The 72,089-nt window shown below is 34.9% G+C and overlaps 1 pseudogene; it reads left to right on the plus strand.

The window, feature by feature from the left end:
* Positions 1-29,159: 29,159 nt before the first annotated feature.
* On the plus strand, positions 29,160-31,178 carry LOC110207871 (nuclear prelamin A recognition factor-like; annotated as a pseudogene).
* The last annotated feature ends 40,911 nt before the right edge of the window (positions 31,179-72,089 follow it).

Here is a 72,089-nt window from a genome sequence, read left to right on the forward strand (position 1 = left end):
CAGTATGACTGGAGATGGCCCTCTTATATGGTCTAGGAATAGGATGGAAATATTGTGATGCCATAAGAGTTGATGAAGGCGTTGTTTCAGAGAAACTGGGGGAGATTTGTATGGCCTGATGCAGAGGTCAGTGAACAGAACCAGAGAATCAACTTTGATAAGATTTATGAACTCTGAACAATGGAATGATCATCCACAGTTCTAGAAGTCTCATAGTGAAGCAAGACACTCACCTCTGAAAGGCAAGTGAGGGACTTAGGGCAAAAATTGAGACATATAGATTTTGGACACAGCTGATTTAATAAATTTGTTTGCTGTACAATGTATGATATTAAAATGTTTTGTTTTACTTTTTTCTCAGAATAGATTGTCAATTTTTTTAAAATTGTATTTAAACTTAACAAGCCAAGCACTTGCCCTATCATTATAATTTAAAAGTTACCCCCGCTTAAAAGTTAGCATTCAAAAGAAAATTTCATTTAATTCATATTACAAGAATTCGAGTATAATGCATGATGAAGTGAGTCCACTGTTACTGAAAACTGCTTAATGTTAACATTAATTTATGAAAAGATGGATTTGAGCAGCACAGAGGCTTCTGATAAGAATGAAGTTAATAGTGTCCTTTTGCTTTGGCTTTCTTGATGTTTCAGTTGAACCCTTCTCACCTTAATCCCCAAAATGAAGTATTACGGGTAAATAAGGGGAGTAACAAAGAAATCATAACCTTCATTTTTCAGCTATAAGAATCATTGGAATCTTTGGTTTTTGAATATGCTTTTTATAAACAAGAATTCTAGGGTTTTGTTTTCTCATCCAATCTGTCACTCTTTTTCATTTTATAGTTCTGTTTAATAGATTCACATTTAAAGTTACATGAGCTAAGTTTATATTTTCCTCCATCTGCATCTAATATTTTTTTAATTACATATTTCCCCTCTACTTCTATAAACACAGTAAAGTATTCCTTCAGTTACTTTAATCTTTTCTTTTAAGGCGGCCCTGTTCTGACTAGATCTCTTCCCCTCACTCCTGTTCTTTTCCCTTCATTTATTACCCCTTTCCCTCTAGGGCTTTTGCTTATTAGTTCCTTTTTCTCTGCTTTTATTTGCTGAGCATATAATAAGAACTGCATTTATACTTGCTAATGTATTGAGAAATATATTTAGATATGTTATGCTATTTTTCATCCCCTTTGTAATTAAGCACTTAAGTACTCTGTATGCAGTAGGGGCTCCATAAATTATTGTTGAATAAATTAATTTTTAGACTTTATTATTCCCCCCCTCAACCCTCATCTTGGCATGTACTCATGTTTTGAATAACACTTCAAGTTGTACATTCAGTTTTAACTGCAAAAGAGAAAACAAATTAAAAACATGTTCATTTTCACAACCAAATTGATTACTTTAAACACTTTCTGGCATCCAGGTTTTTTTTTTAGATGTATAAGGTTTGGAATATCATAATTTTATCAATGAAAATTAGTAATGAAAATAAATTATTTGAATAAAAACAGACAAATACTAATCCATTCTCTCCTTTGTGTCAGGGAGCTGAAGATGCAAAGATAGTCACTTAACTCTGTTTGTCTCAGTTTCCTTATTTGTAAAATGAGCTGGAGAAGGAAATGGCAAATCACTCCAGTATCTCTGCCAAGAAAAAGCCATGAAGAATCATGAAGAATTCCACAGGATTGAAAGGACTGAATAACAATAGGAATGTAAGAGCAAGGCCAAACTCCTTTCATCTTTTGGCCACATTTGCATATGAATGGACCAGGAATCTGTTTAGAAGTTATCAAAGAAGAAGACTCCTTCTTTCCCTTCCCATCAGCCCCATTTTTCATCATTCCCCTGGAGGACATTTCTGTAAATATGGAAAAAACAATAGAATGAGAAAATGCTGAATGACAAAGACCTTGCTTTGTTAAGTTTTCAAAAATTATTATGTCTGGCTACAAACATTCTATCAAAACCATAGCAAAGATCAAGTTTATACCTTCTTAGGAACAAAAACAAAAGCAAAAAAAAAAAAGTCAAATAATTTCTTCCAAGAAAGCTTTATTTTCCTCAGTTGCAAGGATAATGCAGACAATATTACCCAATCATGAAAATCTCATTTGGGGCTGAACATTCATACTTCTACATAAAAACGCAACATCATAATTGACTCTTTAGGGCTGACTTCCTTCCAGGTTGAGATTAATCATCCAAGGAACAGAATTAGCTATTGGATAAAGGGTACTGATTCATCTAAGTACATCTCAAGTACTTCAAATGTAATATTTTAGTAGCATAAGCTAGTTAGGAACAGGGAGTGATTTTCAGAACAGCTGATCCTAAATAACATGATACATGATAACATGTTCATCTCTCATAGAATATCTTATTATGCAATTTAAATGAATTGTGTTGAGATTTGACACAGTACAGTTGGTACTTGCTGTAAGGAAACTCAATAAATAATTAGAATTTAGCGAATATTTTTCTGGTGGAAAAAAGGGAAACATTCCTTTAATACTGGACTCTTCTAGGTAGGCAGAGGTACTTGTTTACAGAATATTAACTAGCAGACAGAAAATCCACTGACAAGAGAATCCTTATAATCAGATTTTAATGCTGAGCAAACTGCGATTAAGTGAGCAACAGTGACTTAGCCATAGTCACACAAGATGTTAGTAGCAGAGACAATACTTGATTCCTGGGGTCCTAACTGCTGCCAATGGAAAAGTAATTTTTTTAAAATCCCCTGAAATTATCGCTTAAATTAAAGTAGAACACATACAAAATGTTTATACCCACAACTTTTCAGAAAAGTGGTAGTTTTAAAGCACTTGAAATCAAGTCAGGCTGATTATTTTATTTTGAAGCTAAGTGGTAGCAGAGTGATTGGATGTGACATCACCTTCAGAAAACTAAGTATTTGAGGCAAATGAGGAGAATGAAGGTAAGGAAGGAGGGAAAGACTGACTAAATTCCTACATATTCAGTTTTCATGGATGTGTTGCGAAAAAAGGAAAGTTTGAGAGACACAGTTTCTGGATAATTAATAATAAATGTATTAATTAGGCCAGCAAATAATCAATAAATTGATATTCTTTGTTTTTTTCTTATTGACCAAAGACACCTAATGGAGACATTAAGTGCCTTAATTTTTTTTTTTCAGAAGGAATGCCCCTAACAAGAGAAATCAACTCTGCTTTATGAGCAATTAATGAGGAGGTAGATTTTTAAATGAAAGCCTTCAGCTCCTTCTGCTGAGAACATGGCTTGATTATGAGACTCAGCCACCTCCAGCAATCTGGACGAAGGTATCCACTTCTACCCAGGCCACTCTATTTGATTTTCTCCTTCATGAACTGGATCACCCTAAACTCTAATGGAATGGAGCAAAGGCATAAGTTTAATGCTTTGGAGCTGGAATTCACCTAGATTATATTCTGTTTAGATTCTCAACAGAAGGTCTTCTAGTGGAGTAGGGTCCCACCCAAGATGTTCCTGGAAGATTTAGGCAATTTAATCTATCAACCTTGTCCTTCAGAGATTAGCTGACTGATCTAGAGGGGCTGGTCCCTAAATGAGGAAATAGAGAAAAAGCCTTAATCTTAATTTAATAATTGGTTTTCAATATAATAGAAAAAAATAATTTCCCTCAATGTCTTTACTTTAGAACACATTGGAGAACCTCATAATTGGGGAGAATATGTCACACTTTCCCCCATAACCAAGGATTTACTCAAGCCAAGTTTTCATGTAGATTCAGTTTTTGCATGCAGATATCATTACAACTTTTATCTAGTTAAGATTTCTACATATAAATCTTATTTGATCCCTTTGTTTGACTCTTCAAAAAATGTTTTGTAGTTCAAATACATTCTTTTAATCTAATAATTTTAACTGGAAATAAAAATAACAAGTATTAATATTTTTTATCAAACAGACAATATAATTTAAATGTGTATTAAACATTGGTTTTTAGTACTACCTTCCACTTTAACAGGATGAGAAAATGACACAGCAGAGTTCATAGCATATACTGCTTTCCAAAGTCAATGTGTGCTGACGCTATCACTTAAGAACTGAAGAAGCTGGCTTAATTTACTCTCAGGATAGCAGCTCCCCAAAAAGGAACTAACATGATCTATGACTTAGAAGATAAATCTTAGGGAAATGCCTGAGATACATAGATGTGAGTGACTTGTCCAGGGTCACCCAGCCATTAATGTATCACAGATTGCATTTGAAACTAATTTTTCAAGTTAACTCCAAGCTCAGCACAATAGCATCTATATCATAATTCCTCTGGTGTTCAAGAATGATACTTCAATCCTATACCCTGTGAGCACAAGTGATTCTGAATTTCATAATATTGTATTGATATTGACATATACCATTAATGCCATTTTCTAACATCATGAAACCTATATGAAACCTAGTAAAATAAAAAAGACACATTGGTTGCAGTGGCATTAAATAGAAAAAGATATTCTGAAAAAAAACTCATGGGATTTTCATGCAGAGAAGGGCAAAATATGTTGACTTTATCTTCACTGTAGAGTAACATTTTAAAGAGAATGACCAAATCCTTTTAAAAATACTCATAGATACATGAATTTGTTGCTTATTAGTTCATGATAAACAGGTTATTCCAACCTACTCTTAGAGCTAGGTGGTTAATTAATGTGCCTGAGTTATCATTGTCTCTCAACAAGTAGTAACTCTTGGACACAATGCCTTGCTCCAGTCATTGTTATTTTAGTTCATCCATATCACATATCCTGCTTCAAAGGTCATGGGCAGTTACTAAAGATAGGAATGACAATAGTACACTCAGATGGATCTAAAATGCCTTTGATTTGAATGATCCCCTCAGTTATACAGACTACAACCCATTTATGCCTACCCTTCCTGGATGACACCTGTACATGCTTTACCATATCTTGAATATATGGCATATGCCTAATATTCTGGGGACCTTCCTAAATTTCTTGGACCTAGCAAAGTACCAGTAAATCACTTAAGTTGTATGCCTATAGTGCCTGGCGCATAGTAGATACTTAATAAATGTTTATGGATTATTGATCTTGCTGTACTTACCAGTCTATCTTCTATTCAAAATGTAACATGGTAGATCTAAAATTGCTCTACTTATCTATGTCCCCTCTGAACTTCCTCATGCTCTCTTCTGTGTGTTTCAATTATTTGTTAGCATTTTTTCTTCACTTTTTTTACACTATCACTATTTCTCCTTTCCCTACATTTCTATACTTCAAAAACAAACAAAATCCCTCCCACATAACAAATAAATATAGTAATCTGAAACACGACCACACATATTTGAAAATGTGTGCTTCAGTCTTTACTTCCAGCCCATCACTTTTCCGACAAATGATGGGAAACATTATTCACCATTAGTCTTCTTGAATGGTAATTGGTCATTGTTCTCAAGTCTTTCTTTCACTCCTGAAAGTTATTTGTAATAATTCAAAAGAGCTTTGCATGATCAGCTACATAGGAAATATGAAGAGAATAAAAAATATTTATTGTTCAGATTATGACAAGTAGTTGCATAGACAATTTATAGAGCTCATTCATGAAAGGATACATGCTAGATATATAATACAAATGGAGAATAAATGGGGTCTTTAGTTAAACAGTAGGATAAGAGTGAATTGGTTTATCTTCAGGAATTTACCAAAGCTCTTTTAACTCTAAACTTCCTAGAAAGAGAGGCTTATCTTTTTTAATACTAAAATTCTACCAGTGTCACAATAGAGCTGGAGTTTTACAAGATTATAGTCTTTGAAGAATTAAAAATAAGAATCACAAAGAGAGCAGGGTGAGTGTTAGGATGCTGCAACACACATATCTTCGAAGTTCCATATTTGTTACATATAACATACATATGTACATATATGCAACATGTTTTATATGTTATACATAACAAATATGAAACTTCGAAGAGCTAAAGGGTCTCATTGTTAAATGGCAGGGATAAATATAATCTTATACTTGGGTACAAAAAAAATCAACTTCAGAAATTCAGGATGGAAGAGTGAGTGTTAGGCAGCTGTTAGGGGGAGAGAAAACTCTCCAATTGGATTCAGCAGACTGATGTGGCAGTCTCAAAAATTAATGCCATATTCGGTTGCATTCACAGAGCCATAGTTTCCAGGGACAAGGTGACAGACCTTCTGGAATTTCTCTAGTCAGCCTATACCTGTTAGCTTGTGCATATCAGAGTTTAAGAAGGATCTAGAAAAGTTAGAGATCTCCAAAAGAGTGCAACCAAAACAGTGATATTACTTGTGTCTCTATCCTCTTATGCAGATCTTTATGAGGATATTTAGCATTGAGTAAAGAAGACTCAGAGGTGCTATGATAGCTATGTCCAAATATCTCAAAACTTGTTAAGGGGAAGACAGGTTACGATTGTTCTATTTCATCTTACAGGACAGAGCTATGAACAAAGCAGGGGAGTTTACTAAGAGAGAAATTTAGACAGAAAAAACAAAGAAACTTCTTAACAATTAAAGGTGTCCAAAAGTATATGGATTGCTTAGGAAGACATTGGGTTCTTCATTTTGCAGATTTTTTGCAGATTTTGGGAGAGAGGTTTCATAACCACTCATAAGGCATGTTATGATATGGGTTTTTAGTTGGTGTCTAAGGTACCTTTCTTCTCTCTGAACTCAGACCTTTCAGTATACTGATAACCAATTTCGTTATGAAGCTTCTCTATAGTCCCACTATTTTCCCCTGTCTATGCTTTCCATGTCTTTTACAATCCTCACTAATTCCCACATCTGCATGGAAGTCACTAAATATCAAAGTATGTGTCAATTTAGTTTGAAAGGTCTTCCTTAAGCTTATCTAGAATTTCTCTACCTCTTCATATTCTGAAACAGATTTTGGTGCACATTTCATAAGTATAGTAATAGTTTTTTTTCTCTCTCTTTCCCCCAAGTACCAGCTGTCTTAATTAGCACAAATAATGAATCCCATAAAATAACCAAATATATTTGAATTTACAGTATTCAAAGTTGTAGTTATGTAAAATGCTTTCACTGGTGGCAGCCCAATAGAAATATTCAACATTAATTCATTAAAAAAAAATTAGGATCACAAAGACAGATTTCGAGAGTTGCAGGATAAGTTCCAGCAAGTGTAGGCTGCAACACAGATAAATCGATAGATAGACTGATAGATACAAAGAATGATTGATAGACAGAAAAAGATACAATGAAAACATATTACATCAACATATATGTGTATATATATGTATACATATATATGTGTGTATAACCATATATCTATATCTCTATATGAAAAATACAAATACTTCATAGGATTTTTTATTCTTCCTGATCAGAACCTAGTCACACTCAGCAAGAGTACTACAATATGAGATCACCAAATAGCCCATCAAATAATGTTTTATGTTACATTCAAGAGCATGTTAAAGCCAGTTTTGCCAGTTCCTTCTTTTGCTTCTCCAAGGAGGACAGATGATCCAGCCTTTTATTTAGTTTCAACTTTTATTATCATTCTTCTGTTACATTTTAGTAGAAATGACAAGACTTCTGTGATTCAGATCCTTCAGTGAGATGATCTCTTTGGTCAATGAACAAAAATCTCACACTAATATTACCAACTAAAGTTTATAGATAATTGAATAACTTTGTGGATAATTATCATCCTCTGCCCATTTTCCCATCGCTACATAAACAGAAGGGACCACACAGGTCTGAGAAATATTTAGAGTTATTTTCACTTTGTTATAGCCAAGAATCAATCACTGAGCAGCTATTTTATTATTGTTGAACCTCTCTTTAATTAATCAGGATAGTCATTGGAAAATAAACTTCATCTGTTGGTAGAATCTTACTCAAAGCTTTGTAGATTGGTAAACCTATCAGAGTTCATATTTTGCTGCCATAGTGTTTACAAACCTATGGTCAATTCAATGCCATGATGAACCACTGGATTGAAATTTATGGAATAAATAATAATTATTGATAACTAACATTTGGGAGACTGAATGGGTTAATAGAGAGCTGACTTTAGAGTCAGGAAGACCTGGGTTCAAGTTTCACCTGCAAAAAATTATGTAAAACATTGTGTGACTTTGGCGACTCACTCAGCCTTTCAGTTCCTCCAGACAATTCTCTCAGAACAAAAGTTAAAATTTATTGTTGGAATGAGTTCCTTACTTGGAACTAAAATCCTAAATCTATTCATCCTTTTTTTTTTTCCCTTCTCCTCCCACAAAAAAAAAAAAAAACACTCCAAGACTTATATTAGACTTTCAGGTTCAAAAATTACTTTACTAATATTCCCAGTAGATACTCTCCAAAACTCTATAAAGTGGGTACTATAATTCCCATTTTACAGATTGGGAAACTAAAGGCACAAAGATTATGTGACTTGTGACATGTGGTATATGTAGCAAGTAATTTAGTCAGGATTTGAACCAAGAACTTTGTCCAGAAATCCTTACCCTACTTTTTTTATGATTACATTGATTATTTATTCAAAGGGATATTTACTGAAACAGATTATGGTGTTTTATGTGATAACATTGTTTGATCCACTGAAATGTGCAAGGTGATATTCTATCTCCTGTGTGGAAAGGGAAAAAAATAGAAAAGGTCTCATCTGTTAGGAAGCTTACATATTTAAATACACCAGAATGTATAACACACAGCAAAAAAAGCATCTAAACACATCTAAGTAATGCAAAGCTAATTATATGAAGACTTGAGTGAAGCACTCTCAGTGATTCTAGGCTTTCAATTTAAAAATTTTTGAAATCGTTGCAGGTTTTCAGCATAGTTTTGAGGGACAGAAGTATACTATGTGTCAAAAGAAAGGATGAGTGCAAGTGAATTTCTGGATTGGGAATTTTTGTGCAAAGGAGCAGCTGGTAGCTGGGGAAGTTTTCCTGTGGTTCATATACACATAAGATTTTGAACTACATATTTTAGCGAAGTAATTATACAACCTCACAAGTTACATGGAAAGAGGATGATGTAAATTGGAAAAAAAATCTTTCCAGATGTCTTTCTAATCTGCCCTAACCTTGACTCTTAGGAAATAAATGCACGTATTCACAGAAATCACACAGAAATTATATTTCATACAGTTGTTAAATTTTCACACCTTTTTCATATAACTCACACTGAGTTCCAACTGAGCATATTATTTCAAAAATACACAGGAAGCTGATATATGAAAAGTGAGCTTGTATAGAAAGATAACCACAACATTGGTAAGATTCCTGTGAGATATTTAACAGTGAAATAACAAAATTTAAATGAGCATTCCTTCATTTCAGCATTCTCCAGGGTTTGATTTTTCTTTTCTTTTTTTTTTTTGCTTTTTTAATCTAATTCAATTTATGTATGAATTTAAAATTGAATGCATGCTATGTGCAATGCATTCTACTTTTTAAGTTGCTAGTAATAATCAGTTAAAAAAGGCACTGTGCTAGGCACTGTTTGAAACAAGTCAACAAACTGTTGCCCTCAAAGAGCTCATGTTGCAAGGCTAAGAGTGGGAGTAGGGACAACCTGCAAATAACAATTTACAAAATAAACAAAAACAAGAAAAGTCTCTCTCCTCAAGGATCTTATGCTCCGCTTGTGGAGATTGGAGTGGTTGTTTTTTGTTTTTTGTTTTTTGTTTTTGTGGGAGGAGAAGGGAAAAAAAAAGGATGAATAGATTTAGGATTTTAGCTCCAAGTAAGGAACTCATTCCAACAATATCAATGCACTTAGTACCTTCTCAGAGATTTGCCTGGGGTAGTATGAGTTTAAGTAACTTGTCCAGTTTCCTGACTCCAAGGACAGCTTTGTATCCACTATCATCTTACATTTGAGTGAGAGGGAAAAGGAAATGCTGAAGAAATATCTATAGATCAGTAGAGAAAAAAAATACAAAATACTATATCTACTTTTCTTAAGTGGCCTTCTTTCCTTCCTTTCTTCCTTCCTTCCTTCCTTCTTCTTCCTTCCTTCCTTCCTTCCTTCCTTCCTTCCTTCCTTCCTTCCTTCCTTCCTTCCTTTCCTCCTTCCTTTCCTCCTTTCTCTCTTTCTAAGTTTTATTGATGATTTAAAAAAAATTACCACTGTCATTTCCTACTTATGCACCTCTCCCCAATATATCCTTCCCTTTATCATATGTATGTATTAGTTTATAGAGTGCTTGACCTGGAGTCAGGAAGACCTGAGTTCAAATCCAACTTTAGGCACTATCTATAAGACCCTATGATAGTCACTTAACCCTGTTTTTCTCAAATTCCTCATCTGTAAAATGAGCTAGAGAAGGAAATGACACACCACTCTAGTGTCTTTGCCAAGAAAACCTCAAATGGAGATGCAAAGAGTCAGGCATGATTGAAATGACTGAACAACATATTTATTTATATACATGAATATATAGAACATAGTACAAAATATAAGAAGATTCTTGCCCTCTAAGAGTTTGCAAGGTAAGCCATATTGACAGATAAGTAGAATGTTATGGTTTATTTTTAAAGTTCTGTCCTATGATTTTTATCTATTTGGGGAAATTCCCTTTACCTATGAAAAATGGTTAAAAACACATATCAGTATGGAAATTCCCTTTACCTATGAAAAATGTTTAAAAACACGTATCAGAAGCAAGACTTCCACTCATGTTTTTCTAAGTTCAGGTAAGCTGGCTCTCCAGCTCTATTATGAAATATTGCCACTCATAGTATGTATTAAAATATTTGTACTAGGAGCAGAAAGTCCTATGATATCCAATGGTTCCATACAGGGTACCTATAGTCATACATTATACATTAATTACAACTCATCTTTTATACATAAACAAATATTCTCTTAAAATGTCTCTTGAGAGGAATCTATAATTGATTGCAATTCCATTATATTTTAAGTAATTTCTTAAAGTATCATTGCCCTGAAAAGTAATTTGTCTGACAATATTTAGTATTACGTATTTTCTACAAACACTACTGAGTGGTGATTTTTTTAATCAAAGGAATTCATTTAATAAAAACATGTTTTATCTATATTGATAGTAATTGAGTTCTGAGAAATAATTATCTTTCAGTAAAAATTTTTAGTGTGATTCAAATTTAAGATGTATAGCTAATGTTTAATGCAAACCAAAAGTAATAGCAAGTAACAGTATGGTGGATTTTTTTTTTATACTTGACCTGTAATGTCGTGAGTATAGGAAGCTCTGGGCAAGGAAATTCCCTCTACCAATGCACTTAGAACCTTTTCAGAGATTTGCCTGGGGTAGTATGAGTTTAAATAACTTGTCCAGGGTTATATAGCCACTATGTGTCACAGTTTCCTGACTCCAAGGACAGCTTTGTATCCAATATCATCTTACATTTGAATGAGAGGGAAAAGGAAATGCTGAAGAAATATCTATAGATCAGTAGTTATTTTTAAGCACCACAACAATAAGTAACCTAACTGATACAGACACATAAGGAGTGAAAGTGAGGGGATAGAAAAAAAATACTTCAAGTAATTCTAAAAAAAAAGGATTTATGTCATGGTGTTAGATAAATCCACAATAAAAACTAAAATCAAGACTAACAAACAAGGATGCAGCATTGTTTCAGGAATGTACCACAAACAATTAAAAAATAATATTAAATGTGTCTGTGCACATTTAACTAAGAAGCCGTTCTTAAAATAAAAATTAGATGAATTTCAAAAAGACACTGATAACAATGCAACATAGTAGAAAACTTTCAAAATATTCTCCAAGAAAACACAAAAGGCAAATAAGAAAAATTGTACAGCTGAAAAAATTATTGGACAGACTAGATTTAAAAGACGTGGTTAGATTTGAATGGAAATATAAAAAAACTACATATTTCTTGTGGCACCATCAAAAGAATGTATCCTATGCTGTTTTGAAGAGATCATAAATCAACGTTTTTGAAGGCATATGAAATGCATCATTTGCAGAACATAATAAAGCTAATAATGAATAAAGAAAATATGATCCCGTGATAGATACATAATTAATGTGACAGAAAGTAATGAAATGCTAAATAATGAATATGGGGCAGCCAGGTAGTATAGTGGATAGAGCACTGAGCTTGGAGTCATAAAGACTCATCTTCCTGAGTTCAAATTTGGTCTCAGACACTTACTAGCTGTGTGATCATGGGCAAGTCCCTTAATATATTTGCCTCAATTCTACTTTTGTTAAATGATCTGGAAAAGGAAATGGCAAACCACTCTAGTATCTTTATCAGGGTCATGCAGAGTTAGGTTTGGTGGAAAACAACTAAACAACAACAAATAACAAATAAGATAGAAACAATAAATAATGAATGTGAAAAATAATTACAACAATGGATCTATCTATCTATTTAGCTATCTAACAAGTTTTGGAATGTGGAATGCTGTAAAATACTCTCGAAAGGAAAATTTCTACCAATGAAACTTATTTTAATAAAATAGAAAAAAGTGATGATTAATAAAAATAACCGTATAATTTTTACATGTAAACAGTAAATAAAATTAACAACCATAAGATATGTATAAAAGATGAAAAATTGAAAATTTGAGGAGATACAGGGTAACTTGAAATTAAAATTATATAGAATTGATAAAACTAAAGACTTTTAAAAAAAAGGATAGCAACTAGCCCTGTTAATTTTATAGGTATATGTAATCTCAAGTGAAGAAACGTCTTCTGCTAACAAAAATGCAGTATTGTTTCTACATTCTATAGTCTTAGATCCAGAAGGCAGAGTCACTCCAGAAAAAAAAAAAAGCAGAATTAATAAGTGGCTTTTTTGGGTTGAGTTCCAATCATTTCTTATGCAGTTTTTATGAAAATTCACTCTCTTGTTGGAAGGGGATATAAAGAATATCTAGTGTTTGCTGCAATCATCCCAGTATGTCATGTCCCTCAGAACTGATGACACATTTCCCCAGAATTAACCATATTGCAGGCTCAGCATTCTATGGGAAGTGCTTCAGCCAGAACAAATCACTGAAAATGACAAGGTCTTCTTCTCCAGGACCATAGAGATGTGTGTGTGTGTGTGTGTGTGTGTGTGTGTGTGTGTGTGCGTGTGAGAGAGAGAGAGAAAGAGAGACAGACAGAGACAGAGACAGAGACAGAGAGAGATAAGTCTTAAACCCTGATCATCCTAATTGTGAAGGTAGCCCTCTAACAACTTTACCATGCTGCTGTATTAGAGGGCATTATTAAAGGGAATTGATTGGGATTGAGTACAGAGCCATGGAGTGATTAAGTTGGAATATGAGTGGTAGGGCTCTGCATTTTATCCTCCATAATATACTATAGCATGTATATGGACAGTTTTGAGCTGAATGATATCTTTCACTAATAATTTTTTCCCCTCAAAGTTAACTTCAGACTGATCTCTTTGGAAGTTCAAATTCATATATATGACTTCCATAGAAATGACGGTTATAGGATTGGTGTCAAGGATGGCATGTTTTGTTCAGGCTTCCAAAAAAAGGAAAATTCAGGAAATAGCAACAATAACAATGATAAAACAATAATAATAACTAACATTTATATAGTACCTAAAATGTCAGTGTGCTAAGTGCTCTACAAATATTACCTCATTTGATTAAGCGTTTCAACCTCAGATTTAAAGCATAGTTCACCCCAATGTGCCTTTGTAGCCTTGTTGTTATGTTGTTTCAGTCTTGTCCAGCTTTTCATGATGCCACTTGGAGTTTTCTTGGCAAAGATACTGGAGTAGTTTGCCATTTCCTTCTCTACATCATTTTACATACAAGGAAACTGAGGCAGAGTTAAGTGACTTGCCCAGGGTAACACTGCTAGTAAATGTCTGAGGTTAGATTTGAACTCATGAAGATAAGTCTTTCTCACTACAGGCATAGTGCTCTATCTACCTCACCACATAGCTGACCCTTGCAGATTTACCTGGTGTCATTACTCCCTGATGCAAAACTTCTATTCCGAACAAACTGAATTATTCTTTGTACTTGAAGTATTCCTTCTGTTTTTCTACATCTCTGCTTTTGCTCTTAACATTCCATTTCCCTGGAAAACCTTCTTCCCTACCTATTCAAATTCTATTCATTTTCAGGATCTTTTTTTTTTTGGCTTTTTGGTGAGGCAATTGGGGTTAAGTGCCTTGCCCAGGGTCACACAGGTAGTAAGTGTCAAGTGTCTGAGTCCATATTTGAACTCATGTCCTCCTGACTCCAAGGTCAGAGCTCTATCCACTGCACCAAGCTGCTGCCCTTTCAGCATTGTTATCACATGTTTCTGCTATTTTCTTTTCATATTCCCTATAACCACCTCAGCATGATGATCTGAATTCCTCTATTTCCTATTGTTGGGGTATAATAAATTATTAAAAAATACTTTGGAAAATTAACAACTTAATTATGAAGCAAAATTCTGCAGTTTTTAAAATGTTAAATATGAACAAGAGACATCTTTGTGCAGAAGTAAAGGTGGAGATGCTACATGCTGAGAAAAGGGGGAAAAAAGTAAAAGTAAAAAAAAAAGCAGGAAGAGATTGAGTTGCAGCTATTTCCATCAAATGCAAACCACTACTTCTATGACCTTTAACCAATAAGGAAGTCACCTTTATGACAAAGAAAAAGTGACTTTGTAATAACTTACAACTAATGGGTCATAAAAGTTTATTTTTTTTTAAAAAAAAAGGCCTCTTGAATTACCCATTCTCTGTGTTTTCAAGGGGCTGTTTGCAAAAGCATGTCCAATAATAATGGCATTTGAAATGGTAGAGTCTTTTAAGTTAGAGTCCAAATCAATTAGACCAAAAGTTAGCTCAGTGACCACCAATATAAAACATTGTTCATATCGCTGTTGACAAGAATCATATCCTACTTTCTAAATTAATTATCTTTTCAAGTGGCTCTTCCTTATCTCTCCAACTAGATGGTAATAATAATAATGTGAAGAGAGAATTAGCTAATTAGGGTCAAGTCCTTGGAGCATGCATAATGTTTTCTGCCTGTTCCATATTCTTATGTTTCCCATCAGTTTACTGCATGGAGACAACATGCCTTTTAATTGGCTGTTGAACCATGAATGAATGAACATGTAAAACACTCAAACACGTGAACTATATCTCTCCCTTTCTTAATACCCAACAAATCAACTGCTGCTTTTGGGCTCCTTTTGGGGAAAGGGTGTCTGCCCACCTGTTGCTGTACGACAAGGAATTTGTGGTGTTTTTGTTTCTTCTGTTTCCTTTCTTGTTTATCCTTTCTTGATTTAGGTGAATATCAGGGAAGGAATGGACCTGATTATGAATAAACTGACGTGCATCAAAAGTTTGGAAGAGCCATTATAGATCCCTTCAGCAAATGAAACTAGTAGCTGCAATACCTGAGCCTGATGAGGGTCCAGTCCTGAGGTGTGACCTGCTTGACCCACCCCATCAGTGAATGGCCCCAGGAGCTAAGGCAACGTGGCTGGAAAACAAGTAAAAAAGGTTTCCATCATCAAACATTTCTAGTAGCAGCCCTACCACCCCCCCCCACATAGACTGACAGCAGGTACAAACCTCCTATTATCATAACTGACATGCAAATATTGCTTCAAGTTTTGAAAAGTACCTCACATACATCATACATGATCTCATACTCAAAACAGCCATGTGATATAAAGTCTGTGGACATGAGCTCTGTAATGACTATATTATATCTTGGAACTTACCTTCTTCACAGGGGAGCAGGACAATGGAGATACACAACAACTAACTAATTAAAAGCATTTCTGAGACTCAAAGCTTCTCGACATACCAGTGATCCTTTACAAAGTGAACTTGGAGATGGCTACTGTGAGGTCATGATTGGGGAAACGCCATAAAACACAGTAATAAGTGAAAAGCAATAAAACTTAAACTCTGGGAAAAGTGGAAGCCAGCACCAGTTAAAAATCATTAACTTAGATACTGAGTCATAATTCAAATATTGAGCCATAACTTAGATACTGTGACTGATGAAAGCCATAACAAGAAAATCATGGCCAGTATATGACTAGTACACAACCAACACACAAATCTATGTTTGGACATTTTACCTGATAATATTGGCTTAACACCCAAGCTCATTACTAAGCAGAAACCAAAATTATCTACCAATCAGTAGAGATGCACTGTTTAGCTTCTCTTCCCTTTTTAGGTTTTCTGTAATTACCATGAAGATTTTGGGTATTCTTTTACGGGGATCCACTGTATTGTCTGGCAGCCATTACAGAATGCCCCTGTTTTGTAAGTAATTTTAATGATTGATTAAACTCCTATAATCAATCTGGAGCTCCTTGGCCTCTTCATTTTTGGTATCAAAACTCACTCCATGGTTATGGGGGAGTTATAGGGTTCCCCAGCCAGGAGAATTCTGGACCTCATAACTACAGAGGCCAGACCAGCCTTGAATAGCAGCTACAGACTCTGGACATTCCAAACACCTTATTTCCTGGCTTATCATACCTACAGATGTATTCTCTCTTAAGCCCTCCCTCTCTATTTAAAAACCTCTCGAAACCATATTATCTCCCTTTTGTCTCCTCTTTGAGCAGATAAGAACTCTTTCTACATCTCTGCTCCCTTTAGGATCTTCTCTCTACCACAAGTTCTTTTTTTTCCCCTCAGACAATAAACACATTTAATTGTTGTATTGGACTCTGTTACATTTCAGGTCCCTTTATGGGCCTGGGAGTCATTTGTTAACAAGTCTATAAGAACTATTGTCTCAACTTTAAAAGAAAACACTGTTACACAGATAGTAAATATCTAAGGCTGAATTCAAAAAGAGATTTTCCTGACTCCAGAGCAAAAACGTCATCGTCATCCAGTCTTCCATACAGGATGTTCTAAGAATCTTCTAGTAAAGGATTAAATCATAAATTTTGTATAGCAATAATAATAGTTTGACCTAAGCAGGTGCTTAATAAACATTCACTGACTAATTATTAGTAATTACTTTTAATTATATTTACTTAAATAATATTAAATAGTATTTATTTTTCATTAATTTTCCATATCTTGTTATTTGGATATTAGAGCAATTAAAATTTGGTTTTGGCATCAATCATCTAACCAGAGATGTCAAACTTATAGCCTATCCATACTTTCAAATGTTCTCTAAACCAGATTAAAATATGATTGGGAAACATATGACAAAATAAGTTACTTAAAAAGAAATACATAAACTTGTGTGGTTTGCTAAGTCAATACGTGTTCCACTGGGATCCTTATATACAGTTTGGTGGCCCTGTTTTCTTTTTCAGTTAGATGTAACTGATTTAGATCATTATCTACATTCTACATATCACCATAGCATATATTTAGAAACAAACTGAAAACAAAACTAATGTATAATGCATGCATTTTAGTATTTTCTCCTTTATTTTCCATTAATTTCTTGGCAGAGACCTAAAAATGTTCTTCAGTGACACAAACAAGTTAGTATCTACAAAAGCTTATAGATTTGCCAATAGGACATATCCTTTTGAAACTGTCAGCATTATTTACAACAAACAAAACAAGTTATAAGGCTAAGGATAAAATAATAAAAATAAATGTGACCTTTTCTGATGCAGAAAACAGGAACTAGAAGATTGGACAATAATTGAAATAATACTTTGGAAAGCCAAGCATATGAGCTAATTGAATTGTAAAGAAAGCTGATATAGAAATCTATAGACTAAATTTATTGACAAGAACAAATAACCCATTAATTCCATACATTTTATTTAATTGATTTTAAAGCCAGTCCTCAAATCTATGTTCACTCAGCTTTTCAAGCTATCCCTCTAAGGCTCTGCAGTGATTGAGCCTAGTTTAGCAAAAGCTATTTGTCGTAGTCTAAACTCATGTCAGTGTATAACTCCAGTAATTCATTCAATAATGTTTGTAACAACCCTTTTAAACAGTGGCAAATATCATTATAAGAGTAGTATTATAAGAATATGTCAACTGTTTTAAGTCTGAAAATATTTTAACGGTTAGGGAAGAAAAGGAGTATTTGACATCCCTGACCTATTCTTGGTTTTGTTTGAATAAAATACAAATATCCTATTTATCAAAGCAATTTGCATAGTAGTATACTAAACCCCCTCCCCCCAATTATTGGTGTTAAGTATAACAAAGTCAAAGTAATATACATATATATATATATATATATATATATATATATATATACACACACACACACACATATATATATATGTATGCATGTATGTATGTATGTATTTGGGGGGGGCAGGCAGTGGGGTGATGTGACTTGCCCAGGGTCACCCAGCTAGTAACTGTCAAGTGTCTGAGGCCAGATTTGAACTCAGGTCTTCCTGAATCCAGGACCAGTGCTCTATCTACTGTGCCATCTAGCTGCTCTCTCTTTTTTTTTTTTACTTTACATTTTTTTGATTGGGTTGTGAAAGTGGGGGTACTCAGGCTTGTGCCAAAACTCTACTTTCTATTTTGGAAGGAAAGTGATACTTGGGACAGAATAGGAAGTCAATCTCCAGCATAGTCTAATTTCAGATGTATCTAGGCAAATTTCTACTTGTTAATCTTGCTTCACATTTTCCTACATCACTCATTGTTATTTTCCATTCAAATCTCTGATTGGATGAACAAAAGCAATGGTCTGATAGCATCAGGGATTTCAACATCAGAAGAGACTTTGGGTACAGCTTCCTTGTTTTAAAGATGATGAAATTGAGACACAGAGAAGTTAAGTGACTTGCTTAGGGTCACACCTCTCATGAGTATCTGAGGTGAGATCTGATCATAGGCTTAGCTTAACTTGATTCCTGTAGAGTACAATTCCAAGTCCAAGTCAAAAATTCCGCTTTGGCTCAAGTTCCAGGAGCCCTCACTGTACCATGTTACCTGTAATTGTGGCTCCAAGGTTGTGATGAATTTCCAGGATGGGTGGGCATAGTTGCCACTTAAAACTGGAAAAACAACAACAACAACAACAATAAGAAATGAAATAGAACAGAAACAAGCATCCTTAGATCCATTTTTTGGAGGTGGGGTAAAAGAGATGGACAACAGGGAAAATAAGCCCTTGCCTTCTCACTGGTTCAGTTCATGGAGCCTATGCTGTCAGTGAACTATCCTATTCACCCTCAGAAGAGAACAAGCCAGAAAGAAAAATACTTTCTAAGTCTGGGCAATTTTATAGACTCAGCCTTTTCTGGTTGCATAGCCAATCAAAAGTGACTACTTCCAACCATGTGATAGGAGGAGAGGCACCTGTCCCAGAAGCAGATTATATCCATATTAGGAGATCTGGCCATGTCCAGGCAAGCCCCATTACTTAAGTAAAACTATGGTCTACCTTTCTCTGCCCTCCCTTTTCTCCAGCTAAATTAGATTGTGTTCAAATAGTAATAATTAAAAAGCCAACATAAACATTGAAAAGAAAATTAGTTAGCTACCTGTTATTATGTACTGAGGTCCTACCAATTCAGTTTTGCACAGAGATAAATTAAGCTTTCTGGTATAATGTCATCCCTGTTGCTCAGCTGTACTACTCCATGGTTACCTATATTCTACTTTGAATATGATCTGTATACAGTTATATATACAAAATGTCCCACCTCCATGTTCCCAGACAGCATCCATTCTTTATCACAAAGACTGTTCTGCTTCTGCCTTTGTATCTCTAGGGCCTAGCACTGTGCCTAGCCAGTAGTCAGTACTTACTGATTGATTGAATGAATAAACAAAGTTGCCCAAGTGAACTGAGCTCTCAGTTCAAAGTGATTATTCCAGGGTTATAGAAAAATCACAAGGTGGCTAAAGCACCTTACCCTAATTAGGACACAAAGCTAACTGGTACCTGCTTGCCACTATCCTCTATTAGCTCTGAAGATTTGTTCACTGTTAGTAAGCAGCACACTGCTCCCCCATCTTATGTCTGGTAAGCGGTCCTCAGGAAACTAGGCTTACTAAAACGCACATGGAGATAGTAGGCGTTAACAGCTTTTCCTTAATTAATTGAAGTAAAGACAGCCACGAAAAGGATAGCTATTGGAAAATCTTCGTCTCAAAATTCTTAAGTATTTAAGAAGTTATTAAGAAAGCTTGTTCCTAGGAAGAGTTTTTCAAGTAAAGTCTAGATGACAACTTGTAAGGGATATATCAGAGTGGGTTTTTTTTTTGAACATGTATGACTTGGATTGAATTCTATGATTCTCTAAGATATACAAGCTAATATTTAGTCCCTGTTGCAAACACCCCAGCATACATTTTAAATATTAGGAAATGTTATAACGTTTAAATTGGTCTGATTGTACTAATTTTTCTATCATTTATTACTTCTTTTAACCACATTGAAGAATTTTGATGAATAATAAATCTAAAGGTTAATTTTGATCAGTTGTAGATGAATTAGGTATAAAGAGAACCATTATAACATAGTGATGGACAGTTGTCTTCTGAGTAAAAACTTGGGTTCAAATCCCACCTCTGACACACATTGCTTGTATCATCCTGTGCCAGTGACTTCATCTCTCAATGTCCCAGGCAATTCTATAAGACTATAAATTCAAAGAAGGTTTTGATTTGTTTTGGTAAGGGATGTTTTCTTCCTGGAAATGCCCTCACCAATGAAATCATGAGTCTGGTTGATTAAAACATTGACATATTTTCCCCTTCTACTTTGTAAAAATGTATCATTTTTGAATACGCAGGTCAGTGCTACATCTGGCTGAATGACATTAGAAATTCTATTAATGTTCTTTTCCTTTTTGTGTGCAAGTATATGAAAACAGCAATATTTTTAGACCTCCAATTACTGATGACACCCAATGGTTGTAAAGGCCACTTGATGATTAAATTAGGTGTTTTCATGACTACAAAAGCATTTTTCACCTCTTCAAGGATCTGTGATTTCATTGGTATCAGTAGTCTCTGAATCAAAGCAGACTATTATATTTATAGATCATAAGATATGACCTTGATTTATGGACAAAGAAAAAAATCTGATGATGACAGCCTGTATTTACTTTGATCCACAAAGGGCAATACAATCTATCACTGGGTCCACATTTAAAGCCTTTCCAGACCCATAGTAACTCCCATAGCTAGTGCTTCACTGGGGTGCTGAGGGCTACCACAGTGACAGAGAGACATTGAAGTAGAATAACAGCGAAGGGGCTATGCCAATACTTAATTTAAGATTACAACAAAAAATACCAGCCTGTTTTTAAAAAGAAACCTAATAGCATTATCTAATATATAAAGTCTTTGAAATTCAGTCAGTCAATAAATAAGACAAGATGGTATAGTGAATAAACAGAGCCCACCTTCAAGTTAAGAAGACCTGGATTCATATCCTTCCTCTCAAACTATGTGTCCCTTAAAAAGTCACTTACTTCTAGATGCTCTCAGGGAAACACTTTAACACTATATATAAGTTGCAGAACAGTTAGTGATCTGCAATGGTAGAAGGAGATTTCTCACTCAGAGATCTTGAAGCTCAAAAAATCATAGATGAGAACCAAAATAATAATAATAATAATGATAAATTTTAAAAATCAGAGCATTGTGCTAAGTTAAAGATATAAAGAAAAAAATGGAGTACACTCTTTGCACTCTGCCCTAAAGGAACTTATGTTTTCCTGAAGCATCTGGCCTGTGCACACATGCACACACACACATTTACATGCATACATGCACACACATATATGCATACATGTATGCATTTGTATAAACACATCTACAAGTATTTCATGTACAAATAAATACATATATATGAGTAAGCATATTTAGAGGCATCTAGATGGCTCAGAGGATGGAGTGCTGTACCTGGAGTCTGTAAGACTTATATTCAAATCTTGCCTCAGACACTTAGTAGCTGTGTTACCCTGGGCAAGTCACTTGACTTCTGTTTGCCTTAATCCACTGAAGAAGGACCACTCCAGCAACTTTGCCAAGAAAACCCCATGGATGGTATTGACATACTATACAACTGAACTACTGAAGAACATAATAATATACTGCATATATATATATATATATATATATACACACACACACACACACACACACACACACATATACATATATATATATATATATATATATACATATATATGTATATATATAAACATATATATGGGTATGTGTGTATATATATAAACTATACCAACCCACTTATTTACATATATGTGTGTATATGTATATGTATGTGTATGTGTGTGTGTATAAATAAATAAATATATACATATATATGTGTATATATATGCATATATATATATATATATAAATGTGTGTGTTTATATACTTACATACACTTTAGATATATGTTCAGGCATATATGTAATTTCATGAACATGTTACATATACATGCATATGTATATGAATAGTTGGTGGTAGTATGCTTCTTGTAGTGTATATTTGGTTGATGAAGAGAGTTAGGTACTTTCTTTTTGATCACCCCCACTCCTATGTGTCCTTTGTTACCAGTTCCTCCCTTGAGGAGATAGCTTTTTCTTTATTCAATTTTTCTTTATTCACCCCCACTCCTTGGCAGGTTGGACTTAACTTTAAGTTACTGAATTTATTATAAGTTATGAAATTATTAAATGAGGACACGCATACCTAGTTATTTGGGTACGCTTTGGGAAAGACCATGATTGGTAGCAGGAAACATGGCAGCATTTACATTTTAATTGAACACAAAGGGTATGGGAGCAGAACACCAATAAAGTCATAGAAAAGCCAGTGAGGTACAGATGTAAGTGAAGGTGTGGGACAAGGAATGAGATAGTGAAGGAAAGCAGGCAGCATGAAGAAGGTGGGGAGAAGGAGAGGAAGAAATGATTATTCATGTAACCATGGGTTAGACTTGGGAGCACCAGGTAGCATGAACCCAATGTTGAAATGGAAAAATGCTGGGGGGGCAGAATTTTAGATCTCATTTTTACACTTTCTTTTTTTTGGGGGGGTGCAGACCAACTCCTGTCTGTACTACTTCAGAGTTAGTTCATTAACATATCCAAATCATTTGGAATTGTGGAGGTCTGGAATTTGTCTGGAATTTACATATCACAGGGCTAGCACCCTAATAAGCAGTACCTAGATAGCTTCCCCTGATGCAGTGAATATTATCAAAAGGTGAATTTTTGTTAATATATGATACAACTTGTAAATTATGCTCCTTCGATCTTTGGGATGGTTTATACTCCACTTCCAGGTTCCTCTTTGCAATCATACTTCCTACTGTTGCCACTTTACATTGGCTCCTTATCACATTATTTAATATACTGACTAGGAGTGAGTAAGATGGTCAGGGGTACTAGAACAAGATACATTTTAACACAGTTAATAGAGATACCACCTTGAATACCAGAGGCAGCTTATAACAAGATCTGTATCTAACAGATTGCAGATTAATTTGTTCTCTGTATTTGATAAGTTATAAATATATGCACCAATAACATGTCTTATGTTCACCTCATGTCCCAGCTAATAAAAGGGCCTCAAAAGCCAAAAGAAGATCTGCCTCTATGTTTTTATGAATTTGACTAATCATAGCTTCACTCAGTTTCTTTAATCTCTCCAGGAACAGCAATCATTGATTTCTTACAGAAACCAGTTTCTTTTCAAAGGAATGGTGATACTAAAGCCTGAACTCTTAAAGCAAAGGAGGATTGAGGAAGAAGACTAGGGGCAAGGAAAGTATAAGAGGCTGAGTGAGTGGAGCAAAGTATAGACAAGTATATACAACCACCAAGTTTTGATTCCAGGAACCAGGATACATACAGGCACCATGAATCTATTTCACATGGCTTTTGTACAGCTCAGTTGCATCATTTGCCTTAGTGTCTCACATGTTCTCCTCCTGCACTTTCAGCACAGTGAAAGCCATAGAAGCATTGTGAGCACTGGGTGGCCTTCTCCCTATTTCCTCGTGGCATGGTTCATCCTCTGAAATTTTCTAGCTTTTTGCACTGGTACCTTTAGATCCTGGAGAGAATCACGTAAAGGTCTGGATCATGTCTAGCATTTCCCTATGGGGAGAGGTGATAGAAAGGTACTTAATGTATAACATAAATTTGGCATGACAACTTTATTCCTCTCCTTCAGAAACACATACACAGACAATACATATGCGAACAAATTCATAACATAAAAATTTTATAAGAACGCTTTAACAAAAAAAATGGAAACAAGCAGAAGTACTAACTCTAAAATATTATGTTATGTTCTTCTGGAAGGTTGACACTTAAAATATCAAAACATAAAACTTTTTTGGAAATGATTTAACTGTCATTTCACCTTCACCTTGTCTCATCACTATCCAAACAAATGCCTCAGGCAAACCAGGGCAGGGGCTGGACTTAACTTTCTGCTGGTAGTCATTTTCTCCAAGAACTAGATTAGTTACTGGGGAATTCCCTCCAAAGGACAGCTAGCACCATCAGAGGACCCAGGTGTTCTTAACTTCTTGAACCTACAAAGTTGACTCCAAGGGTGAAAATCTTTGTATCTTAGGATTGTCATGTAGTCACTTATACTCAGGAAAGAAACACAAAGTAAAAACAGTATTTAGGTTTGATCTAACCTTTAGCTGTCATTGGTTTATAGCCTCCTGCAGTTAGAATGGGAAAACTTCAAGCCCTCTTCTGCCTCTCCAGGCAGAGGACTGAAGAGCTCTGAGTGGAAGATCAAAAGAAGGAGGAGCAGAGAGCAGACTCTTTTTTTTTTTCATTCCAGTGAGTCAGAACTTCCTACTGCTCAGTGACCAATAAGGGGATTGATTTGTCATTTTGGTACACAGCTCCTTCATTGCTTAATCACATAGCCACCCAGAAGTAGCCAAGGTGTCAAGGTGTCTCAATATATATTCTGTGGGTTGTACTTTAGCCAGAGCAGATACAAGGGATGGCCTGATATTTACTCTCACTCTCTCTCTCTCTCTCTCTCTCTCTCTCTCTCTCTCTCTTCCTTTCATCCTTTCTCTTTCTTGTACAAACACATCCACACTCTCATCTATCTTTCTATCCATCTGTGTGCATATGTACATTTATAAATGTGCCATTTTTGTCTGCCTATTCACCCAAAGGGGCTCCAGAATTCCCAAAATCTGAGGTACTTGTATCACAGATGTTGTTAAGCTTCTTATCAACTGAGTCTTATCTATATGTTAGTGGCTCATGGCCTCAGGTGGGGCAACTTGTAGAATGCTTGCTGGTACAAAATTTTTAGGTCATAACTGTTATGAGTCAGTTAATCACAGCTTGAAGTGTTAGCATACTGGCAATCAAGTAATTAGCATAGGTCAGAGATAAAGCTAGGCTAGTTGAATTGAGGGGATTTTGAACCATTGAAACTGTGTTCTATATGTACAGGAGATAGAAGATAAGTCATCTAAGTGGCACAGTAGATAGAGCACTGGGTCTGGAGATCAGAAAGATCTAAATTCATATCTGGCCTCACAAATTTACTAACTTTGTGACCCAAGCAAGTCACTTGACCCCTGTCTGCCTTAGTTTCCTCATCTATAAAGTGAGTTGTAATAGTACCTGTCTCCAGGGGATATTGAGAGGATCAAATAAGAGATTATTTTAAAAGTGTTTTGCAAACAAAATTCTATACAAAAGCTAGTTGTTGATGATTCTTGAAATAGTTAAAAAGGCTTAAAATAGTTGAATTCTCTTCAACAGATTACATAATCCCCATGCTCAACATTAATGAGATGTTCTGGGGGTAGAGACAGTATGTAACTAAGGATTCTTAACCTGGCTCCCACAAACTAGATTTAAGGGGGCCTGACAACTTGGATGGGGAAAATTAATTACATTTTTATGTCAATACAAATGGTTTCCTTGGTAATCCTATGCATTTTATTTTATGCAAAGAAATTGATTTGAGAAGGGGTTTACCAGACTGCCAACAGAATCCACTGAGCAAAAACAAAACAAAACAAAAAGGTTAAGAATCCCTAGTGCATACCAATCTTTGACATTTATTTACTATTACTGTAACTGCTAGTTAGCTAGTATTCACATAGTACTTTATTAGTATCATCTCATATAACCTTCATAACAACCTTGGAAGACAGGTGCTATTAATATCTTTATTTTGCATATGAGGAAACTGAGGCAAACAGAGTGGTTAAGTAACTTTCTCAGGGTCTCAGAACTAGTAAGTGTGTGAGGCAGGATTTGAATTCAGGTCTTTCTGACTCCTGCTCTAGCACTTAATTATAGTGGAGCACCTAGTGCCTCTCTTTTACCACCACTCATGGAGAACAAGTTCCTAATCCTTCTGAAAACAGGAACTTTTCTTTATGCTTATTGGAAGGCAGCCTGATAGGCTGTCCAAAAACTCTGTTAGAAACCAAGACTGACCACTATTTTAAACATAAGGAACATTTAGTGCCTTGAGTGTACATACTGTTTCATGTGTGGATTAAATAGCATAATGTCTAGCACATAGTAGATGTTTTAATAAATAGGTATTAACTGAATGAAATCACCTCAATTCCATCCCCCATTCTTCTTTTTCCCTTTTCTTTATTGTCAGATGCTATGAGTCTTTTCCTTTTTCAAGCCAAAGCTAATAGTCCAGTTAATCTTATTCTTTCCTAATAACTCAAACATCTATCTGCTCACTTTCGCTAATTTTATATCTCTCTTTAGACACTGGGTCCTCTTCTGCAGCATTCAAATATGCCCACATCTCCCCTAACTCAAAACAAAACAAAAGTAAATAAAACAAAATAATACTCTTCACTATACCCTTCCATCCCCACAATATATCTTCCTACAGCTCTCCTCCCTTTTTACAAACTCTTGGAGAAAGCTGTTTACGTTTATTTATACCACTTGATTGCTTGCCATTCTGCTGATTTTCTTGCGATATGCCTTATTGTGTGATACTGCTCTTGCTCTCACCAAGATCACTAACAATCTCTTAATTGTTCCATCTAATAGTTTTTTTTCTCATCCATCTAATATTCTCTGAATAATTTGGCTCTGTTGATCAGCTCCACTTCTTGACACGTTCTATTCCCTGGATTTTTGTGACACTGCTCTGTCATGTTCTTTTTCTACTTGTCAAATTCTCGTTCTTCCTTATAGGATCATCACCCATATCCCTATATGTATCACTGTACTACGGAGTTTTGCCCTGACTTCTTTTCTCTTCTTTCTTCACTGACTGTTTTGTGATATTATCTTTCCTATGTAGAAGACTTACCAATCTATACATACAGCACTCACCTTTTTCATGAATTCCACTCCCACATCCAAATGTACATGCCACGCCCCACCATAACCCATAAGTATCTCCAACTAGAAATTTTCTATTTTATTTTCTTTCTTTGTAATGTTCCTTTACCCTTAACCCCCCTCCTATATTCCCTATTTCCATTGAGGATACTGGCATTTTCCCAGGAACTCAGGCTCACAATCTAGGAGTGAATAGATAATACTGGTATCTTCATCTCTTCACTCTACATTGTTGCCATCTCTTCCATTCCCTGACATCCATTAAGTTGCCCTTAGGTCTTTGTCACTTCTAACCAGTTCTATTGGTATAGTCTCTTGATTGATGTCCCTGCATCTAGGATCCTTCCTTCTGTAATTTATACAATAGTGAACATGATATTTCTAAAGCACAGATACGAGCATGGCACTCTTCTTCTCAAGGATCATCAATGAACACCTATTGCTTCTAAAGAGAAAAAAAAGTCTATTAAAAAATTAAAGTCCTTCACAATCTGGTTCCAATGTACCTTTCTAGGCTACATACACATGTCTTGCCATCATGTAGTCTTGATGGTAGCTAAATTGGTCTACTTACTATTCTCAATATGTAATTCCAGGACCTCATCTCTATTTTTGCATCAATCTTCCCTTATGCCGAGGATGTTCTCCTGTTTCAACTACATTTCTTGAAACCCCAGAGCATGTTCAAGTATCAGCTCAAATGATACATCAATCAAGAGTCCATTTCTAATTTCCACAGTTGTTAGTGCTGCTCCTCCTAAATCATTTGATATTTATTGTAGAAACACTTTCTGTTTACTTAGATATAAACATTTTATATCCCCTCAGGAGAATATCATTTTTAACTCATGTGGTAAGTAGGAGAGCTGGGATTTGAACCTATTCCTATGATTCTATATCTACTCTCCCACATGTCCCAGTGTCTTAACACTGTGGTTCACTGTATTACAGCCTTCATATGAGACAAGCACAGATTATTTATAGGGTATTTTCCCCTCCCATTTAGTTTTAAAATAATTCCAAAAATATCATTAAGCAAGCTGACATTTTAAATAAGCTTTTGTGGTGTAATTATGTTTAACTAAATATTTTATATAAGCTTTCAGCACAGAAACTATGTTTAGTCACAGGGCACTGATAAAAATACCAACAGTTCTCTGCTAATTTGGATATGTAAATGAACACTAGCTATGGTATTAAAATGAAATTTACCGTCAAATTACATATCATATCATTCTTTTTAGCAATCTTTTTTTTGTCTTATGACACACTGAGGAAAAAAAATGTAACAGCTTCTTTCCCATGTAAGGTAAATTCAGTGATGATAATAACTGATGAGCTCACATTTATGAAAAGAATTAGCAAAAGCTATTATTTTCAGGAGAGAAAAACAAATTACGTGAGCATAGACTGTATATCAATTTATGAAGCACTAAATTGCAACTGGGCAAGAATATTGTATATAGTGAATAAGGGGAGGGGTAGAATCTTGGGGATTTATTAAATAGGAATATTCATGAGTTCTGTGATATGGGATAAGAGGAAGAGATTCTTAAACAAATTGTAACACGTGCATACAAGAAGAAAAATAATTGGTTTTTAAATCAGGAGACTTGGGTTCTGCTAATGATTAAGCTCTCTTTTCTCTCTTTCTCCACCTTTCCAATAAATAGCATGCCACAAAATTTATACTTATTCTTTGAAGATTAAAGGGCCTAGGAAAGAATTAAATTCTTAGGTAGATTGTTCTATAATAAATTTAAAATGCATTTTTTTCCCTCAAGTAGATTGTCTTCTTTCTGGAAATATAGAAATGAGAGCTAAAATGAACCAGACTTCTGTGGTTTTCAAGTCTTACTCCACCATTTAATAGACAAGGAGACTAATGATTAGAGAATGACCAAGTTAGAGAAAGAGAGTCAGGATGTAAACACAGAGCCCTTGTTTCTAAATCTGCTATTCTTGCTAATATACCATATTGCCTCTCAAAAGATGTAGCTTACTTCAAAACTTACTCCAAAGTTTCCTTATTCCACTTTTATAGGTATTCATTCCATCTGTAAATACAAATTCAAATGGAGCTATTGTTGGCTACTTCAAAAAATAAATCCCATGCTTGACAAAAGACCTCAAACCTATCAGGCTGGTATTTTGGCAATAGCCATAATATAGTCCATTGCTGGGTCCATTAATTTTTACAGGCTCAGATACTTAAGATCTGGCCTGCTTGCATTAGATTCTGCTTAGATTCCTTAAGAGTCTGGCCAATATGGCAGATCTTTAATAATCCTTGTGTTTGGCTGAAAGAAAGCTTGAGCCAAATTCATGCAGGCAAGACCCACGTGTTGTGATTTGGGGTCACAGCACCCCTAAGCTTTTAAACCTCAACATATGATTCCTTGACTAGGAAGCACTGCCTACTCCCAAATTCTTCTCCAGCCTAGACTGGAAGTCAGTTCGTACTGAAGCACACACAAAGATCAGACTCTGAACCTACTTTCCTGATATTTGCACTAAAACAGCAATTAAAAACAACTCTCCAAATTAAGTGTGAAAATTGCACAAAGAAGGAATATATTAAAAAAAAAAAAGTTGATGACCAACAAACTGTATCACTAGATACACCAAACTTTAACAGTGAACATGAAGAGAAAAATGACTTCCACAAGTTGGCTGATGCTAAAATGTTTCTCAATGATTGTCTGACCTATGACATTTGTGTTACTGTGGACGAAAGGATAAAAGTTTTCCAGCGGAATCAGAAGGAGCTTTTTTGTATACTGAATCTTAATAAGAAATGTGATACTTCAGTCCACGAAGTGTTGGCAGTGTCCATATGCCCTAAGTCTCTGCCTTATTTTGCTGCCAAGTTCAATCTCAGTGTTAACTGATGCATCAAAAAGACTCTGTGGTTTCTTGAAAAGTCTTGGTGTACATTATGTATTTGATTCAACAATAGCTGTTGATTTTAGTATCTTAGAAAGTCAGAAAGAATTTATACATCGATATCACTAGCAAAAGCAAGAAGATTCCTTACCTATGTTTGCCTCTGCCTACCCAGGTTGTATCTGTATGCAGAAAGGGTACTGGGTAACCCAGTTACACCACATCTATATACTACAAAATCCCCGCAGGAGATCATGGGATCACTGCTAAAGGATTACTTTGCCAGACAGCAGAACTTGTCTCCAGATAAAATTTTCCATATCACTGTGGACACTTGTTATGATGATAAGAAGCTGGAAGCCCTTAGAGAAAATGTTTACAATGCTTTATATAATTCTCATAATGTTGATTGTGTGTTAACATCAGGTGAAATTATCCAGATTTTGGAGCAAAAAAAAAAAAGAATTTGTGAAAGAATGTCTAGTAGACATTCTGGTGAAATAAAGGGAGGAAATACAGTGAGTGATGGTGTGTTGAGGTCAGATGGCTACCTGGAGCACATCTTTAAATATGCAGCCAGAGAACTGTATGACATGGACACCAAGGAAATCACTTACAGAGCATTGAAAAACAAAGACTTCCAGGCGATCACTCTGGGAAAAAAAAAATGAGGAAATAGTGCTAAGGTTTGTTCCTGCTTATAGTTTTCAAAACATCCAGAACACAATCCTGAAACTTCAAAAGGGCAAGTTCTCATATCACTTTGTAGATGTCCTAGCTTGTCTTGGAGGGTGCTTAAATGGCAACGGTCAAATTCAAACTGAAGATGGGAAATCAGATAAGGCCCTACTGAGACAAATGGAAGTGTATGCTGAGATCCCTGTGCAGCTTCCAGAAGCTAACACACACATGCAGAGACTATACCAAGAGTGGCTAGATGATACAGACTCCCCAAAGGTCCTGGAAGCCCTGCACACCACTTACAGTACTGCTGAACCCCGCACAGACAACATGGATATCAAGTGGTGACAGCAAAGTTGGTGAAAGGACTTACATGTGTAATTGACAATGAGAACATTCTATGCAATCAGGAACAAATTCTTTGTACTTTAATTATGAAGAAGCTGGGTTTTTTGCCCTTAAAATGGAAATACTTCTTTTTTCCTGAAAATCCTATAGTCTCTTAGGTCTTCTATTTTCTCAGTTAGCTTGGTGCTGTCCTCATAATTTGTATTTGAACAGTACCTTTTGTCAAGGAAGAATGATTTCTACGAATTTTTTTAAAAAATTATTCTTTGTCCTAAGGATTATTTTAAAGATACAAGATATAAAGACAGTGAATGGTGCTCCCTTAGCCAAGACCAAAATTAAAAAAAAAATTAAACTTGAAACTTAATTAAATTAAACTCTTAAAGAGAAATAATTGAAAAAGCTTCATGTAATCTCTTGCCAAATGTATCCAGGAACCCAAAAAAGAGTAGTCTAATGCAATGCTTGCAGTAAAAGGGGTGGTTTACTATCAAATGGAATGGATTTTCAGATCAAAACATGCATCATAAGCAAACCATTTCAAGGCCAGGAATTCTATCATTGGAAGAAAAGGCAAGAGAAGAAACAGCTTGTGAATACAGGGGCCCAAAGCCCCTCTGAAAATCAAGAGCCAGAGGGAATAAAGAGAGAGAGAGGACCCACCATGAGGGCCTGTGGGAATGAGGATAAAGTACAGGGGCCCAGGGTACAGGGGATGGGGTAGTGTGAGTCTTCTGAGGTCATTGTGTACATGTATTAAAAAGGGAAGAGGTATAGCTTTGATAAAAGGCATCATTGGTCAGATGGAAAAGGAAGAGAGGTAGCTGAGCCAAGAATCCACGGTATATTTTTTGAGTGGGGAAGGTAGTAGGAGAAAGAATTGTCATAAATAGGCATGCGAGATTGGGGGATATTCAGGCTCCTAGGTCCTGGAAGCCAAGCATTGGTGACATAAAGCAGGAACATGAGGACCACACAGAAGAACCCAAAGCCACCCAGACTGAGAGAGAGTGCAAGGGATTGGGACCCTGCTTACCACCACACTTCACAACCTCCATTGTTGTACAAAGACCCTGTGTAGTACCTTGGAGAAGATCCAAGGAAAATCACAATGCCAATGTCAATGAATAATTCACCAAAAACAGTTAGCAGAATCAACACTGCATTTGACAATGATCGTGAAAGAGATGGGAAATGTAAACAAACAATCCTATAATTTATGGAGATTAATCTCCATTTCAGTATAATCCTTGAGACACTAAGCAAATGTCCTTAGGATTTCAATAGAAGACAATAGAGGTGGAATTAAAGAGTACATAGGTACTTAAGGTAGATATTGACTATCTTTTAGCAGACCTGCTTCTCCAAAGTACTTGGACAAAAATTTGTTATCAGAATTGGACTTATAAAAATAACTAACATTTTTTGCTTAGAAATTTTTTTCCAATTTTCCAATTTTATGTTTTAAATAAAATGCTTTATAAGTTTCCCCAAAGAAATACCTATCAGAACCTAAGTCATTCTAGGAAGCAATTGTTGAAAATGGAAAACAGCATTGCTCTGGGAGTGAGGAAACCTTGGTCCTAATTCTGACTACCCTAACTACCTATGTGGCCATGGGCAAATCATTTTCACCTCAGTTTTGTTATCTATAAAAAACTAGTTGATCTCAAAAATCCATTTCAACTCTACTATTTCTTATTCCTTTTCACACCCCTATCTTTCTTAGTCTCATCTTTACCTTCCTTCTTCTCCACTGCTCTGTTGGCAGTTTCCAAATCAAAAGGATTTTTGTCTCTTTCACACAAGGGAAATTAATTTATCTACTCATGCTCCATAAATCACTAGTATAGCATAATCTTCCTCTCATCTACTGCAAGTACTAATGGTTGTAGCCTTTCTCTTCCTAAATATAAATACGGATTGGGGGCAGGGAGGAATAAATATAAGTAGTTAGTTGCAAGGAAGTAGTCTGGAAATACAGAGTTCAAAAGAATCTTTGACTGGATCTAGTAAATTATGCAAAAAGAAAAAAAACTACAAGTAAATGCAATTTTCCTGAACAGCTTTTGCAGATTGTGAAAAATGACTTTGGTTTCAACCCTCATATTTATGGTGATCCTATAGCCCCCCTCATAGTAACTACAAAATTGTATGATTAGATGTTAGATTACCAGTATGTTTTATGTGCCTGTGTTTCTTTATATGATACACAGTTATGTATATTGTGATAAATTATATATTTTAGACCTGTTAAAAATAATAATAGAGTTTGCAATTTTGTACAAAAGCTTAGATTTTTTGTAGAATTTTATTTTTAAAAGAATAAATTTATTTATTGTATATATATTTTATAATCTTTCTTTCTCACTGCCCAACCCAACTGAATTAAAAACAAAAACCCCCACTCCATCCCCACCCCACCCCCCAAAAAAAAACACCTCATCATAAATAGGTGAAGTCCAGGAAACCTAAATCTCTCTCTCTCTCTCTCTCTCTCTCTCTCTCTCTCTCTCTCTCTCTCTCTCTCTCTCTTTCTCTCTCTCTCTGTCATTTTAAGTTCAGCATTTCTCTGGAAAGGAATGAATGTTGTGTTTTATTTTCAGTCTTCAATACTCATGATTTGTGATTGGATTTATTAAAGTACTTCAAAGATTTTTCTTCCTATATTATTATTATTATATAAATTCTCACTTTACTCTGCATCAGTTCAAACAATCTTCCAAGATTCTTCTAAAACTATTCATTTTTATGATAAATAATGTCAATTTTGATTCATAAATCATAATATGTTTAACCATTTCCCAATGAGAGGAGACTACCATAGTTTTCAAATTTTGACTAAAATGAAGAGAAACTCTAGAAACATTTTTGCTTATATAGACTAATTTCCAATTTATTTGATTACTTTGGGAGTATACAAATGTAGTGGTATAGCTGATTCAAAATGTGTGCACAGTCTAGCTTCTTTGGAGGCATAGTTTCAAATTGTTTTAATAGTTCAATTGACAGCTCCATCAATATCACACTAATGTACCTGATTTCCTATAGCCCCTCCAACATTTGTCATTTTCCACTTTTGTCATCTTTGACATACATGTGAGGCAGAACCTCAAAGTTGCTTTAATGTGTTTTTTTTGTTATTACTTGTCTGTATATATATATATATATACGTATATATATATATATACACATATATATATATGTATGTATGTATATGTGTGTGTGTGTGTGTGTGTACAAACATATATATTTATAAGGTTGTTGATAGCTTGGGTTTCTTCTTTAAAACAACAGCTGGTTCATAATGTCCTTTGCCCATTTACCATTTGGAGAATGACAATTCTTATATTTTGAATTAGCTCCTTATATGTTTTGGTTAAGAAACCTTTAATCAGGGAAATTTGTTGTAGAAATTTTACCACTTTTCCTTTTATTTTTAAGTACAACAGATTTGTTTGTGTAAAAGTTTTAAAATTTTGTATAATCAGAATTGTCCATTTTGTCTTTTGTGATCCTTCTAATCATCAGTTTATTTATGAACTATTCCCATATCCATAAATGCAAAAGGTAATTTATTTCTGGGTCAACTAATGTGTTTATTATGTGAACTAGGTAATGTATACATTTACAGCTTATCTTATTATATGGTGGCAGTTGTTGGTCTAAATGCAATTTCTGCTAGACTGCTATTTCCTCAGTCAAATTTGTAGTTTTTGTAATGTTTTATATTTTTTTGGAGGGGTTAGTTATCTTTCTTTCTTGATGGGAACTGCCTTATTCTATATCACATTATACAGCATATTAAAACAGGATTTAAGACAATTTTTTAAAAAATCTTTTCCATGGGCCTCTTACTAATTTAGCATTAGTAAATATTAAATTGACTACATATTAATTTGAAACTTATAACCATGAGAAATTTTAGGAGGTCATTTCCAGTATCAAATGTGGCATTATATACAGTTTAACAATTTTTTTAATTTAAAATATGACCGCATCTAAAGATTTTTGCTGTACATTTGTTATTTCTTTACAAGCAGTAACATTAAACTACCACTCAGCAAATGCATGATATTTCAACAAGCATTTATTAAGTACCTACTACATGTCCAATAGAAGAGGCATTGTGATGTAGTTGGCCTGAGAATTTGAAACACTTGAGTTCAAGTTCCTCCATTAACATAGTATGGCTGGGTGAGCCTAGGCAAGTCATGTAACCATTCACTGAGACAATTATCTCTGAGGGAGTCTTGTATGAAGTCCTCCTACAATGATGAAATCAAAGGTACAGTTGTTGTTTTTTTTTAATACTAGGCAAATGATTAGAAGAGGATATTAATCAATCATCTATCAAGAGCAAAGGATAGCAGAAGGATAAAGCTGTACCAATAGCCATGGAATATTAAAAGACTGAGAAGAATTTATCACTTTGGGTAGATCTTTTATGAAGAACTGAAGGGAAGAGATACACCAAAGTCACTCAGGATTAGAATGTGTTAATGAGTTTAGCTCTCTATCCTTGAAGAGAGTAGGGATTTCAGTTCAATAGAAATAAATGACATTCCTGACCTCCAGTCTTGCATCTCTAAATGCTTATTTTACATCTCAAACTGGAAGTCCTGAAGACATTTTAAACGCAACATGTCCAAAACTGAACTCATGAGAAACTTCCAGGGGCCAAGATGGTGTAGTAAGCAGTAAATCATTCTCTCCCAGATTCACCTCCAAACAACCATAAAATAGTATCCCTGAATAAATCCTAGAACAGCAGAACTAGCAAAAAATGGAGTGAAATAATCTTTTTAGCCCAAGAAGCTTCGAAGATTGGCAAGAAAGGTACACTTCACTCAAGTAGAAGGAGAGTGCATCACAGGAGGAGAAGCAAGATCCAGTATAGCAAACCAGTGGGAGATCCTGAGTCCCAGTGTGGTGGAGCAGGTAAATGCCAACACAAGGACCTCCCCATCTGAAGTGCCTTGGCATAGTCAGGGAAATCAGGAGATTCCAGCTCTAAGAACCACCACATGTTTCAGCACAGCCCAGGGCAAACCGGCATCCTCCATCATGACTAGAAAGTAGGCCAGACCTCTGTGCTTCAGTGTAGCTCCTGGCAAACAGGCATCCTCCAATGGCCAGACCTCCACATGCTGCAGTGTAGCTATGGGAAAACACAGAAAAATCCCACCAGGCCTCAGAGCACACCAAACAATATGACTAGGACCTCACCTCAGCACCAGATAAGCTACCAGTCCCCTACAGCTTTGAGAAGTATCAGTCACTTCCCCACCCCTAACCCCATCAGCACAGTACCAAAGAGTAGGGTCTCCCAGGTCCTCAGGGCAACATCAGAACAGCACCAGGTAAACAGCAAGGACCTGCAGCTCCTGGCACAAGAAGATGGAGACAATATCCCTTCCACCCAAGTTGCAGAGCTCAAATTTAAAAGAAAGGGAAAAAAGTGGAAAAAAATGATGAACAAACAACAACAACAAAAGAATTTGCCCATAGGAAGCTATTATGGTGACTGAAAAGACAAACACACAAACTCAGAAGAGTATAGCAATGTCAAAACACCTGCGGGCAGAACCACAGAGAAAAATAGGAACTGGTCTCAAGAAAGAATTCATGGAAGAGATCAAAAAAGAGGCTAAAAATCATATAATAAAGCCAGAAGAAAAATGAGAAAAGAAATGAGAGTGATGCATGATAATTATGAGAAAAGAGTCAAGGGGGCAGAGCCAAGATGGTGGAGTAAAAGCAGTGACTTGATTGAGTTCTCCCCCAAACCCCTCCAAATACCTGCTTAAAAATGGCTCTAAATAACTTCTAGAGCAGCAGAACTCACAAAAAGACAGAGTGATACAAAGTTCCAGCCCAAAACAACCTGGATGGTTGATTGGAAATGTCTGTTGCACCAAGCTGGAGAGGAGTGTAGCTCAGTATGGGCTTTGCAGACAAAGATCAGACTTCAGTGAACCTGCACCAGGCCTCAGGGGATTGAATCATGGGCACCTGTGGTGGTATCCAGACTTCTCAACCCACAAACTCCAAAGACAACTTAGAAAGTCAGTAGGAAACGTCTGTCTGACCTGGGTGAGAGAAGAGTGCAATTTGGCCACAGTCCTGGCGGGGTGAGAGAGGATTATAGTGGAAGGAGAAAGGGAGAGGTAGAATGGGGTAAATTATCTCACATAAAACAGACAAGAAAAGGCTTTTTACAGTGGAGAGCAAGTGGGGGAAGGTGAGAGAAAATGAATGAATCTTATTCTCATCAGATTTGGCTTAAGGAGGTAATAACATACACACTCAATTGTGGTAGGGAAGTCTATCTTATCCTACAGGAAAATAGGGGGGAAGGGGATAAGAGAGGGGGTGATGATAGAAAGGAGGGCAAATTGGGGGAGGGGGTAATCAGAAGCAAACACTTCTGAGGAGGGACAGGGTCAGAAGAGAAAATATAATAAATGGGGGTTGGGGTAGGATGAAGGGAAATATAGTTAGTTTCTCACAACATGATTACTACGGAAGTGTTTTGCATCACTACACATGGATAAACTGAATCAAAATTGATTATCTTCTCCATGAGGGCAGGTGGGGAGAGAGGAAGGGAGAGAATTTGGAACACAAAGCTTTAAAAATAAATGTTAAAAATTGTTTTTACATGCAACTGGAAATAAGATATACAGGCAAAGGGGTATAAAAATCTATCCTGCCCTACAGGAAAATAGAAAAGGAAGCAGATAAGAGAGTGGGGGGTGATAAAGGGGAGGGGAGATTAGGGGGAAAAATTCAGAATTCATAGTGTCTTGGGGTTGGGGGAGGAGTGAGATGGGGAAAAATTTGGAAATCAAAATCTTGTGGAAATGAATGTTGAAAACTAAAAATAAGAAACATTAAAAAAGAGTCAATAGCTTGGAAAACTGCTTAAAAAGTAGAATTGCCCAAATGCAAAAAGAGATACAAAAATCCAACAAAGAAAACAAATCCTTAAAGAGTACAATTGGCCAAATGGAAAAAAAGTACAAAAGCTAATTGAAGAAAACAACACCTTAAATTTCATAATTGGGCAAGTGAAAGCTAATGACTCTAAGACATCAAGTATCAATCAAACAAATTCAAAAGAATGAAAAAAATGGAAGAAAACATGAAATACCTCATGGAGAAACAACTGAAAACCATATTCTTTAACTTGTCTTTTAGGGAATATTATCTTCAATAGTGCATTGTTTTAAAATATTAATTGATTGTACCAATTTCATATATACATGTATATATTATACACACACACACAGACATATATATATATATATGGAGAGAGAGAGAGAGAGAGAGAGAGAGAGAGAGAGAGAGAGAGAGAGAGAGAGAGATTATATATCTCTTTATTGACACACAGAGATACTCCAAATGGAAACCATAGATTTTTCTAAATCTTACTATGACAAATCACTTGACTTTTCTAGGCCACATCATAAATGATGGGGTTAGAGCTGGTAATTTAAAAATTTTTTAAGGTTGAAAATGTGATTTAATTATTCTAATTCTCAGATTTCTCACTTGCTTTTAAGAACTGTATCCCACATGTAGATTGAGAGTACACCATAGCACTTATGTCAATGTCCCTTTTCCTATAACATCCAAGTTCCCTTTAAGTATGTATATTATTAAGAATTGCATGGAGTACTCCAAGGCTTTTAGGGAAATAAGAGTTTGAGAATGAATAAAAATTACATGAGTATGATTACAGAAAAAATTGTGTGGGTGGCCTAAAATCAGAGTCAAAATATTATCTAATATAAAGAGATTCTCTAAGAAATATTAATTCTACTCTCTTGACATACATACATACATACACACACACACACACACACACACAATACTTAAATTGTGGTTTAAAAAAAGGTCCACATTGTTTTCATTTTCGCTCTAATAAATTAGCAACTCTCTTAAAAGTAGAACTTTATGGAAATTCTCTGATCATCAAAGGCAGAATTTTATTCCGAATTATCCACTTATTTCTAGTAACAGCATGAGAATAACTGTCTCAGACCCTTATTTATCTCTGTATAAGTAAGTTAGCATGTCTATAAAGACAAAAATAACTATATGAACCATATCTATTTTAATATGCATAAGATTTCAAAATCTAATATTTTCCTTTGGATTCCCAAGGTGACCACATCTGAACTCCAAAGAAATATAATCAGAAGGGGAAAAAAGTAATCCTTTTTCTTCAGTTGTCAACAGTCTGTTTCTATTAACTTTGTGATGTGTGTGATTTGAATACAGAAAATACTTCATTAAAAAAACCTTACTAGATGAATAAAAGATTGGATGTTCTTAGATGTTATCTTGTAAGGCTAATTAATACCAAGTCAGATGAAGGCAATAAAGTTTTTTCAAGTGCTGTACTTGGGCTACTTGAGAATACAAAGAAATGCTAACCCAGGCCCTGCTTTCAAGAAGTTCATATCCTAATGAGGGGGAAAACAATTAAATGGCAACGAACAAACAAGATATATACAGGTTGAATTGGAAATATTCTGAAAGGGAAGGCACTAGCATTAATATAGAAGGTACAATTTTATCTGAGACATTAGGGATATTAATGGAGTCAAGGAAGGAATAGACAGAGACAAGGAGGAAAATGAAATGAAATATAACCAGTGAAAGTTCACAGAGTTTGGAAATGGATTTGTCTTGTGTGATGTATAACAAGGACAGTGTCACAAGATCACAGATTATGTTGGGAAGAATAAAGTAGAAGACTGGATAAGTTGGAAGGTGCCAGGTTATAAAAGGTTTCGAAGTCAAGCAGAGGAGAGAGAGCCACTGGAATTTATTAACCAGGAGGGCACAGAATTTATTTAACAGAAGAGTGACACATACACTAAGATCACTTGGAAAGCTAAGCCAAGATGGACTAGAATTGGGAAAGAATTAAAATAGGGAAATAAACCCTAATGTTATAGCAATAGTCTGGGTGTGAGGTGATGAGGGACTGTATCAAAGTAGTGGCAGTGTTACAGGAGGGAATAGGATATATGTGTGTGTGTGTGTGTGTGTGTGTGTATGTATATGTATGTATGTGTGTATATATACACATACATACACACATATATACATACACATACATATATACACACATATACATTCATGCATGCATACATACATGTATATAGGAATTCGCAACAACCTGAATATGGTTGCTCTTATTTTCATTATGCAATAATTCATCAAAGAAAACTGCCATAATAAAAAAAATAAGTTTGAGAATCACTGCTCTAAAAAAATTGAAATCTTCATCACTAACATATCATGCTTTTGTACCAGGATTTGTTTCTCTAATTGCTGAACTGGTTCTCTAAGGAGTCAAATCAGGGAAGGGAGAAGAATGTAACCACTACTCAAGTAATGACCTGATAAAGAATTGAAGAATGAAGGGTTTGGAAGTCATTGTGAGGACAAAGAACAGGCTTTGGGGTTTCAAAAAAGAGGGAGAGAGAGAATGACAACAGATTGTGATCAAAGGAACATGGAAATGGAACATAATACAAGACTATTGCTTTGAAAACTGAACACTGGGGAGGGTTGCTGTAATATAGCATCTGTTCCCAGAATTCCTCATGCTCTATCTAACCCTGTCACTTGTCTTCCAAAGTGAAGCACTTGCCCCACCCCAGTATCATCTACCCATAATTCTGCTGTCCTAGAGCCATCAAATTCTTAGAGTTTCATTTTCTCACTCTATAGTCATCTTCTACACATCACATCAAATGAGATAATATTTATAAAAGCACTTAGCAGTGTCTGGCACACAGTAAGTGCTATATAAATGTTTATTTCCTTCCATCCTTATTTTTTTCCCTTTCCCCTTAATTAACATTCGTGTAACTCGGTAGGTTTCTCTCTGGACTCATTGAACTGACTTTTAAAAGTCACTAGGAATCTCACCTATCTATGGTGGTGTTTTCTTTTTATTTAATTCCTTAAGGGATTTACTTGTACCTCACAATGGGATCTCTTGGTGTGGCTGCATTTTAATAAGAAATTAAACATATTTTTTATTAATTTATTTTGATTTTCCAACAATCACTTTCATAAGCTTTTGAGTTTTAATTTTTTCCTCCTCCTCCCATCCTGCCTCCCTCCCCAAGATGGCATGCAATCTGATATAGTCTATACATATATATTCCTATTAAACATATTTTCATGTTAGTGATGTTGTAAGGAAGAATTAGAACCAATGGGAGTAACTACAAGAAAGAGAAAACAAAACAAAACAGAAGAAAAAAATAGCAAATAGTATGCTTCGATCTGCATTCAAACTCCATAGTCCTTTCTTTGGATGTGGATAGCTTTTTCCATCATGAGACCTTTGGAGATGTCTTAGATCCCGGCATTGTTGAGAAGGGCTAAGTCTATCAATATTAGTCATCGCACAATGTAGGCTGTTGCTGCGTACAACGTTCTCTGGGTTCAACTCACTTCAGCATCAGTCCAGACAAGTCTTTCCAGTTTTTTTCTGAAGTCAGCCTGCTCATCGTTTCTTATAGCATAAGAGTATTCCTTCACATTCATATACAACAACTTGTTCAGCCATTCCCCAATTGATGGGCATTGTCTCAATTTCCAAATTTTTGCCACCCACAAAAAGAGCTGCTATGAACATTTTTGTATATGTGGGTCCTTTTCCCATTTGTATGATCTCTTTGGGATACAGCCCTAGAAGTACCATTACTGTGTCAAAGTGAAAACACATTTAGTAGCCCTTTGGGCATAGTTCCAAATTATTATGCGCAAATGGAAAGTATGGCATAATCAGTAAACTGCTGGACATAGAGTCAGGAAAATATGTTAGAACCATAACTCTACCTCCATCTCCCAGATACTTATTGGCTGGGCCATATAGTCTCTTTGCCTCAATTTACATTTATTTTATTTTTTTAATATGTATTCACACTTTTTTATATAAATCTATTTATTTTTAGTTTTCAACATTTACTTCCACAAGATTTTGAGTTCCAAATTTTCACCCCATCTTGCCCTTCCCCCACCTCAAGATGTCATGCATTCTGAATACCCCTTCCCATAGTCTGCCCTCTCTTCTATTTCTCCCCTTCCCTTCTCTTATCCCCTTCCCCTTCTATTTTCCTGTACCCCATTTACTGTATTCTTATTTGCCAGTTGCATGTGAAAACTTTTTTTAAACGTGTGTTTTTAAAACTTTGGGTTCCAAATTTTCTCCCTTCCTCCCTCCCCATCCACCCTCATTGAAAAAGCAAGCAACTCAATATAGGTTATCCATGTGCAGTTATGCAAAACACTTTCATAGTAGACATGTTGTGAAAAACTAACTCTATTTCCCTTAATACTATCTTGCCCCCCACTTTTTCTATTCTTTCTTTTGACCCTATCCCTCCTCAGAAGTATCTGCTTCTGATTACCCCCTTTCCCAATCTGCACTTCTCTCTATCATCACCCTTCTTTCTTGTCCCCTTCTTTCCCCTATTTTCCTGCAGCATAAGACAGATTTCTATACCCAACTGAATGTGTATGTTATTCCCTCCTTAAGCCAAATCCTATGAGAATACGATTCACTCATTCCCTCTCACCTTCCCTTGTTTCCCCTCCAATGTAATAGCCTTTTCTTTTTTGGTTTTTTTGTGAGATAATTTACCCTGTTCTACCTCTCCCTTTCTTCTTCTACTAGTATAATCCTCTCATCCCTTAATTTTATTCTCCAGATATGACCCCTTCATCTTCAACTCACCCTGTGCCCTCTACCTATCTATCCATCTATCTATCTATCTATCTATCTATCTATCTATCTATCTATCTACCTACATATATATAATTTTTCCACCTCCAACTACCCTAATACTGACAAAGGTCTCATGAGTTATAAATATCATCTTTCCATGCAGGAATGTAACAGTTCAACCTTAATAAGTCTCTTATGATTTCTCTTTCCTGTTTACCTCTTCATGTTCCACTTGAGTCTTGTATTTGAAAGTCAAATTTTCTATTCAGCTCTGGTCTTTTCATCAAGAATGCTTGAAAGTCCTCTATTTCACTGAATGACCATTTTTTCCCCAAAGGATTATACTCAGTTTTGCTGGGTAGGTGATTCTTGGTTGTAATCCCATCTTCTTTGCCCTCCGGAATATTATATTCCATGTCCTGTGGTCCTTTAATGTAGAAGCTGCTAAATCTTGTATTATCCTGATTGTGTTTCCACAATACCTGAATTGTTTCTTTCTGGCTGCTTGCAATATTTTCTCCTTGACCTGGGAACTCTGGAATTTGGCTACAATATTCCTAGGAGTTTTCCTTTGGGGATCTCTTTCAGGAGGAGATCTGTGGATTCTTTCAATTTCTATTTTGCCCTCTGGTTCTAAAGTATCAGGGCAGTTTTCCTTGATAATTTCTTGAAAGATGATGTCTAGGCTCTTTTTTTGATTGGCTTTCAGATAGTTCCAATAATTTTTAAATTATCTCTCCTGGATCTGTTTTCCAGGTCAGTTGTTTTTCTGATGAGATATTCCACATTGTTTTCTAATTTTTCATTCTTTTGGATTTGTTTACAGTGTCTTGATTTCTCATAAAGTCACTAGCTTCCAATTGCTCTATCCTAATTTTTAAGGAAGTATTTTCTTCAGTAATCTTTTGGACTTCCTTTTCCATTTGGCCAATTTTTCTTTTTAGTGCATTTTTCTCCTCATTGGCTTTTTGGCCCTCTTTTGCCATTTGGGTTAGGCTATTTTTTAAGGTGTTATTTTCTTCAGTATTTTTTTGGGTCTCCTTTAGCAAGCTGTTGACTTGTTTTTCATGATTTTCTTGCATCACTCTCATTTCTCTTCCCAGTTTTTCCTCTACTTCTCTTACTTGCTTCTCAAAATCCCTTTTGAGCTCTTCCAAGGCCTGGGACTGATTCATATTTTTCTTGGAGGCTTTGGATGTAGAAGCTTTGACTTTTTTTTGTCTTCTGGCAGTATGTTTTGAGCTTCTTTGTCACCAAAGTAAGATAATATAGTTTGACTCTTTTTGCACAGCTTGCTCATGATCCCAGCCAATTACTTGAGTTTTAAACTCTTTGTTAAGGTAAGAGTCTGCTTCCAATGTGGAGAATGTACTGTCCCAAGCTTAGGGGGTTTATACAGCTGTTTTCAGAGTTACTTGTAGGGACCTGTAAATTTTCAGTTCTTGCAAGGTGCTATGATAAGGGGTGAGGTGTTTACTCTTTTCCTGGCCTGTGCTCTGCTCTATTAGTGACCACAAGCACTCCTTTCTGTCCTGGAACTGTGAAGAAGGTTTCTCTCCACTGCCATTACAAGCTCCACCATGCCAGCACTCCTCCTTGCCCCAGGACCACCGCTCGGAACTGTGACCCAGATCCAAGCACAGGCAAAGCAAGAGATTCCTGCCTCAACACTGGCAAATAGACCCCTGAAATCCCACTCTGATCAGCCACTGGATCCCTCCGCAGTCTGTGGGCCAGAAGCACAGGACGCAGCCACTGGCCCAGGGCCTGTGCTCTGCGCTCTGCACTCTGGAGCTGGCTCTGACCTAGTTCCTCTCTCACCACAGAAACATACTTTTCCCACTGACCTTCTAAATTATCTTTGGTGTTTGTGGGTTCAGAGGTTGGGAAGCTGCCACAGCTGCCTAAGAGTCAGTCCTCTGAGGCCTGCTCCAGGTTCCCTGCGGCCTGGGTGCCATACTGAGCTCCTGTCACAGCCCGGTGAGATATACCTCTCTGGTCAACCATCCAGGTTCTCTTGGGCTGGAAATTTGCTTTACTCTGTCTTTTTGTGGGTTCTGCTGGTTTAGAATTTGTTTAGAGCCATTTTTTATAGGTATTTGAAGGGGTTTGGGGGAGAGCTCAAGCAAGTCACTGCTTTTACTCTGCCATCGTGGCTCCGCTTCCCTCAGCCTCAATTTCCTTACTCATATTTAGGTGGCACAGTGGCTAGAGCACATAATTTGGAGTCAAGAAGACCAGGGTTGAAATCCTGCTTCAGATTGTGTGACTTTGGGCAAATCTCTTTAATCTCCCTGTGCCTGGTTTCCTTATATATAAAATGGAGATGATAATAGCACTTGCCTTGCAGGGTGTTGTGAGGATGTAAGTAGTTAACATGTAAAGTTCTTTGCAACCATAAAATGCTGTGTAAATGCATTTAATAAAATGATTATTTGTCTTTATTAAGATTAATAATAATGTCTTAATAATAATATCTTCCCCACTGAATCATTGTGCGGATCTATTAAGGTTTAATATGGGTGAAGTGCTTCACAAACCTTTGAGCAGCTATATAAATGTGAGCTGTTCACTCTTTTGTCACTTCTCAGTATCTTGGCAGTCACATTATCTTTTTTTTTTCTTTCTCTCACCTCTTACTAATTTGTTTTACTTAGTATTTCTTACTTTGGTTGCCTCAACAATTCTCTTCTTTTTTCTCGAGTACTTTTCTTCAGATCCTTTTTCCTTCTTTAGCTCAAGTTGCTTTCTTTCAATGCCCCTGTGAGTTCTCCTAGATATCTGCAAATTTACACTCTGAAATTTAATGACAGGACCTTTCCACATGTCCAAAAATGCTCTAGTAATGTATACAATTTTCTTCTTATTTATTCATATCAAGTAGATATTCTTTCCCAGTCCCTTCTGCCAGCCAGCCTCATTAGATGCTTTGTTTCAGTTGAGAGGGAAAGCTCTCGTAGGCTGTCTGATAATTTGACATCTACCATCACTATTATATCATGCCTCAATGCCAGGCTTATGCCCTGTCTACTGAATATCTTATCAATTTTCTATTTCCATTCAAGTGGCCTTTATTATATTCTAGTGACAGTATCCCTCTTTTTTCTCTCTCCATTGATTTTTTCATAATTGCTTTCCTCCATGCTTGCCTTTTTTTGTTACTGGATTTATTAACATGAATCCCACCTCCTGTCCCTGTATACCTAATCTGTTTATTCTGAATAAAATATATCCATCTGGAGCATTATAGATGTCATTGATCTTCTCTCACCAAATCTCAAAGATAATTATGAAGTAAAACTTTTTTCTCTGTGATAGAGCCTCTAATTAATCTTGCTTGTTGTTTATTCTGTGTGCTTTATTTGTGTATAAACATTTGAGGTCAGAGGTTTTACTAGTGGATCATTTCTTTGACTTTATCTAGTATAAACTTCTTTGTATCTTAACTCCTATTTTCTATATTCATTATAGTTATATACATTATGGCAGTACCTGGAACATACTAAGCATTTAACACTTTAATCTCTCTTGTTCCATATAGGCAGGCTTTTTCCCTTTTAAATCTAAAGTCTTTTATATTGCTTACCTAGCCTACAGAGAAAAAAAATACATGTATGTTCATTTTGCTAATGATGTAAATGGTAAACCAAAATTTGAGTCTTCTGTCTAAAACCTCTGGCAATCATTTTTCACCCAATTCAATTCAATCCATTCAAAAAATTACTGCGTATTGAGTTTCCACTCAAGACAAAAAAAACCAAACATACTTTTTATTGCTAAATTGAAAATTAAATGTTTTCTTACAATGCAGGAAAGAATTCAGAAATAACTGTAAAATCAATATGAGTCAACAGTGTTATTTAGCTTTATAATAAAGACACAAATAGAATTTTTAAAATAATGCTTTAACTTAACTCTTAAAAAAACTTTTAGTGAAAGCATATAATCCCCTATTCAGCACCAATTATAACTGTCATGGCCTAAAAGATGATTTTGTGGGTTAGTATGACCATAAATATGCCTTCATAGTATCCCTTAGTGTGGATAAGCCTTTCTATCTTAAACCAGGTAGGTCCTTAGATGGCACATAGTGAATCTCTAGACTCAAAGCCTTATTTGGTAGGACCTACCAGAGCTTGCATTTTTTTGTCATGGTTTTCACAAACTCATGCTCTTCTCTACACCACAATGAGTTATGAAAGAAGAACTTTAATGGAGAAATAGCTGACAGGCTAAATTCATTGACTACAGTGAAGAGAAATATTTAAGAGCTAGCTTCATTTCAATGTGTATTAGTAAGAACACATATGAAGTAAGGAGTTCAGTTTTAGTACTGTGCCTTAAATAGAATAGTTTCAAGTTGGAATATATCCAGAGGATGGAAGCAAGATGATGAGCAGACTGGGAACCAAATCATATAAAGCTCAATTGTAGGAACTGAAGATATTTGTCCTGGATAAAAGATGATGTAGGGCAGACATGAATTCTCTCCAAATATCTTAAGGGCTTTCATGTGGAAGGATTGGATTTGCTTTGCTTCACACTAGTAGGGAGAATTAGGATCAAGGGTTAGAAGGTGCATTTGATTAATTTAATAAAGAACATTCTAAAAATGAGAATTGTGCACAAATTAAACAGGGTATTACATTATGTACTGATTTGCTCATCTACAGGGCTCAAAATGTAGGAAGTAATAAAGTATAAATTAGAGAAGATTAACAATTCAGGTAGGAATTGGGCTAAATTACTTTGGAAGTCACTAGGTGGCAAAGTGGATAGAGTGCTGGGCTTCGAATCAGGAGCACTCACCTTGATGAGGTCAGATCTCCCACTTACTAGCTGTGTGACCCTAGGCAAAGTCATTTAACTTTGTTTGCCTCAGTTTCCTCATAAATATTCCTTTAAAATGATCTGGACAAGGAAATGGCAAATCACTTCAGTGTCTTTGCCAAGAAAATGCTAAATGGGGTCACAAAGAGTTGGACACAAATGAAATGACTCATCAGCAGCAAATACAGTTTTTGCTTAGGCACCTAGATGGCCCTATCCACAAAGTATTATTGAAGTAAAGAAGACCTGTTCAATTCCCGCTTGAAACATTTACAATCTTTGCAACCCCTAATGATTCAATTAAAATATATCTGCCTCAACTTCATCATCTTTAAAAAGGGGCTAATAATGCTACTTATTTTCCATAGGTGTTGTGAAGATAAACGATGTACTATAAATATATAATATATATATGTATATAGTATACTATATATACTAAATATATATTATATATATATGTAATAACACTTTATAAATCTTAAAGAGCTATGTAAAAGGTAGCTATCAGTATTAGAAGGAGGAGAAGAAAGAGGAGGAGCAGCAACAGTGGGAGTAGTAATAGGAGGAGTTATTGTAGAAGTAATATTTTTGAGTGTGACAAGATACTGCTCTTATCTTTGCTACATTCTAAAATTGTAAAAATCACAGGAAACCTTAAAATTGGGATATCACATATGTTCCTTAACAGCCCCATTGAATCATTTGTAATGTCTTAAGATAAATTATGCAGCCCTTTGTCCCTTCATTGAAATGATAAAACCATCAAATTGACAACTTAAAAAAATATTTTGACAGCAATTATGCCTAGAGAGGAAAATAAAACAAATAAACAATATTAATTTGATACCATTCAATGCTCTGATAGTCTACAAGCCACATGTTGGGATGCCTTTGGGAGGAATCCAGCCCTGAATAATTAACATGAAATTCTTGAATATAGATCTTTTGGGGCCCATTTTTAGACTTACAGAGTTGCAGGAGAAGGGGCCAATATTGGTTACTGATTAGGAAGTAATTAATAGACTCAAATGGGAGAAAATATGACTGAGAGAAAAATGGAAGGATAGGTTTAGGCTATTATACAAAAGAGTAAACAGAATGCTATTCAGTCATCCAATTTATAATATTTAACAGAAGTATCCAATTGAGAAAGCTAGTGAGAATAAGGAAAAGGTGCTTAACAGTAAGTTCAGATAGAAAAAGATCTTCGTGTTCATGTCAGGAGAGTAATGCAGAAGTAGAAGCATAAACTATCAACAGACTGATAGCTTGTCTTAGGTAAAATTTATGTCCAAGGCAGCATATATTAATTTATTGGTTTCTTTTTGTGGTCACATTTTGTCTTGTATTCAATTCCAGGGCATTCATGGACCTGTGCATTTGGATATTTGCTCTTTTCTCTGTACAGGAGATGATAATTTCATCTTTGTTCTCTATAAATAACAAATTAATATAACACATGATCATGTCATGGCAATCCATACATCTGGATAAAATTTAGGAAAAAAAGCCAACTCTCCTTTAGTAAATTCCTAATCTTAAATCTACTAATGAAAGTAAATAGTTATTATGCAATATTTCCATACTTTATGTATTTCCTTAATATGACAAAAATTGTGAATTATTTGTAGTCAAATCTACTTTATGTGTGGACACATATGCAAAAGTGTAGGCCAGTCAAAATTGTGGATGTTACCAATGGTAATGAAAAGAAATATGATGGAACAATTCAATAGATGTTGTTCTGTTGTTGCTTTTAACTTACAAATAAGGTGAGATGTTGCACAAACTTTACCAGTTATTTTCATGATTTGCATTGATCAATTACTCTAGTTAATTACCTTCTCTTAAATCACCATCACAAATGTCTCCTTGCCTGTAAATAATTAAACATGATTTAACTATTTGTTTGAAACTTCTCTATTAATATATTGCTGGTTAATTTTATGTGAATGTCATTTGTTGAAGGTTTTGATTCCACTCTTGGATCTTAGTCATTTTAGATACTCTAATGACTTTAAGTTATGTTTAATAAGCCCATTGGTTAGACTTTACTCTTATTTTGTGAAGAACTACATTATGTTTGGTTCAAAAATATTTTTTATATCATGCTCAATGTTTCTAACAATAAGCCTCTTCTTTTTGGGTGTGAGTGTTAATCTTTATTTCATTAATATGGTATGGGCTGTTGCTTACATAATTTCTAAATCATATTATCTATTTTACAAGATAGGTGCTAATTGCTCTAAGATTGCTCTTCTCATTAAGTTTGACTTCAAGATATCATTAAGTCTCGACTTGATTAGCTTTAAATTTTATGTATTTTGACTGGAGGAAAAAAGCTATTAAAAATATAGACTCCTTTGTTTCAATTTGGCCTTCAGATTAGAGCTCAAAGTCTTCAGAAAATCATGGCAAAATGTGGTTGCCTGGAGAAATTCTTTGGTATTGTACATCAATGTCATGATGTTTTGTTTGCATGGATTCTACATAATGGAAGGTGTTCTACCACTTTCCCAATCACCAGTGGAGTGAAGCAAGGCTGTGTGCTACCTCCCATGCTTTTTAACATGGTGTTTTCAACAAAGTTGTCAGATACATTAAAAAAGATCAAAACAGCGTCAAAATCAGCTACTCCATTGGCAGTAAATTATTTAACTTGAAAAGGCTACAAACCAAGACTAAAATGGAAGGAGAGTTGGTGCATGATTTTTTGCTCACAGATGATTGAGCATTCAATGCAGCCTTTGAAGCTGAAGTGCAACAAAGTATGGATAAATTTTTTTTCCTGCCACTTGTGTTAATTTTGGCCTGACAATTTACACTAAGAAAACACAGGTTCTCCACTAGCCAGCACCACACCATCCATATGTGGAACATTTATAACAGCAAATGGAAAAATATTGAGTACTGTGGATAAGTTCACTTATCTTGGCAGTATACTTTCCAGGGATGTCCACATGGATGATGAGATTGACACACATGTTGACAGGGATAGCTCAATATTTGGGATGCTCCAAAGGAAAGTGTGGGAGAGAAGAGGTATTTGGACTGCCTACCAAACTTAAGGTCTACAGAGCCCTTGTGCTGGCCTATGAAACCTAAACAGTCTACCAGTGCCATAACAGAGAACTGCATGACTTCCATTTGAATTGTCTTAGGAAGATTCTGAAGAGCACCTGACAAGATAAGGCACTGGACGCTGAGGTTCTTTCTTGAGCTAAACCAAGCATTCAAACTGCAGAGTGCAACTCCTTATAGGCTGGACACATTGTTTGAATACCAAATATATGTTCGCTAAAAGGCTATTTTATGGAGAACTCCCACAAGGTAAGTGTTCTTGTGGAGCTCAGAAAAAGGAATAAAAATGGCACTCTTAAGGTCTCTCTGAAGAACTTTGGAATCAATTATGAGACATGGGAGACACTGGCACAGGACCATTCAGCATGGCATGCCCACTTCAAAGAAGGCACTCTTCTCTATGTGCAAAGTAAAAATGTAGTACCTCAAAAGAAATGTGAGTTGTGCAAATTTAGACACATCTCCACTCCAAATGTTCACGTGGGATATTTATGCCAGATCTGTGACAGTCTTCTGAGCTCATATTGATCTGATCAGGCACAATCAAATACACTGTACCTTGATTTCAACATTGTGATATAATTTTGATCATCTTTAAGAAAGAAGGACAACAGCCATAGTCTTTGGTCTTATATTTGCTTGACATGTTAGTCTATAGCCAGTCCTATACACATTTAAATGGAGAAAGCAGACTCAAGGGAGCAACTAGAATTTCAAAGAGGGACAATCCTAGGCTTTAAAATTGATAAAATCACAGGTCATTGGGCTTAAGGAAATATTAGTGGACAGCCCTGTCACATAAGCAACTAGAATATACAAGTTTGGGTATTTCATATGTAATGAAAGGCTTTACAGTAATATTATGGTCCCTGATAACTTCTCAAACATATAAAAAGCGTTTACCCAAAAAACTTTCAACTTCCCCTGAACTTGTAGGTATCCTAGAACATACAGGTACATAACAGCCACCACTGTGAGAGTTATATCCTTACAAAACTAAAAGAAAACAAGGGGATGGCAGTGTTAATCAGAACAGAACCAGAAACAAAACTTGGAATATTAACATGTCTCCTGGTTCTATAACTGTTACAGAGCTAACCTCTGTTACACATCTTGTAAGCTAAATCCATTCTTTGTGCCATCTTTATACTTGAGGTTAAGAAGGTTGGCAGCAACTCATTTACAGTACATACACTAAGAATTTTGTACTTGAGTTAAAAAAAAGACATATTGAGATAAATGAAGAAAAACTCCATAAAATGAAAGAACTGCTTAATGTGCTGTTCAGTGGAGCCATACAATTTGTGTCACCCATGCTCATGAAGTGATTAATTTGATTTTTTGTAGAATTCCTTCTTTTACTTGGAAACCATATTAAGATAATTTAAGAGAGATAATAATAGTTTTAAGTCTAGGCAAAACAATAATGACATTAAACTCTCATTTTATCACATTTTATATAAGTTGCCTCTGACATTGTTTGGTACAAGACATATGTTAATTATAATTTTCCATATGAATATCAGATGCTCTAGTGCTCTTTCTAACTTGGATTTATTTTATGTTGTGCAGAACATGAATAAGCCATGAGTACAGAATTGATTTTATATTTATGTAGCATATCATTAAAAAAAAAACATAGTTTACCTCTCTGGGCTTAGATAATAAGACAAAAACTGTAATAATTTGGTTAAGTGTCTCATGATATCTGTCCAACTATTATATGAGAGCTGTTCATCATGGTGGCAAGATAAATAAAGAGCCACATTTTGATGTGAAGTCAGCTGTTCGATCCTGGTTTTATATTTGCTCCTAAGACTCTATTCTACTCTACCACTGCTTGACTCTTTGGTTTCTACAAATTTTGTTACAAGAGTAACAAGATGAATGAAAACTCCTGAGAGACAGAGTTTCCAGGTAACATAATCAATTTATTAATTAGGCTAGCTGGTAATCAATAAATTGAAAGTTAATGATTTCTCTTAATAACCAAAACACAAAGGAAGGCTCTGAATCAACTTAAATTCTTTCTGAAAGGGAACTCCTTTGCCAAGTGAAAATCAATCCTGATTGATGGACATTTAATGAGGAGGTGGTCTAAAAATTTTCACTTCCTCCAGCTGAGATCATGGCTTGATCTTGGGACTCAGCAACCTCAAGGGAGGGGAAGCCATTTCCCTACAGATCTCTATAGCTACTTTTATCCTTCATAAACTGTGTTACTCCAAACTCTGGTGGAGGGGATCAAATACAGGGGTTTCTTCCCCCAGGCAAAGGCTCATCTAGACTGGATTCTGCTTACACTTCAAACAAAAATTAGGTTTCCCAATTGGGTGGATTTTTTACCCAACCTAGTTTAAGAGCCATGTGCCTTGGGAGCTACCAGCAGTCTCATCAGTTAGCCCTAATCTTTTCAGAAGTTGGGACTTGACTAAAAGGAAAAGAGTGGATCACAAATTAATAATGAATTATTAATATAGTAATATAATATTAATTCCTCTCAGGTAATTGGTGTCGCAGTGCTTCCTCTATGAATTTTGTTTAATGGCTTCCATGACTTTATGAATTTACCTTACAGGTAAGTCTAACTAAGAATACTTTATATTCCTTCCTTAGAGTGGTAGGGGTCTAGCTAGCCTTAAGCTCTGTGCTAGGTCTTCCTAGAATTTCTTCTGGCAACATTGGGTTAACTAAGAACATTGCCACATTTGCCTGGACTTCTTCCTATTACAATTTATTGGGACCCCCTTGAGAAGAACTTGATGTCAGCTACCACTTTTGTACCACTTGCCTTAAATTTTAGGATATTCCAGGGTTTCCACTGTGTAAAATTACCTTTTGGCATTGTACCCACCCAAAATCTATATGAAAGTGAGGAAGAATATGGCTTTTTTAAAAAACAGTATCAAGTGAGGATAACAGGATAAGAGAAGTGCATATCTTTACATTTTCTAAGTTCGAAAATTCATGTAATTTTATCCCCATAGGTAATTGCTAGCCATGAGGCAGTCATTTATTGAAATTGCACTCCTGCTTCTAAAAGCTTAGCATTTTTTCCACCTTAGGAAATACTATTCAATTACACTAGCAAAGAGGCAGCCCTCTTAAATTGAATTGCACCTGACAGTAACATGTGATTACATTTACTGATGTTTATTTCTTTGTGGGGTATTGCTGTGACAAGTGTTCCTCATGGTTTACCAGCCCTGATTAAAAAGAGACATGACATAATTATACAGATACAATTCTATTGCCTAAATGTAACTAGAGATATGAAATCACATTGGTAAAGGCAGGGGAAAACAACAAGAAATATTGGCTGAGTTTGATAATTGAGGTTACTGAAGAAAATACTTCCTTAAAAATTAGAATGGAGAAATTGGAAGCTAGTGACTTTATGAGAAATCAAGATACTGTAAAACAAAACCAAAAGAATGAAAAAATAGAAAACAAAGTGAAATATCTCATTGGAAAAGCAACTGACCTGGAAAACAGATCCAAGAGAGATAATTTAAAAATTATTGGACTATCTGGAAGCCATGATCAAAAAAAAAAAAAAAGAGCCTAGACATCATCTTTCAAGAAATTATCAAGGAAAACTGCCCTGATGTTTTAGAATCAGAGGGCAAAATAGAAATTGAAAGAATCCACCAATCACTTCCTGAAAGAGATCCCCAAAGGAAAACTAGTAATATTGTAGCCAAATTCCAGAGTTCCCAGGTCAAAGAGAAAATATTGCGAGCAGCCAGAAAGAAACAATTCAAGTACTGTAGAAACATAATCAGGATAACACAACATTTAGCAGTGTTTACATTAAGGAACTACAGGGCTTGGAATATAATATTCTGGAGGGCAAAGGAGATAGGATTACAACCAAGAATCACCTACCCAGCAAAACTGAGCATAATTCTTGAAAGGAAAAAAATACATATTCAGTGAAATAGAGGACTTTCAAACATTCTTGATGAAAAGACCAGAGCTGAATAGAAAATTTGGCTTTCAGATACAAGACTCAAGTGAAACATGAAGAGGTAAACAGGAAATAGAAATCATAAGAGACTTATAAAAGTTCAACTGCTTACATACTGCATGGAAAGATGATATTTGTAACTCATGAGTCCTTTGTCAATATTAGAATAGTTGGAGGGAAAAAATATATGTATGTATGTATATAGATAGATAGATAGATAGATAGATAGATAGATAGATAGATGGATAGATAGATAGACAGATAGAGGGCACAGGGTTAGGTGAAGATGAAGGGATGATATCTGTAGAATAAAATTAAGGGGTGAGAGAGAATTATAAGGAGAGAAGGAGAAAGAGAGAGGTAGAATGAGGTAAATTATCTCACATAAAACAGACAAGAAAAGGCTTTTACAGTGGCAGGGAAAAGGGGGAAGGTGAGAGGGAATGAGTGAATCTTATTCTCATTGGATTTGGTTTAAAGAGAGAATAACATACACACTCAACTGGGTATGGAAATCTATCTTATCCTACGGGAAAATGGAAGGGAGAGGAGACAAGAGAGCAAGAGCTGGATAGAGGGGAGGGCATATTGGGGAAGGGGGTAATCGGAAGTAAGCACTTCTAAAGAGGGACAAGGTCAAAAGAGAGTATAGAATAAATGGGGGGGTCAGGATAGAATTAAGGGAAATCTACTTAGTTTTTCACAACATGACTGATATGGAACTATTTTGTATGACTACACATGTATAATCTGTATTAAGTTGCTTACCATCTCAGTGAGGGTGGTTGGGGAAGGGAGGAAAGGAGAAAATTTGGAAGCCAAAGTTTTAAAAACACATGTTAAAAAATTATTTTCTGGCACAGTGGATAGAGCACTGGCACTGAAATCAGGAGAACCTGAGTTCAAATCCGGCCTCAGACCAAATACTTGACACTTACTAGCTGTATGACCCTGGGCAAGTTCCTTAACACCAATTGTCTAAAAAAAAATTGTTTTCACATGCACCTCAAAAATAAGATATAGAGGAAATGGGTATAGAAATCTATCCTGCCCTACAGGAAAATTGAAGGGGAAGGGGATAAGAGAAGGGGGAGAGAGAGATAGAAGGGAGGGAAGATTAGGAGAAGTGGTATTCAGAATGTATGCCATCTTGGTGTAGGGGGAGGGATGAGATGGGGAAAAAATTTGGAACTCAAAATCTTGTGAAAGTGAATGTTGAAACTGAAAATAAAGTAATTAATTTAAAAAAATCAGTCAAAATCAAAAGAATGAAAAATTGAAGAAAATGTAAAATATCTCATTGGAAAAACAAGTGAGTGACCTGGAAAATAGATCCCGGAGAATCCAGGAGAGATAACTTAAGAATTATTGGTCTACCTGAAAAGCCATGATGAGGAAAATTTTTTTTAAAAAAAAGATCTTCCAAGAAATCATCAAGGAAAACTTCCCTGAGGTCCTAGAACCAGAGGGTAAAATAGTCATCAAAAGAATTCACTGGTCACCTCCTGAAAGAAATCCCAAATTGAAAATGCCAAGGAATATTCTAGCCAAATTCCAGAATTATCAGGTCAAGGAGAAAATATTGTAAAAACCCAGAAAGAAACAACTGAAATATCATTAAACCAGTCAGGATTACACAGGACCTTGTAGCTTCTATGTTAAAAGATTGGAGGCTTCAAATATAATATTTTATAAGGCAAAGGATTTTGGATTACAACCAAGGATCAACTACCCAGCAAAACTGAGCATAATCTTTCAGGGGTGGAGATGGAAATTCAATGAAATAGAGGACTTCCAGATCTTCCTGATGAAAAGACCAGAGCTCAATGGAAAATTTGATCTTCAAATACAAGAGTCAAGAGAGGCATAAAAAGGTAAACAGGAAAGAAAAATAAAACATGTTATTCAATAAGGACAAACTGTTTACATCCCTACATGGGAAGATGACACTTGTAACTCTTGAGAACTGTATCTTTATTATGACATTTAGAAGGTATATACATAGTTAGAATGTGTGGAAATAAAGTGACTTTGATATGATAATAAAAAAAGCTAATTTAGTGGTCAAAAGGGATTGTAATGGAAGAAGAGGAAAGGAGGAGGCAGAAAAGGGTAAATTGCATCATATTAAGAGACACACAAACACAGTAAAGAGAAAGATGGGAAGGACATAAGCATTCTTTGAAATTTACTCTTATGGAATTTGGCTAAAGGACAGAATAACACTCAGTTTGATATAGAAATCTAACTTGCCTTCTAGACAGTAAGAAGGGAAAGTGGGGGTAAAAAGGGAAGGGGTCTTTAGAAGGGAGGGAAGAAGTAGTAACGGAAAAAGGAAAGAAAAAGGAGAGTGCTGATAGGAGGGAAGAGTGAGGGAGGTGGTGCTCAACAAAAGAATGAGGTTTCCATTTCTATGCTTTTTAGGTTTTGAAACAAAAAGAAGTGCTGTATTCTGTAGATTTTTTTTATACTTGTTAATTAAATACTGATTCTTTTCATATTGATTATAATAAATTCTTAATATAAAATATTTTTGTATCATTGTTATAAATGAAAGTTAAGCATAATGAATATTTTGGATATCTTATAGTAGGCTTTGCTAAAATTTTATTTAAAAATTTGCATCAATTCATTAAATTGACATTGCCAATATTCATAAGGACATTGATCTTTAGTTGTTTCCCACCCATCTATTTTCCTTCCTGCCCTTCCTTTATTAAAATGACATTTATTTTATTTAAGTAGTTCTATTATATATATATTATATATATATATATATATATACATAATTTTATAACACAGATATATATATTTTAAAGATTCCTTTGTAAACCTACGTAAACTGTCCTCCTCCTACCCTGCCTCCCACCATTTTATAGTGTATTTAAGTCTTTACTCAGTTTTTCTTCCTGAAGTTGATTTACTTAATGACTCTCTTACTAATTTGGTTAATTTGAGATTTTAAAATTTGGTAATTTTTTTTTTATTTTTTCTGTTTTTGACTTAGTAACTGGCATAAATTTATAGAATTATGAAATACTTTCAAAAATAAAAAAATCAACTTTCCAGTTCAATGATTTTTTTAAAATTTTCAATTTTATATTTGTTCTCTTATTTAAACAAGTTTCTCTTTTGTGACTGAGTTGTTAACTTTTTTTGTTTTACTTTTAAATTTTTTTCTGGCTTATTAATATATGTCTTTGAGAGACAAAGATTTTCCTTTGAGGAGCTGAATCCCATAAATTTCAGTGCTTTCTCATTATTACAATTCTCTTTAAAATAATTATATATGGTTTCTACATTTTCTTTTTTGACAAACTCAAACTCAAAATAAAAGAATAAAAACTGTGCAGGACAAACATTAAGTTGCCCCAGCTTTTAAAAAAATAAAGAAAAATAAATGGTAAATAAATTTTAAAAAATGAGAAGAATGAGGAGGAAGAGGAGGATAAATAGCAACATTCCCCAATTTCTGCTCATAACACCTGCTCAGGAAGTCCTTCTGTGCTCTGGGAAAAGACTTCATGTAGAACCCTCGCTGTTGTTGTTTGTCCTTTGTTCTTGAAGAGGACGGATAATGTTATGAGGGTTTTGTCTTGACTTGTTTATGGAAGATAGTGGGAAGGAAAAGGTAAATATTAGTGAACATTTAGATCTATGTGACTGCAAAATGCAGTGTCTTCAATAGAAATAATGAAGTTACTAGAAGGACAAAACAATCAACTTGAGATGCAACAGCAGGATTCAGGGAAAAGAAGTGGTCTATTCTCCTCACTGAGACTATATGCATAAGAACTTTGCCACCAAATATGGGTATTAGTATACTAACATGAAGAAATGTATTTAGTATAAAATATTTTTAAAAGATATTCCTGAATACTGCCAGCCTACTTTTTAATAAAATTTGACATTACTCTAATAAAAAACTGAAAAGATGAAAAAATGAATAAAGCTTTGAAACAACTCAGTTTGAAATAGAGAAGAGAAACAGTGAGAAAATATGCTATTTTGTATCTCATGTTGAACCATATGATATGAGGGAATATTTGAAGCCAAACTAAACTTTAAACTTAAATGAGGTGCCATTCATAATTGTTTGCTGAACTTAAATTGACTACTAATTTGTGTTTACTTGATGAAAGAAAAAAAAATTAAATGATGAAAGAAATTGATGGGGAAAGTGTAGGAAGGGCATTTTGTAATAAGGTAAAGAAAATGACAATAAGTGAATTGAAATATTGATGCCTCCTTTTTGTACAACTAATTTTAGTCTAAAAATTAGCTGACATTCAGCTTTTGATGCACTGTGGAAAATACACTGGGTTTTGAGTGGGAGGACTTTGGTTTGAATTTCAATTTTCTTGGTTATTGTCATTCATGACAAAAGAGGACCAAAATGATATCACTATACTGGGATCAAGGTGCAATGTCTCCAACTATGGCTGATCAGAACAATATGAGCTCTAAAAACTCTACCACAGGTCAGGCACAAATAGTTCATGTCTCTAAATTTGTACATCTCACATTTCTTTGAGCTACTACAATTCTGCTTTGCCCATAGAGCACAGCATCTTCAATGTAGGCATGATGTGTTTGGTGGGCCTTTTGAAAATGTCTCCTGTGCCTCAGAATTAATTCCAAAGTTCTTCAGAGAAACCTGGAGAATATCTCTTCTTCTGACTTCCATGTGCGTACTTGCCTTGTATGAGCTCTCCCTAAAGTAATCTTTTAGGCAAATGTACATTTGGAATGTGAACAACATGGATAGCACACTGAAGTTGTGCTCTCTACAGTAGAGTTTGAATGCTTGGCAGTTCCGCTCAAGAAAGGACTTCAGTATCTGGTCTCTTAATCTTGCAGGGTGATCTTCAGAGGTTTATCACCTTGGGCAAAGCAATTTTCTTCAGAAGGTCTTCATTTCCTAATATGTAAAATAAGAGGGTTAGAATCCTTTCTTTCTCTACGCACTATTAGGCTGATAAGTATATTGCTTATTTATTATTTTGTATTACAATTATCTGCTCTTGTGACTTTTCCACAGAAGACCATAAACATCCATTGCTATGGCTGAAGGATTCATCACTGGGACAAGCCAAATGGTCAATAAAAACAGTTCTACAAGTAGGCAGGAGTTTTGCTTTTTCTAAACTTTTTGTCTCCAAAACTCCCAACACAATTCCCTACATACAGTTGATCTGTAATAAAAGTCTGTTAAATTGAATTGAATTTGAGAAGTTTGTCAGTATACATAAATTATTTTCTGGGTACATACCAGTTGAAATAAAGCACTAATTTCTACTATACTTGTACTTGTTGCTTAAATAATTTAGGGTTTGGGAAAATTAGGTGGGGAAGGTTTCACATGGGTGAACTTAGCCTCACATTTTAATATATTAAAATAAATTGCACAGAATGGCCAAATCATAGGACTTTGATTCTACGGAACTTAGAAGTAATTTGCTTTATACTATGTGTACTTCCAAGGGCATTGAATATGATTATTTTCAAGTGTATATACTTCAGACTCAAATTTAAGCAGTCAATGGAACTGTACAAATGAGGACAGGAGATGCTTCTTGGTTTGGTAATTGATATTTCTGCAACTTCCTCAAAATGCCATTTTGAGTTTCTTAGTAGTGAAAATTCTTACTTGGGAAGACAGATGTGTGTTCATTTAATCTTAAACTTACATGAACCTAATACTAAAAACTTATACCTGAAAGTTGGTTTAACGGTAAAGTTTTGTTGTTATTTAGTTATTTCAATCATGTCTGACCCTTTGTGACCCCATTTGGAGTTTTCTTGGCAAAGATACTGGAGTGGTTTGCCATTTGTTTCTACAGATCATTTTGTGGATGAAGAAATTGAAGCAAACAGGGTTAAATGACTTTGCCAGGGTCACACAGCTAATAAGTGTTTAAGGTCAGATTTGTACTCAGGAAGATGAGTCTTCCTGACTCCAGGTCCAAGGCTATCCACTGCACCACCTAGTGTACAATGGTAGAGCTACACAAGTATTAAAGTCCATATTACAGCTGTGATTCTAGTAATAATGAACAGATTAACTGGTCATAGAGTTATAGGATCCTGCAGCTGGAAGAAACCCCAGAGGCCTTTCATTTCAATGCCTTCATTTTACAGCAGAGGAAATAAACCACACAGAGGTCAAGTGACTTGCTCTGGGTCATAGAGCCAACGTGTCTGAGATGGGGTAACCTAGTATCCTTTGATTCCATTTTTCTATAAGACAGTCAGAGGAATTGAGAATATCTACACCCTCTGAATTAATGTAGGTGAATATTTTCTTTTTTTTCCTTTGCTTTCCACTCCGGACTTAGCTCCTGCTTATCTTTTATCATCAGAAAATGATCAGAGAAAAGAGACTAGGTGAAATTAGGAAGAGTAAAATTGTTCTCATTAGTGCTTACTTACTTTTATAACACCATAAGAGTTCTCAATTCTTGATACATTAGCAATCACTTTAAAAAGCATGACTTCATTTGAAGAAGAAAAAATAATTTTGAAATTAAGATTGTTTTTTTTTTTCCATCATTGACTTCATCCTCAGACTGGCAGCTGAACTTTGCCACTTTGTAAGCATTTTTAGTCAAGATACTGGGGGACAGAGATGTGCTGGAAGCAGAGTCAAAAGTCAAAGAAGAGGAAACAATATCAGATGTGATTTTCTCCTTTATCTCAAATGTAGTTGTGGAAATAAATGATGTAAACACATCATTGATTTGAAAGGCAGACTAACTTTCCCTTTTGTGATTTCTCAGATGACATTATCTTTTCTATTTGGAGGGTATAATTCACCTCAGAGTATTAGCCATCATTAGTTATTTGAGAAAAAGAATGTTAATGATATAAAGACCCAAAGTTTCTCCAAAGAAGATGTTGGAAAAGGGATCATAAAGCTGTTTCTGTTATTTTGCTTTCATAGTGTTTTAGCTTGGTTGCACAAGTTGCATTTTAAAGGGGCTGGAGGATAATATCTCATTGTAATGAGACTAAATGGGATTAGTGCCTGGGATCATTCAGTGAGTCAGCAACTGAGTTGGGGAGTGTTAAGGATAAACAGACAGGTTAAGGATCTAAACTTGTTGAGTCACAAACAACTTAAAGCAAATTTTGCCTACTGAAAACAAACAATGTTAGCATTTACCACCTTAAGGCAGTTGAAATATTAGCAAATGAAGAACTAAGAGAAAAGTAGAGACAACACTATTCTGAAATGTATTTTCTCTGGTGTACATGATTTTCAGATTAATATTTTTTGAACCCTCAGACTTTCTTTCATATTGAGTCTCCAACAAGTATGTATGTAGTTAGTGTCTTTTAAAAATACAACTCTCCTTTTCCAAACAAATATTTTTAGAATATACTCTGGTTTTACAGTCAGAGGAGAAGAATTCAAACCCTGGTTCCATAATTTACTACTTGTACCACCTTGGCCAAGTGACTTTAGCTCTAGAGTCCTCAATACTTTAATTGTTAAATGGTAATTGATCAGACTCTATGACTTCCAAAGTCCCTTCTAGTTAGAAATTAATATTCCTTTGAATTTAATTATGAACAATATTTATAGTATAGTATTTATTTATTGCTCATAATATCAGATACCACTGAGACTTGGTGATGAAGAGGTCTAGAGGTTTGGGGTGCTGGAACCCCAAGATCTCGGGGCTGGGCCTTGCCTGAATGAATTCAACTCACATCTTCTTCTAGCCAGAGGAAAAGTTTATTAGTGATAAAACATTTAGGCCAGGTGACAAGCTGTAAGGACTAGTGGGCAAGGAAAAGCTCAGCCTTTGCAGCATGAGAGATTCTCAGCTTATTACCTGAATGTTAGTAAAGCCCTTGGGGATGAGCAGGCATGAGAAGATCTCAGCCTTTTGGGCCTGAGATTCTCAGCATCTGAAAGGGGGCCAGGGTGGATTTTTATACAGTGAAATAACTTTGGGCGGCCACACCAGGGGGCTAGGAAAAGGGTCTAGGTAAAAATTCTAATTGGGGAGGTCTGAATAAGCAATAGGAATAGCTAATGGGGGGAATGGGAAGGCATTTGTCAAAGGGAGACAAGGGGAGTCGATAAGGAATCTAAAAGTTTAAGTGTTTTATGGGGCCTGTAATGGAGGGAGCTGGAAGGCATCTTAGTAAGGTCAAAAGGTGGGGCTATGGCTTTCAAAGGAGATAAGGAGCTGGGCTCTGTAGACAAATGGGAGCCAGATTCCCTTTGGGGCAAAGGGAGGGGAATCTCTACTTGAGCTCACCCCATCAGTGGGATGAAAATTGTAACTGGAAAGAAATATCATATTAAAAATAGGTGGGATATGTAAAAGGGGAGGGGGTAGTGTTGTTCTAGGCTTGACCTAACTCAGACCAATTACTAGGTAATTTATATTAGCTATTAGAATGAAATGAGACATTTGTAGGTAATTACATAGTTAACAAAAGGGGTTTATTACTCAGATCTGAGGAAGAATATTCAACATAGATATGGATTTAAGACACCTTGACTTGATTAGCTGTTGAAAGTTTTGTTGTTTCTCATCTTCTTCCATCAGGCAAGTATCAGAGAATTCCTGGAGCTCCTAATGTCTACTTCTATTCAAGTAATTGTGGAGCCCAGAATTCAAAAAGAGCAAGCAGAGGCAATTATCCCAATGAAATATCCTTTATTAGCAGGAGAAGCAACCTGGTTAAAGAAGGACCTTACTTCTTTGCCTCCATTTTGTGCCAAAAGACCCACCCAATCTTGTCTTGTACCTAGGTGTGTCTTCCTTCTGATTGGCCTGACATGATTTCAACCTTCCCTAGCAAGCCCAATTGGTGGCTATTTTAATGAAGAGGTGTGCCAAATCCTCAGCTCCTCCCCTTCATTTTTGAAATGCTAAGGAATTGGGCAGATCAATCTACAACTTGGTAAAATGGCTTTCAAATGGGGCAGATCCACCCTTCTCTGGAATGTTAGCTGGTTTATGAATCCTAGCTTCCTCTAACAATCTTTGTCTAGAAAAATATAAGCTTTCTCAAAGAGATTTTCATTTGTTTAATTTTCCTTACTGTAGACCAGATCACCCCAAATCTTGACGAAAGGAATATCATGGGAAAAATGCCTCGCTTTGGTTAGTTTTTATTTATGAGGATAAATAAAAGTAAGGGTCCCTGCCTACCAGGTTGAGAGTAGATTACATTCCTCAGCTAGAATGAGAGAGGTCTTTTTTTACCTAGTCAAAGAAGTAAGAGGAGATTTAAATAGAAAAGGGAATATTACAGATTAATATTAAAAATCAAATAACACAGAATCAAAATAAATTTTCCTCATAACCATGATGTGATATTCATAATCTATGCTTATTGTCCCCTAAGCCAATCTAGATTGGTTTCAATACCTTTTAAGGAAACACTAGCCTAGTTTTCAAGTATATTAGGAGAAAGAAAATTAGAATATTGTTCACACCACAAAGTTGAAATATCATTATATTTCAAAAAGATACAGTCATGTGAGGAAACCAAAGATGAAACATGATAGAGGCTATTTCAATAAGAATAAATGAAGGGAGAAATAACAGTGGTATTTTTCATGGAAATATATTATGGACCTCCAGGTCAAAGTAGGAATTAAATGAAGAGCTCAGGAAGTAGATATGAAATCTCAAACAGACTTGATATAGTACTGATGAAATAATTGAACTATATGGACATTTTTGCTAACATGGCCAAAGGCCACAGCAGCTTTGAAATTCATGACTTGTCCTATTAATGATTTCACCCTTCAAAAGGTATAGACAGTGACAAAGAAAACTGCTGTTCTTCTGAACCTGATCCTAACCTTGTACTATCTGATTACTAAAGTATAAACTATAGAAATTGAAGGTGGCAAGTGAGCAAGCAATGATGGTGCTTATAATGGAAAAGGAGAGGAAAACTAATCAAAGTCTTTTGTGAACTTCAAACTTTGGGAGGGTAGATTTAAATGCATTTAAAGAAAGCATAGGTTACATTCAATGGCAAAGGTAAAGCTGGTCTAAGAGGAATGGATCCTACTTAATAAGGACACTATGAAGGTTCAGGCAGAAATGTTATGGTGAAGTATAAAAGTTCAAGTTGGTTTCAATGATTATATTTCCATGGCAAATTCAACCAAAAAAACATATTTTTAACATAAAAGTAGATCTAGTGAAAGGATAAATTTTTAAAAAAGCATAGTCTTTAAATAAGAACAGCAAACAGAAGGATTTCTCTCCCTCTCTCCTCTCCCTCCTCTCCACTTTCCTCTCTCTCTACTCTCTGGCTGAAGAACAATGATGAAAAGATAGGATTACTGGACAGTCTAGAATAATAAGAATGCTGAAATCAATTCATGAAAATAACAACTCCACCAATCATTAGCATACTTATTTTCCACATCTCCATCACACTTGTTCTTTTACTTTTCTGTCATATAGGCCAATCTGATAAGTATGTGGTGATACCTCAGTGTTGTTTGAATTTTCACTTGTCTAATTTTTAGTGATTTGGAGCAATTTTGACAAGATCATTGATAACTTTGATTTCCTTTTGAAAACTTTCTGTTCATTTCCTTTAACCATTTCTCAATTGGGGAATAGCTTTTATTATTTTTTTAAACAAATTTGATTGTGTTCCCTATATAATTAAGAAATGAGATCTTCATGAGAGAATTGTTATAAAACATTTTCCCTAGTTTCCTGCTTTCCTTCTAATTTTGGCTGCTTTGATCAGTTTCACAAATACTTTTACATTTCATGTATCCATTTTTCCTCCTGTGATACTCTCTAGCTCTTGTTTTATCATGAACACTTCCCTTATCCAGAGATCTGACAGATATTTTTTTTCCATGCCTCCTGAATTTGCTTATGATACATGCTTATTTCATTCCCCCCATTACAATATAATAAAAGAGGTGCTTGTGTATGAAACTGAAAATTTACTACGTACAACTTGTTATTTCTTTTAAATATACAAGAAAGTAATCATGTAACTTTCTTTTTTCCCCCTCTTCCCCATTCTAGAGACAGCCATCATTAGATGGAAATAGGTACACACACATGCATATATATATATACATATATATATATAGGTATTCACACATATATGTACATATATGTATAATTATTCTATACATACTTCTATGTATGCAGATAGCATCTCTCTTCACATATCCTTTACAGTTAATTTGGGTATTCACAATAGTCAAAATAACTTATTTGTTCTAAGCCTTTCTTAAAATAATATTATTGTTACTACATACAATGTTTTCTTGGTTCTGTTCATTTCGTTTTTCATTATTTCGTGCAAATCTTTACATGTTCTTCTAAGATCATTGAGATCATTTTTTATAACACAGTAGTATTCCATCACAATAATATATACAATTTGCTCAACCATTCTCCAATTGATGGGCATCTCTGAAATTTTCAGTTCTCTGCTGCCATAAAGAGAGCTGCTATAAATATTTTAGAACATATAGGTTTATTTCCTTTTCCCCAAATCATCTTTGGAAATAGACCTAGAAGTGGTATTGTTGTGTAAAATGATACAGGTACTTTAATAACTCTTTGGACATAATTCCAGATTGCTCTCCAAAATTATTGGATCAGTTCACAACTCTGCCAACAATGAATTAGTGCCCCAATTTTTCCACATTCCCTCCAACATATTTTACTTTCCCCTTCACTCATTTTAGCCAATGTGATAAGTGTAAAATGATATCTCAAAGTTGTTTTAATGTAAATTTCTTGAATTAATAATAATTTAAGGCAGTTTTTTTTTGTATGACTATAAATTGTTTGGATTTTTTCATTGGAAAACTGCCTGTTTATATTCTTTGGCCATTTATCAATTGGGGAATGACTTATTTTGTTATAAATTTGACAATGTTCTTTATGTATTTTAAGCTATCTATAAAACTTTCCCCCAATTTTCTACTTTATCCTAAAATTTATTTCTAAATCATATACCCATTTCAACCATGTCTTGGTATATGGTGTGAATTATTGGTCTATGCCTAGTTTTGTGAAACTACTTTCTCATTTTCACAGCTTTTTTTTCCCCAAATAGTGAGTTCTGCTTCCAAAAGCTTAGATCTTAGTGTTTATTGAACAATAAAATACCAAGGTCATTTGCTACTGTGTATCATGTACATAATCTATTCCACTGATCCAGTACTCTATTTTGTAGCCAATACCAGATTGTTTTGTTGATTACCACTTTCTAATACAGTTTGAGATCTGGCACTGCTAGGCTGCCTTTATATTTTTTCATCAATGCTTTTAATATTCTTGACTTTTTTTTTTCTTCCAGAATTTTTTTTTCTTTTTCTTCTTCCAGATTTTGTCTAGCTCTGTAAAACATTTTTGGTAGTTTAATTAGTATGACATTAAATAAGTAAATTAATTAAGTAAAACTCTCATTTTTATTATATTGGATCAGCCTGCACATGTGCAAATAATATTTTTCCAATTGTTTAGATCTGAGTATTTGTGTGAAAAGTGTTTTGTATTTGTATTCAGGTAGTTCCTGAGTATGTCTTAACAAGTAGACTCCCAAGTATTTTACATTGTCTTCAGTAATTTTAAATGGAATTTTCCATCTCTTCCTGTCGGACTTTGTTAGTAATACATAGAAAGTGATGCAGGTTTATTTTGTATCCTGCAACTTTGCTGAAGTTGTTAATTATTTCATCTAGTTTTTTTTAGTTGATTCTTTAGCATTCTCTAAGTAAAATATATTGTCTTCAAAGAATGATAGTTTTGTTATTACATTGTCTATTCTAATTCCTTCAATTTATTTTTCTTCTCTTATTGTTGTACCTTTAATTTCTAGTAAATATTGAATAATAGTGATGGTAATGGGCATCCTTGCTTCACCCTTGATCTTATTGGGAAGGCTTCTAGCTTATCTCCATTACATATAACACTTGCCGATGGTTTTAGTAGATAGTATTTGTGTTTTCTGGTGGTTTTAATGGGAATGACTATTTTTTCAAAAGTTTTTTTGCATCTATTGAGATAATCATATGATTTTTGTGGATTTCATTATTGATACGGTCAATTATGGTTGTAGGTTTTTTCCCCTAATATTGAATCATCCTTGCATTCCTAGTACAGATCCCACCTAATTATAACCTATGATCTTTGCCATATATTGCTGTAATCTCCTTTGTAGTATTTTATTTATTTAAAATTTTTTGCATCAATACTTATTATATAAATCAGTTTGCAGTTTTCTTTCTTTCTTCTCACTCATCTTGGTTTAGGTATCAGCACTATATTTTTGTGGTAAATGGAATTCAGTAGTCCTCCTTCTTTATCTATTTTCTCAAATAGTTTATGTCACATTGCAATTCATGTTTTCATTAAATGTTTGTAGAATTCACTTGTGAATCCATCTAGTCCTGGGGATATTTTTATTAGCTGCTCATTGATATCTTGTTAAATTTCTTTTTCTAAAAAAAAGGGGGGGGGGTTATTTAAATTTTCTGTTAAGCTGGGAAATTTATATTTTTTGTAAATATTCATTTATTTTAAATGGTTAGATTTATTGGCACATAATTGGGCAAAATACCTCCTAATATTTTCTCTAATATTCTCTTCATTGGTGGTAAATACATACTTTCCATATTTGATACTAGTAATTTGATTTTCTTCCTTTCTATTAAAGAAGTCAAATTAACCAATGTTTTATCTATTTTGTTAGTCCCCCCCCCCATAAAACCAGCTTCTAGTTTTACTTATTAGCCCCATGGCTTTCTTACTTTTAATTTTATTAATCTCTCCTTTGATTTTCAGGATTTTTAATTTGGTTTTATTTGGGTATTCCTAGTTTGTTCTTTTCTAGTTTTTTTTAAATTGCATATCCAATTTATAGATCTGCTCTTTCTTTCTTTTTCTTTTAACATAAGCACTTATAGATACACATTTTCCCCTAAGCACTGTTTTGACTTCATCCCATACATTTTGATATGTTGTCTCATTATTGTCATTTTTATAATGAATTTATTGATCTTTTCTATGATTTGTTTTTGACCCACTCATTTTTAGGATTGAATTATTTAGTTTCCAATTAATTTTAACTCATTTCCACAGCTTTTTGTTGAATGTAATTTTTATTGTATTATGATCTGATGAATTTAACACTTTTATTTTATTTTTACTTCTGTATATCTAGCTTTCATCCTTTTATGCCCTAATACATAGGAAATTTTTTGTGTAGGTGGTATGTGCTGAGAAAAAGATACTTTCCTTCCTGTTTTCATTCAGTTTTCTCCAGAAGACTATTGCATATGTTTTATAAAAAGTTATTCATCTCCTAAAATTCTTTCTTAATTGCTTTATTATTAGAGTGATATAATTTTGAGAGAGGAAAATTAAGGACACCCATTAGTAGAGATTCACTGTTTATTTCCTCTTATAAATCTTTTAACTTTTCCTTTAAGAATTTGGATGTTATCTCACTTGGTACACCTATATTTAGTATTGATATTACTTCTTTGTCTATGGTACCTTTTAGCAAGATGTTTCCTGCCTTATCTCTTTTAATTAGATCTTTTTTTGCTTTTGCTTTGCCTGAGATCAGAATTGCTACCTCTGTTTTCTTTTTTTACTTCAGCTGAAGCGTGAGTTTCTGCTCCATCCCCTTATTTTTACTTTGTGTTTGTCTTTGTGCTTCAAATGTGTTTCTTGTAATCAACATATTGTCAAACTTTTGTTTTCAATGTACTCTGCTACCCACTTTCATCTTATGGATGAGTGCATCCCATTCACAATTATGATTACTAATTGTGCATTTCCCTTCACCCAATTTTGCTCCTGTTTATTCTCTCTCTCTCTCTCTCTCTCTCTCTCTCTCTCTCTCTCTCTCTCTCTCTTTTTCTCTCTTTCTCCTCTTCTCTTCTTTTTCATTCCAACCCTCCTCAAATGTCTGTTTTGCTTCTGACAACGGCCTTTTTCAATCTGTCTTTACTTTTATCACTCTTCTGTTTTATATACCCCTCCCCTCCCACTTTGCTATAGGGAAATACAGATTTTTATACCTAATTCGTTGTGCATCTTAATAGTCTTGGAGCCAATTCTGATGAGTAAGGTTCAAAAGTTACCCAGCATACTCCCCCTCATCTTCCACTCCAATGTAAAAGTATTTTGTTTCACACCTCTTTTATGTGAAATGATTTACACCACTCTACCTTTCCAGGCCCCCTTCCTCCAATGCATCCCTCTTTCTCATCCCTGCATTCACCCCTTTATTTATTTTTAAATTGACCCATCATAGTGAACTTACATCTGTGTCTTCAGTCTATGTATGCTCCTTCTAACTGCCTTAATAATGAGAAAGCTCTTAGGAGTTATAATCATTACCTTCCCATTTATGTATGTAAACAATTTAACCTAATAGAATCCCTTATGGTTTTCTTTCATGTTTACCTTTTTAGGCTTCTCTTGAGTCTTGGGTTTAAAAATCAAATTTTCTATTCAGCTTTGGTCTTTTCATCAAGGATGCTTGAAAGTCCTCTGTTTCATTAAATATCCATTTTCCCCTTGAAGGATTAAGCTCATTTTTGTTGGGTAAATTATCTTGGTTGTAACACTTGCTCCTTTGTCCTCTGGAACATTACTTTCCAACTCCCCGGTCCATTAATGTAGCAGCTGCTAACTCTTGTGTTATCTTGACTGTGGTTCCATGATACTTGAATTGTTTCTTTCTAGCTGATTGTAATATCTTCTCCTTGCTCTGGGAGGCCTGGAATTTAGCTATAATATTCCTGAAAGTTTTCATTTTAGGACCTCTTTCAGCAGGTGATATTTAAATTCTACAGGCTGTTACTACATTATAGCCATAAATAATTCACCATGACCAACATGGAGTCATATCAGACATATGGGAAGTAATTCAGTAATGGAAAAGTAATTACCAAAATTGATTATATATGTATAGCACATTTTAAGTAACTATATGTGAGAAGATGATGAATACATAACAACAACAACAAAAAAGAAAGCATTTAGAGGATCACAAAGGCACTTTGGCCCTTAAGTTCCATGAATAACCATGAGTAGTGTTGTGGGCAAATGGCAGGATGCCTACCCTTATTGAGAAGACTGTGATCTGCTTCTTTGCTTTTATGATTGTTACTACGTGGATGCATAGGGACTGTATGGAAGGAGAACCTTAGAAACATTCAACAAGTGGCCCAGGGTAAAACCCTCCTTACTGATGAAAAGTACATTATGATTCAGAAAATTTGATAACCTTATGTATGTGGATTCTTTTTTTCCAAATTGATTATGACAAGTAAAACCTTGTATTCCTTGCCTAAAAGAAACTGAGAAGCCATTTATTGAATACTAGGAATTTATTGGTACATATGTAGGTCAATTAGTTGTCAAACATTAAGTCACTTCTTTCATCTATGACCTAACAATAGTGTAATCCTCACAGCACAGAAACAATCTTTAAAGAAATGTGGGCTTCATTTATGTTTAAATATCTCAAGATATAGAATAGGGCTCATTCTCATATATATATTTGTATATATGCATATATGTATACATATGCATATACAATCAAAATTAGATTTTGAAAGGTAGTTCTAAATCTAGAGCTAGAATTTTATAAAATAAAGAAATTCTAGGTTTTCCAGTAGAAATGTAGTAAATCCCCCAAAACTATTATTTGATATAATTCTGGAAATGTGAGTTATAACAATATGAAAAAATAACAATTAACCAACTAGTTTTGGTGACTTTCACTTTATAATGTAGGATAAGATATAGTAATTCTGTTACCCTCTATTAGTTTTTCTTCTCATTATTTCTCCCGAGAATCTAGGCCTTTTGTTTATCAAAATTATTGTTTTTCATTATTTTAACAAGTTCTATATTATATGCACTAAGCAATTTGTTTAGGATAGCATTAAATCTCTAATTTAATTTAAATGGTATCACTTCTGTTATTCTAGCAAGGCCTAATCACATGAAGATAATCCTTCTCCAATCATTTGTTTCCTGTTATTTCTGTAAAGTGTGTAATTATAGTTCTATAAATCTTCCATGCATCTTAATAAGTTGACTTCTAATTTTTTTTAGCAAGTTTGTAGTTATTTTCAATGAAATTTCTCTTTAGTATGAGTCTAAAAACCTCATTCTTGACAATTCTGCTCCTTTTCTCTTTAATCTGTGAAGGTCAATGCAGAAATGAAAAGAGGCTTCAGTGGACTGAGGGAAAAAAAATTATTAACTAAACA

Source organism: Phascolarctos cinereus, unplaced genomic scaffold (genome assembly GCF_003287225.1).
Source record: "Phascolarctos cinereus isolate Bilbo 61053 unplaced genomic scaffold, phaCin_HiC Scaffold_4;HRSCAF=312, whole genome shotgun sequence".
In the NCBI taxonomy this organism is placed as follows: Eukaryota; Metazoa; Chordata; class Mammalia; order Diprotodontia; family Phascolarctidae; genus Phascolarctos; species Phascolarctos cinereus.